At 47.8% G+C, this 72,089-nt stretch overlaps 1 protein-coding gene across 2 annotated transcripts; it reads right to left on the reverse strand.

Annotated features, from left to right (window-relative positions):
• Nucleotides 1–516: 516 nt before the first annotated feature.
• ccdc174 (coiled-coil domain containing 174) lies at nt 517–39,317 on the reverse strand. Of its 2 annotated transcripts, XM_072472111.1 has the most exons (12): nt 39,154–39,317; nt 30,454–30,558; nt 29,242–29,342; nt 27,375–27,433; nt 24,861–25,038; nt 23,755–23,850; nt 22,212–22,259; nt 16,162–16,298; nt 14,973–15,067; nt 2,093–2,243; nt 1,677–1,832; nt 517–1,195 (listed from the first exon to the last, which is right to left on the reverse strand). In XM_072472111.1, the coding sequence occupies exons 1-12, from the start codon at nt 39,190–39,192 to the stop codon at nt 936–938; spliced, it is 1,425 nt and encodes a 474-aa protein (XP_072328212.1). In that variant the 5' UTR covers nt 39,193–39,317; the 3' UTR covers nt 517–935. The 2 variants fall into 2 exon arrangements, with proteins under 2 accessions (XP_072328212.1, XP_072328213.1); XM_072472112.1 differs by lacking the exon at nt 22,212–22,259.
• Between the last annotated feature and the right edge of the window lie 32,772 nt (nt 39,318–72,089).

Consider the following 72,089-nt stretch of genomic DNA (forward strand, 5'->3'; position numbering starts at 1 on the left):
GCAATGTCTATCTTGCTTACTCATTCAGCCAGCAGTGTGGACTGGGATGCAGCTGCTGTCACGTGTGACAATGCCGAATTTCATCTGGTCCTGGTTCACTTGTCCTTGAGATGGGAGTACACTGACATCTGAGGAAGAGGGAAGTGTCCAAATACTGGCATGCAGTGCACCTGGTGCCTATGCTGGGCCCTAACCTTGTTAACAGAGCACAACTACAGTGGATATTTTTTAATAAGGTACCTAATTTCCTTGACCTTGGTACATGTGACAATAAAAATCCAAATGCAAATCATGTTGCTACCTTTCAAGCAAATGATGGCATTCCACAGTTCAATTGCAGGACAAAAGGTGACATCTTTACTAAAATATCCTGCAAACAAGAGGTGTAACTGCTGTTATGGTATGTAATAAAACCCCTGGATTACCACTATGCCATCTTCCCCAAGCTACCCATTGCATAGGGAGAAACCAATGCTTCAAATTAATTTTTACACCACACAGCAACACAAGGACAAATGACCATACTCTTGTTTTTATTGAAAGGGGATAAAAAGAAATCCAACATTTTCTGTGAAAGAAATTTCATCCACCTTGCGTGACCCATCAAGGAAATGGTTAATTCAATTTCTTCCAACACCCTCTCCATGGGGCCAGAGCCACCTTTTTCCTTAAATCCCACATCTTCGTCCAAACCTTTGGTCATCCCAACTATTTCGACTGATGAGCCTTATTAAGGTGACAATGATACTGATATTATGAACAGATGATTAAATGTGGTCCAATGGATTGGACCCATAACTGTAAGTACGAGAGTGTCAACAAAAGCAGCAAGAATGTAGCACGTAAAAGATTTTAACCTGATCTGCAACTTGTGGCTGGCCAGGATAAGGTTAGAACAGTCTTTGATATGGCCCTACCCTGCAGATCATCACTGCTCAGGTTGAATGTTTGTAGTAAGACAGCATATCATCCAGGGAGTTTATTCTTCCAGATGGATCCTGTTCCACATTTGTGTTCTGCTGTCGCCCATTTTGCTCAGTCTGCTGGTAGGAATATCTGGAATGGCCCTTCTTCCAGCCTCCATGGTTATTTGACCCCTTCAGATCACTATAATACTCCGATGGGGGGGCAAACTCTGATGGCCTCTCATCCCTAGGATCTGGGTGATTCATAGACCAATGCCCAAAAAGTAGCTCTGAAATTATTAAAAATAAAACATGATGAGTTAAAAGTTATGTATCACTGTCTTCCTCAAAGTAAGTAGAAACAATGCACTTTTACTCATGCAATGAATGGAGGGGGTAAAAAATGCCAGACCTCCATGTTTGTCATGGTCCATCACATTCGGGGCTGGTTTAGCACACTGGGCTAAATCACTGGCTTTTAAAGCAGGCCAGCAGCACGGTTCAATTCCCGTACCAGCCTCCCCGAACAGGCGCTGGAATGTGGCGACTACGGGCTTTTCACAGTAACTTCATTGAAGCCTACTTGTGACAAGTGATTTTCATTCAATTTCATAGAATGCAAAGCTAGGAAATCAATGCATAATAATGCCCCACCACCCTCATGTTGATCCCCACTTTAAAGAACACCAGTTCAACCTACATTTTTTGAAAAAGAAACAATATCAATCTTCCCAAACTTAATCCTTTCATCTTCAATACCAATCTGGTTACCTTTTCCTCTGTCCCATTCCCGGATATGAGGTACACCAGGCTTTGTGTCCTTCCGCTCCTGTATTACGACCTCCACCTTATTCCTCAGGCAGGTAGCTTCCTTGTGTGTTACATCTGGTTCTGCTGCCGTGAATGTCAATTCCTCAGTCTCTTCATCTGCACATAAAAAAAGATTACATGAATGACACGCTAAGTTGTAAATTGATCAAGTTTTTTTATTGTAAAGGAATTGTAAGGGCAGAACCTTGCCCAGGCATGTGGCGAATATTCTATCATGCTACTGACATTGTAGGGATACATTGTTTTGTATAAATGGAGTGACAATGATGGAAAAGTAGAAATCTGTTCTTTTAATTGAGTGCTCTTCCATATGTCCCATTTTCTGGGCTCTACCCAGCACAATGATTTGCTCGCACCTTCCTTCTGCTCTGGCAGCTCTTCAGTGTCTTCAATTCCATCGCCTTTCAGTTTCTTCATCTTCCTCTGACGAACCTTTGCCAATCTAGCACTTAATATGGCTTTTCGTTTCTTCTTCAGTTTCTCTCGTTTGGTTCTTTGATCCATTGTCTGCAAGAGAAAGTAAAGCTCAGACACCACAACACTCACTGGAATTTAGGAAAGGCAACCTAAAGAGCCAAATCATAACTCCTGTGCACCTGGGTCACACTGACATCGCCCGGCTCAGGAGCCTGCTCCCTCCGCACTGCTGTCCAGGCTGCTTCCAAACACCAGAACAAGGATTCTCTAGAGCAGCTACTGTCAATGCTCATTGCTGACCTTGAGTGACACAATTCAATTCTTCATAGGGATGGAAAAGGTCAAAGCAAGATTACGCCCATCAGCTTTATTTAAGTAATAGCAGTGACTGCCTGTGCTATACTCACAATTGAGAATATGTACACCAACTGCAGCATACACCCTTCAGCTGCTGTGCTGGTCAATTCCTTTGTATGACCAGAATCCATATTAATCACTCAATTGCTTGGTCTACTTTTGGTTTTCCATAAATTCATGGTTGAGTTCCAACTGTAGCAAAGAAAAACACTACTGGTACGACACCAAAACGTGTCCAGTAGAGGCAGTCTGAAGTTAGCATTTGGAGGATTGGATCAGAACCCCTCACCCTAAATGTATTTCCCCAAAATCCTATCAAGACAGCAATTCAGCGTTTTAAAAATTATTTTCATTGTGGCGTCGCTGGTATTTATTTCCTGTAGGTGAACATAAGGCTTCAAGAAACTTCTTTCCAGTTTCTAGGATGTTTTACTTGATAATTAATTTTTTTAATGGAGTTAAATGCAATTATATTTCCCTATCGCCTAAGCGCCCGAGTGGCTTGCCAGGCCACTTAAAATCAACCATGTTGGTGTGGGACTGGATTCACTTATAAGCCAGAGCAGTTATGGATGTCTTGTTTTCCTGATCAAGAGATATCAGTAAAACTCTTTTTTGTAAATATTTTTATTTAACATTTTAAAGGTTATATACAAAAACAAGAACACCCCCCCCCCCCCAAAAGCTGACAGTGACCAGCTCTTTAAAATACATATCAAACAGTTGCCATCTTATATATAACCTCCCAATCAATCCCCTCAGCCTATATTTAAATTTCTCCAAATACAAAATTTCCAGGAGGCCCCCCAGCCACAGCAAGGCACTGGATACACAAACTGACCTCCACCTCCAGCAGAACCCGCCTGCGAGTAATCAGCGAGGCGAAGGCTAAAATATCTGGCCCCCACCTCCCGCCTGAAACTCTGGCAGTTCTGACACCCCGAATATGGCTTGTAGCAGACCTGGCTCCGCTTCCCTGCCCAAGATCTCCGACATGATGCTGAAGAAAGAGCCCCAAAAGGTTCACTAACTTAGGACGTGCCCAGAACACATCTACGTGATTCGCTGGGTCCCTCCCACACCGCTAGCACTTATATTCTACCCTCTCAAACATCCGACTCATCCTTACCCTCATTGTTGCCTGATGCACCACCTTCCCCTTCAGTTGTATCTACCTGAACCTCATACACAACAAGGTGTTCACCCTCCGTGAAGCCCCACACCACACACCCTCCTCCACTTCACCCCCTAGCACCCCTCCCATTTCACCTTAAAACCATCCCCTAGCGAAGCCCTGTCCTCGGCAGCAGCCTCCCATAGATACCTGAAGTTTTACTCTCCTCCACCTAGGCCAGCGTCAGTACCCTCTCCACCAACGCCATGGGTGGCACAAACAGAAAACTTTAACAAACCTTTCTCGCAGAATTTTGGACTTTCAAGTACCCGAAAGCCTCCGATTGCGCGAGCCCGTACTTCTCCACCCTGATTTGTTATGTTGTAGATGTAACATGAGCGGCTTCCTTGTGGTGCACTTGACAAAGGAAGGTTCAGACGTGGAGATAACTTCAACACGTTTATTAAATTATTTACACTTCTATTATTCTGGTTCGACACTAGTGCTAATCCTACTATAGCTACCCAGACTGACTAACCAGTTGCTGCAATCCACGTGGTGGGTGTAATATTGAATCAACCCTGTGTCTGTACTCACTGACTGTCTCCACTGGAAAGAGGCAGATCATGTGTGTGGTGTCCCTTATATATGGGTTGGTGTAATGCCCCCCTGTGGTCGTGTTACCTCCTTGTGTATCGTGAATGTCTATTGGTCGTGTTCTATCTACTTGATCTATTGGTCGAGTGTGTGTGTGTGATGTTTCTGGTGCTCCATCTAGTGTCTTGCTAGCCTACATGCATTTACATTGATGCACATCACCACACACCCAACTCTCAAAATCGCAAACCGCCCCTCCAGGAATAAAGGCCCCAATGACTGCCAACCCCCCTATCCTCCCATCACCCAAACCTGGTGTCCACTCTAGCGGGCTCAAACATATGGTTGTCGCTGATCGATATCACCCTTGACCTTCTTCCCATTTTAAAGTGCTGCTTTTATTGCCTCCATATTTTTAACAAAGCCACTATCACTGGGTTCCCCAAAACCTTCCTCGGGGAGAGCGGGAGCGGGGCCATCACCAGCTCCCACAATCCTGTCCCCTCACACGACCTGGCCTCCATCTTTACCCAAACTGACTCATGATTACCCCCTCCAACCCAGCACCTTCTCTGCCCAATAGTAGTAAATCAGGATCCACAGCCCCAATCCCCCTGACTGCTGGCCCCTCTGTAGGACCACTCTTCGGATCCTCGCTACTTTCCCTGCCCAAATAAACAAGGAAATCATGATTTCCACCACTACAAAGAATGCCTTTGGTAGAAACACCGGCAGACATTGAAACAGGAACAAGAATCGTGGCAAGGTATTCATCTTTTTTTTTTTCACCCAATTCATTTCTTCTAATTAAGGGGCAATTTAGCATGGCCAATCCACCTATCTGCACATCTTTGGGTTGTGGGGGCAAAACTCACGCAAACACGGGGAGAATGTGCAAACTCCACACGGACGGTGACCCAGGGCCGGGATCGAACCTCTGACCTCGCCGCCGAGAGGCAGCAGTGCTAACAACTGTGCCACCGTGTTGCCCCAAGGTATTCATCCTCACCAATTGCACACGCCCAGCTAACGACATGGGAGACTATCCCATCTCTGTAGGTTCGCCCTCACCTTGCTCACCAAGCTTGAAAAGCTTAGGTTGCGAAGCTGCACCCAATCCCTTGCCACCTGTAACCCTAAGTACCAGAAATGTGGACTTCCGGTGATGACAACGTGCTGAGCAGTCGCACGTTGGGTTGCTCTTCTCCCGTGGACCTGAAAATAGCCACTACCACACTCAGACGAGGTGGCAGAGCACAAAGTTTCCCAAAACAAAAAGAGCAAGACAGACAGGAACAAATTCATCCTGCATCACGGGGGAAACTGGAAGGCATCCTTCACCGAGGCGCCGAATGAGCACCAGCAGGAGATAAAGGCGTAGGTAAAAGCAGACATTGAGGCCACGGTGAAGGCTGCAGTGGCCGAGAACCTGGCTCAAATACAGCTCGCCCAGAGCAGAGAAGAAACTAGAAGCCCAAGAGGCGACCATCAAAGAGTTGGAAAAGGCCGCAAACGACCAGAGCGATCAGATCGTGACCCTGGAGAATGAGGTAGTGAGGTTGGTCACGAAGCAGGGCAGTCTGAAGGGCAAAGTGGAAGATCAAGAGAACTACTTGAGAAGGCAAAACTTGCGGATTATGGGCCTACCAGAGGGGATCAAAGGCAAGGACGCCACGGTATACGTGGCCGAGATGCTGGGCAACTTAGTGGTGAGGGAGACTTTCCCCAACCCACCAGAAATGGATAGGGCACACCAGTCGCTGCGCTCAAAACCCAAAGCAGGAGAGCAACCGAGGGCAGTAATAGCCAAACTGCACCGGTACCAGGACCGAGAAAGAAACCTGCGCTGGGCCAGGCAGGCCAAGAACGAACGCTGGGAAGGACACAATATTAGGATAAACCAGTTCATTGGGGTAGACCTGGCCAGGAAACGGGCGGAGTTCAATAGGGCAAACAGCCCTACAGAAGAACGGCGTACGTTTTGGTATGCTGTACCCAGCGAAGCTCTGGGTCACACACACCCCAAGGCAAAGAACATTTCTTCACAGCCCCCACCGAGGCAAACAGGTTTGTCGAGGAATGCGGGCTGGAACAGCGACAGCAGGAGAAGCAATAAGGGGCCCCTGGCAAGGAGCAACAGCATGCCGACGAGCCGATGAGGGAGAGTGGTGAAGAAGTAAGGAAGCCCCCCCTCCCCCACAAAACACACCCTGAACAACAAAAGACAAACCGCTACCCGAGGGACCGCTTCACGTGGGAAATTGTGACCTTGTACAAAAGAACAAACACAGCGGCGAAGTGGCAAGCGAGAGGAGTGCAGGGCAAGACGGGGAAAGAACGGGCAGTAACAACAGAGAGTGGGCGAGGGAGAAGCAGGACAGTAACTCCCGGGAGGGGGATCACCAAAAGTGGAGGGTGGCGCCAGGCTGGGGGCGGGGGGGGGGGGAAACACACAAGGACGGGGGAGCAAACGGGAGGGGGGAGATAAGGAGGGGGGCGGGGGGAGCAATAGGACTAGAACGAGAGCAGCAGTAAGGCTACAAAGGGCCACAACCAGTGGCCCGGAGCAAAAAAGCACTGCAAGCAACCACCCAGTACGGTCTCTGGGCGAAGGGAGACCCTGGAGTGCAGGAGCCTACCCACATGCCGGATGCACAGTGGGCGGCCATGTTGGATGGCCCTTGGACAAAGGGAGACCCTGGAGTGCAGGGACCCGGCCGCATGGGGAGAGCAGTGACAGCGGCCATCTTGGATGGCTCCCTAACAAAGGGAAACCCTGAAGTGCGGGGGCGTCCACCAGGTAAGCATGTTTAATAAGAACATAAGAACTAGGAGCAGGAGTAGGCCATCTGGCCCCTCAAGCCTTCTCCGCCATTCAATGAGATCATGGCTGATCTTTTGTGGACTCAGCTCCACTTTCCAGCCCGAACACCATAACCCTTAATCCCTTTCTTCTTCAAAAAACTATCTATCTTTATCTTAAAAACATTTAATGAAGGAGCCTCTACTGCTTCACTGGGCAAGGAATTCCATAGATTCACAACCCTTTGGGTGAAGAAGTTCCTCCTAAACTCAGTCCTAAATCTACTTCCCCTTATTTTGAGGCTATGCCCCCTAGTTCTGCTTTCACCCGCCAGTGGAAACAACCTGCCCGCATCTATCCTATCTATTCCCTTCATAATTTTATATGTTTCTATAAGATCCCCCCCGCATCCTTCTAAATTCCAACGAGTACAGTCCCAGTCTACTCAACCTCTCCTCGTAATCCAACCCCTTCAGCTCTGGGATTAACCTAGTGAATCTCCTCTGCACATCCTCCAGTGCCAGTACGTCCTTTCTCAAGTAAGGAGACCAAAACTGAACACAATACTCCAGGTGTGGCCTCACTAACACCGTATACAATTGCAGCATAACCTCCCTAGTCGTAAATTCCATCCCTCTAGCAATGAAGAACAAAATTCCATTTGCCTTCTTAATCACCTGTAAACCAACTTTTTGCGACGCATGCACTAGCACACCCAGGTCTCTCTGCACAGCAGCATGTTTTAATATTTTAGCATTTAAATAATGATCCCGTTCGTTGTTATTCCTACCAAAATGGATAACCTCACATTTGTCAACATTGTATTCCATCTGCCAGACCCTAGCCCATCCACTTAGCCTATCCAAATCCCTCTGCAGACTTCCAGTATCCTCTGCACTTTTTGCTTTACCACTCATCTTAGTGTCGTCTGCAAACTTGGACACATTGCCCTTGGTCCCCCAACTCCAAATCATCTATGTAAATTGTGAACAATTGTGGGCCCAACACTGATCCCTGCGGGACACCATTAGTTACTGATTGCCAACCAGAGAAACACCCATTAATCCCCACTCTTTGCTTTCTAATAATTAACCAATCATCTATCCATGCTACTACTTTCCCCTTAATGCCACGCATCTTTATCTTATGCAGCAACCTTTTGTGTGTCATCTTGTCAAAGGCTTTCTGGAAACCCAGATATACCACATCCATTGGCACCCTGTTATCTACCCACTGGTAATGTCCTCAAAAAATTCCACTAAATTAGTTAGGCACGACCTGCCCTTTATGAACCCATGCTGCGTCTGCCTAATGGGACAATTTCCATCCAGATGCCTCGCTATTTCTTCCTTGATGATAGATTCCAGCATCTTCCCTACTACCGATGTTAAGCTCATTGGCCTATAATTACCCGCTTTCTGCCGACCTCCTTTTTTTAAACTGTGGTGTCACGTTTGCTAATTTCCAATCCGCCGGGACCACCCCAGAGTCTAGTGCATTTTGGTAAATTATCACTAGTGCATTTGCAATTTCCCTAGCCATCTCTTTTAGCACTCTGGGATGCATTACATCAGGACCATGAGACTTGTCTACCTTTAGCCCCATTAGCTTGCCCATCACTACCGCCTTAGTGATAACAATCCTCTCAAGGTCCTCACCTGTCATAGCCTCATTTCTATCAGTCACTGGCATGTTATTTGTGTCTTCCACTGTGAAGACCGACCCAAAAAACCTGTTCAGTTCCTCAGCCATTTCCTCATCCCCCATTATTAAATCTCCCTTCTCACCCTCTAAAGGACCAATATTTACCTTAGCCACTCTTTTTTGTTTTATATATTTGTAGAAACTTTTACTATCTTTTTATATTCTGAGCAAGTTTACTCTCATAATCTATCTTACTCTTTATAGCTTTTTTAGTAGCTTTCTGTTGCCCCCTAAAGATTTCCCAGTCCTCTAGTCTCCCACTAATCTTTGCCACTTTGTATGCTTTTTCCTTCAATTTGATACTCCCCCTTATTTCCTTAGATATCCATGGTCGATTTTCTCTCTTTCTACCGTCCTTCCTTTTTGTTGGTATAAACCTTTGCTGAGCACAGTGAAAAATCGCTTGGAAGGTTCTCCACTGTTCCTCAACTGTTTCACCATAAAGTCTTTGCTCCCAGTCTACCTTAGCTAGTTCTTCTCTCATCACATTGTAATCTCCTTTGTTTAAGCACAAAACACTAGTGTTTGATTTTACCTTCTCACCCTCCATCTGTATTTTAAATTCCACCATATTGTGATCGCTCCTTCCGAGAGGATCGCTAACTATGAGATCCTGAATCAATCCTGTCTCATTACACAGGACCACATCTAGGACCGCTTGTTCCCTCGTAGGTTCCATTACATACTGTTCTAGTAAACTATCGCGGATACATTCTATAAACTCCTCCTCAAGGCTGCCTTGACCGACATGGTTAAACCAATCGACATGTAGATTAAAATCCCCCATGATAACTGCTGTACCATTTCTACATGCGTCCGTTATTTCTTTGTTTATTGCCTGCCCCACCATAATGTTACTATTTGGTGGGTGGCCTATAGACTACTCCGATCAGTGACTTTTTCGCCTTACTATTCCTGATTTCCACCCAAATGGATTCAACCTTATCCTCCATAGCATGGATGTCATCCCTTACTATTGCCCGGATGTCATCCTTAAATAACAGAGCTACACCACCTCCCTTACCATCCACTCTGTCCTTCCGAATAGTTTGATACCCACGGATATTTAACTCCTAGTCATGACCATCCTTTAACCATGTTTCAGTAATGGCCACTAAATAATAGTCATTCACGATGTTTTGCACCATCAACTCATTTACCTTATTCCTAATACTACGAGCATTCAGGTAAAGTACACTTATGTTGGCTTTTTTACCTCTGTTTTCAATCTTAACACCTCGATCAGTAACCTCTCCTAAGTTATATTTCCTCTTAACTTTTCTCCTAATTTTCCTTGCCGTTGAACGCATATCTTCATGTAACAACCTGCCGCGTTACTTACCATTAATGTTTTTACTCCCCGTTTTATTCCTTTCAGTATTACTGGACCTAGTCACTGAGCTCCCCTCAGTCACTGTACCTTGTACTGTCGCCCTTTTTGATTTTTGACTATGGCTTCTCTGCCTTACACTTTCCCCCTTACTGTCTTTTGTTTCTGTCCTTGTTTTACTACCTTCCAACTTCCTGCATCGGTTCCCAACCCCCTGCCACATTACTTTAAACCCACAGGAATGAAGGGACAGAAGCCCCCCACCAGGATAGTCACCTGGAATGTAAGGGGACTCAATGTCCCAGTGAAAAGATCCAGAGTCTTCGCCCATCTAAGAAACATAAAAGCCGACAGAGTCTTCCTCCAAGATAAACACCGAGAGAGCATGACCGCCTGCGGGTAAGAAAGGGCTGGGTGGGCAGACCTACCATTCCTGCTGCGGATGAGGGCCAGGGGGGCGGCAATACCGATCAACAAGAGGACGATGTTTAAGGCGACGAAGACGGTTACGGACCCAGGGGGACTGTACGTCATGGTCAGCGGGGCACTGGTAGTACTCGTTAACGTGTACGCGCCCAACACGAAAATCATTAAAAAGACCATGGCGGAAATCCCCGACATGGCGACGCACCGACTAATCATGGGTTTTGGGGGGGGGGGGGGGGGGGGGGAAGTTCTTTAACTGTGTACAGGTCAAGGACAGACAGGTCAAACCCCAAAACAGGGAAGACCTCAAACATGGCGAAGGAACTCGGTCATTTTATGGAGCAGATGGGGGCGGTGGACCCTTGGAGGTTCACCCACCCAAGGGAGAAGGAGTTCCAGTACACAACGTATATACCAGGATGGTTAGGCAGCAGCTGGTCGACTCCACACCGGAGGTAGACCATAAATACTCAGAGGCCCCTCCTGGCGGAGAGGAAAAAGCTACAAATGGACTTTGACATGCTCTCCACAAGGAAGGCAGTGCACCAACTCCGTCAGGCACGGGGGACCCTATACGAACACTGAGACAAAGCTAGACGCCTGAGAAAGCAGGCAGCCACTAGAGAGATTGCACAAATCAGGAAGGACAGAGGCACACTAGAAATGGACCCAGACAAGGTTAACAAGACCGTCGAGGACTTTTACCGGGGACTGTACACCTCAGAGCCCTCAGCAGGGGAATCGGGGATGATACTCGACATGATCTCTCCCAGTTCTAGTGGTGCTTCCAGGCCCCGTTTTCTGTCCTCCCTCACAACTGGCATATCCAGTGCATCGAGGAACCGTTTCATCCCCAGGTGGGCAACCTGGGCTAGGATGCCCCATCCTTCACCTATGGTCATAAAAGCTTGCAGCAGCAAACAAAATACTGCATCAGTGTCAGTTGGCTCAGTGCAGACTGGCAATTGAACTCGGGACCAATCCTGGTACAATCATAGAATCCCTACAGTGCAGAAGGGGGCCATTCGGCCCATTGAGTCTGCACTGACCCTCTGAAAGAGCACCATACCTAGACACACTCCCCCGTCCCATCCCCGTATCCCCACCTAACCTACATGTCTTTGGACACGAAGGGGCATTTTTTTTGAATATACAAAAGAGTGGCCAATCGACTTAACCTGCACCTTTGGACTATGGGAGGAAACCGAAGCACTGGAGGAAACTCATGCAAACACGGGAAGAACGTGCAAAGTCCACACAGTCACCCAAGGCCGGAATTGAACCAGGGTTCCTTTCTTAAAAAATGTTTTTAATAAAGTTTTTGATTTATCAAATATTACAACAACAAAAAATTTTTTTTACAAATCCACCGATATAACACACAAGAACAAAATACTAGAAAGAGCACAAACCCGCACAACAGAATCTCCCCCTTTCCTCCCCACACCCCTCCCCCTAGCAACTGACCATAATCAGTTCCTTAAAATATTCAATGAAAGGCCACCCCATGCCAAGGCACTGGGTGGGGTTGGGGAGCTCCACTCCAGAACCCGCCTCCGCGTGATCAACGCGGTGAAGGCATGAACATCCACCTCCGCCCCAGTCTGCAGCCCTGACGAGTCCGAAACCCTAAATATGGAAGCCAGAGGGCACGGCCCCAATTCGACATTTAGAATCACTGACATGGTGCTAAAGAAAGAGGCCCAAAAGCTCACAAGTTTGGGACAGGACCAGAACATGTGCGTGGGATTGGCCAGGCCCCCGGAACACCGCTCACACCCATCATCCACCTCTGGGAGAAAAAAAACACTCATCTTCACCCAAGTCAGGTATGCCCTAAACACAACTTTTGAGCTGGATAAAGCCCATCCTTGCACACAAGAACATGGTGTTCACTCGGCAAAGGGCCTCTCTCCACACCTCGTCATTTACTAAGGGTCCCTACTATGAGTGAATTCCTCCAAGTTGGCAAATCTGGCATTTGGGATGGCAGTGTCATGGTGGTATTATCACTGGACTAGTAAACCAGAGACCCAGGGTAATGCTCTGGAAACCTGGGTTCAAATCCCTCCAGTGCAGTTAGTGGAATTTGAATCCAATACAAATCTGGAATAAAAATCTAATGATGACCATAACCAATTGTCGATTGTCGTAAAAACCCATCTGTTACACTGAAATTTGCCATCCTTACCTGGTCTGGCCTAAATGTGACTCCAGATCCACAACAATGTGATTGGCTCTTAAATGCCTCAGGGATGGGCAATATATACTGGCCCAGCCAGCAACGCTCACATCCCATGAACGAATATTAAAAAAAATTTTTTTTAAAAAAAAATAAAATCACCCTTCCCAGAACAAGTCTCCTGATCTCTCCAGCCCGTTCCTTCCCCATTCCCCAAACAAGACATCTTGCTTCGCCGGTTCAAACAGGCGGTTCGTACAAGTAGGGGCCAACTTTGACAGAGACCCGATCTTAAAATGTTGCCTGAACTGTCTCCATAGCCTCAATGTGGGTACAACCAGCAGTTTGGTTGAATAATTTGTCGGCGGAAACGTGAGCAAAGCCGTCACCAGTGCGTCCAACCCAAACCCTTACATGACCCCACCTCTACCTGCACCCAAGCGGCCCCTGGATCACTACACCAACTCAGCACCTTTTTCAAATTAGGCAACACAAAAAAAAATGTAATTCTACACTTTCCATTCTTTCTATAATAGTGCTCCAAATTTAGCTCCGCTAATGCTCTGTATAAATTTATCACCTCTTTGAAATTATATAAAAATGCTAAAAAGCAGGTATCAATTTGCTTTACTTGGCCATTTCATGGCTATTTCTACCTGTACTTCTACTGTATAAGATTAAGGTATCTGCACACCTAGATCTCTCTCTTCTTCCATTCATTTAGGATAGGCTTCCTTTCAGTATTCCTTTTCCCCTAGTGCACAGAATTTGTCACTTATCTAATCAGTCTATGCCTTTCCTCAATAATCCTCAGTGTGCTGTCTGCCCAAATTGGTATCACCCCAAATTTCAATATCTCGTGTCAATGTGCAGATCATTTACCGAAAGGGAAAACAAGGCAGTGTAGCATGAATCCATGGAGCATTCCACTGTCCACATCCTGTTTTCTTCCTTAAGACCATAAGACCATAAGACATAGGAGTGGAAGTAAGGCCATTCGGCCCATCGAGTCCACTCCACCATTCAATCATGGCTGATTTCAACTCCATTTACCCGCTCTCTCTCCATAGCCCTTAATTCCTTGAGAAATCAAGGATTTATCAACTTCTGTCTTAAAGACACTCAACGGCCCGGCCTCCACCGCCCTCAGTGGCAATGAATTCCACAGACCCACCACTCTCTGGCTGAAGAAATTTCTCCTCATCTCTGTTCTAAAGTGACTCCCTTTTATTCTAAGGCTGTGCCCCCGGGTCCTAGTCTACCCTGCTAATGGAAACAACTTCCCTACATCCACCCTATCTAAACCATTCATTATCTTGTAAGTTTCTATTAGATCTCCCCTCAACCTCCTAAACTCCAATGAATATAATCCCAGGATCCTCAGACGTTCATCGTATGTTAGGCCTACCATTCCTGGGATCATCCGTGTGAATCTCCGCTAGACCCACTCCAGTATGTCCTTCCTGAGGTGTGGGGCCCAAACTTGCTCACAGTATTCTAAATGGGGCCTAACTAATGCTTTATAAAGCTTCAGAAGTACATCCCTGCTTTTATATTCCAAGCCTCGTGAGATGAATGACAACATTGCATTTGCTTTCTTAATTACGGACTCAACCTGCAAGTTTACCTTTAGAGAATCCTGGACTAGGACTCCCAAGTCCCTTTGCACTTCAGCATTATGAATTTTGTCACCGTTTAGAAAATAGTCCATGCCTCTATTCTTTTTTCCAAAGTGCAAGACCTCGCACTTGCCCACGTTGAATTTCATCAGCCATTTCTTGGACCACTCTCCTAAACTGTCTAAATCTTTCTGCAGCCTCCCCACCTCCTCCATACTACCTGCCCCTCCACCTATCTTTGTATCATCGGCAAACTTAGCCAGAATGCCCCCAGTCCCGTCATCTAGATCGTTAATATATAAAGAGAACAGCTGTGGCCCCAACACTGAACCCTGCGGGACACCACTCGTCACTGGTTGCCATTCCGAAAAAGAACCTTTTATCCCAACTCTCTGCCTTCTGCCTGACAGCCAATCGTCAATCCATGTTTCTCCCCACCCCTACCCAAAACCATTCCTCTATCCATGTGGTGACGAGCTCATTCATATTATAGGCCTTATTTTTTGCAACGAGTCTCTTATTACACAACCTGTCACTTTATAGATTCACGTGGACTGTCCCTGACAAGTCCAGTGCTCCTGGTCCATTTGGCTCAGCAACATAACCGTGGGCAATTGGGAGTGCTTAGTGACTGCTGTAACCATTTAATTCAAATGGATGCAGTACATTCGCACATTAGAAACGTACCTGGTCTCTCAGCATGTCGAGGGTCTCGATCTGCTTCTTCCTGGCACTTTCATCACGAGCAAAGGCAAAATAACCTACACCCAGTTCTCGAGCCTCTGTAATACAGAAAGGTCAATCAAGCAGCTATTTGTTTTCAAGATTATTTTCCCCATATACTTTAGGCCTGGACACCTCGCTTTTGAATTGACAGATTGGGCCAGCAACCCCCCACCAAGTTTCTGAAGGTGCTGTTTTGTTAGCCAGAAGTCAAGATGGTGGAAAGTACAGCCAAGGCGATATGAACTCTAGCTGCGAACAGTACACTACACAATTTTACACAGTGTCTGTTTTAACCAAGAGAAGTTTCCAAAATCACATTTACATTGGAGACTCCTCCTGCGGATCAAATGAAGGAGCCACTATCTGCTATTATACCCCAACTATCTTCAGAGTGGGTTAGAGCCCTCCGCTTCCCCTCCCTCCCACACATTCTGCTGCTGGATGTGGTGCAGCTCCCAGCTTGCTGAATGTAGAGGGCAGGGCTTGACAGCTTACTTTGGCCAGAGAAGCAAAACCGTTGAGCAAGCTTGGAATTTAGACTCCGGGTCAATGGCGATAAATTGTAGATGTTTGGGGAAGGTAAAGTTTATCTGCAATTCCAGGAACCAGGATATCTCGCAAACCAAAGAGCTCCTTTTACTCCAGCACACCCACCATTAACACAGGCATGAACTTTGGAACAAGCTAAAATAGGAGGGATCTAACTCTGCAACTGTTGCTGTTAGATTTTGACTAAACACCAAGTGGGACTGAAGACTAAATTGCAAATTCAGCCTCTTCATTGCTACTTCAATCAGGAGACATTGGGGGGCGATGCTGTTCCAGCCTTTAACAGTTTTCCGAGGCATGCCTGCTGGCTGAGGACAAGGTGATGCTGAACTGTGATGGTGTCCACAATCAATAGAATAGCCTGTCAATAATCATTGCGCAGATGCACACACCAAGAACGGTCATTTTGGGTAAGGAGGTAATTGGGTGCACTTGGAATCATGAACAGCAAAAACAGGAAAAAAAAGGAGAAAATAGGAGAAGAAAATTAAGAGGGATCGAGAAGAATGTCTAATAGTAGTCACCAACTTAATGTAGATAAATCACCAGAGGACACTTAAAAAATCTTCATAAAGTGTGTAGAATACACTAAAACTGATACCATTTTGCCGGATATCTTCATAGTGCATTGGTCCTATTGGTCTGCTCATGGCCTCCTCTTCCTCTTTTTCCCACTGCTGCCGCTGAAGCTCCCGCCTCATGTCTTCGGAAAGCAAAGTTTTTTCTCCCACGTCTTGCCTGCGAACAGTTCAAGGCAGAAAAATATCAGAGACCCATGTCAACACCTATAGTCACAGCATGACAGTTCAGTACGGTCTACCACTCACTTCCCAACAAGCTTCATTTTTGTTCCACAATTACCAAGTTAGAAATGATGGTGAGGCAAATGCAGATATGGTGACAAGATGATTCCAGACTTGGGTTTGAAGATTGGCCTCTTTCTGCATTGTAAATGTTATGATGATTCTATGATTACCACTCAAGATGGAGAGAGCTAAGGAGTATGATGGAATACGATGTTTGGTTTCAAGTTCTAAGATTTACTTTACCCTGCATTTTTACACAAAAATGAGGAACTAAAATGTTAGCCACGAGGCTACATTTTGCGATTTACTTTGCCTTGCTGACTGAATGTATTCATTATTTGGTAACTTCACAACCGAAAGTGACATCTGTGTACAATGAGCATCAGTATGATAAACTTTGGAACAAGCTAAAATAGCTAATGAGGCTAGGTCTGAAGAAGAACAGGTAGCCAAAGAACCATTACAGCTCTCCTATTCCCCAATTAAAATGTGTGCAAAAGATGATGGCATAGTGGTAATATTGCCCGACTAGTAATCCAGTAACCCAGCTAATCATCTGGGGACTTGGGCGCAAATCCCACCATGGCAGCTGGTGGAACTTAAATTCAATTTATAAATCCGAAATAAATCTAAGTAATAGTGATCATCAAGTTATCATTGATTGTTGTAAAAACCCATCTTATTCACGAATGGTCTTTAAGGAAGAAAATCTGCTGTCCTTACCCAGTCCAGCCTACATGTGACTCCAGACCCACAGCAATGTAGTTGACTCTCAACAGCCCTCTAAAATGGCTGAGCAGAGCACTCAGTCCATGAAAAAGAGTATAAAGAAACAAAGAAAGTGCAAAACAGCTTACAAAGGAGCCAGTTTCCTGGGAAAGCCAGAAATAATCTTTCATAGCCAAAAGTTTGCACAAGACCTTAAAGTGACTCTGTGCAGCAGGAAGGATCATATCGACAGCAGAGTGAACTTCTGCAAGATAGTTTTTTTCTGTTGGTTGATTAAGCAGAAATAGTGTGAAATAAAAGTTTACTTTCAGGCGACAATTCATTTCGGATACTGAAGAATTCATAGTTTAAATATTCAAATGAAGCAAGTCTAAACAGAAATGCACGAGAAGGTCGAGTTCTGATGGGTTGTAAACTTAAGAGATGAAAGGGCAGTGCCATAATCCAACCTCAGAAACTACATCCAAAGGGCTGCATGGTGGCTCAGTGGTTAGCACTACTGTTTCACGGCGCCAAGGACCCGGGTTCAATCCCAGTCCCAGGTCACTGTCTGTGTGGAGTTTACACTCTCCCAGTGTCTGCGTGGGTCTCACCCCCACAACCCAAAGATGTGCAGGCTAGGTGGATTGGCCATGCTAAATTGCCCCTTAATTGGAAAAGAAAACTGCATCCAAGTTCCAGTCCAGACCAATTAATTAACAATCTCCCATTTTTATCAGTTGAAGGGTCCCAGTGAAACGATTCTGCAACTGTTTCAACTCAGTAGATTAGGAGCACAAATCCACAAACAAAACTGTCCAGACGTTAGCAGTAAATTGACAATCTTATTCAAAGAGGCCACTGGATGGCTGAAATTTATATATTTATTTTTAAAAATTTGTTTGAACATCTAATTATTTTTTTTCCAATTAAGGGGCAATTTAGCATGACCAATCCACCTAGCTTGCACATCTTTGGGTTGTGGAGGCGAGACCCACGCAAACACGGGGAGAATGTGCAAACTCCACATAGAGCACAGAACATAGAACATTACAGCGCAGTACAGGCCCTTCGGCCCTCGATGTTGCGCCGACCTGTGAAAACATTCTAAAGCCCATCTACCATTCCCTTATCGTCCATATGTCTATCCAATGACCATTTGAATGCCCTTAGTGTTGGCGAGTCCACGACTGTTGCAGGCAGGGCATTCCACGCTCTTACTACTCTCCGAGTAAAGAACCTACCTCTGACATCTGTCCTATATCTATCTCCCCTCAATTTAAAGCTATGTCCCCTCGTGCTAGACATCACCATCCCAGGAAAAAGGTTCTCACTGTCCACCCTATCTAATCCTCTGATCATGTTGTATGCCTCAATTAAGTCACCTCTTAACCTTCTTCTCTCTAACGAAAACAGCCTCAAGTCCCTCAGCCTTCCTTCACAAGACCTTCCCTCCATACCAGGCAACATTCTGCTAAATCTCCTCTGCACCCTTTCCAATGCTTCCACACCCTTCCTATAATGCGGCGACCAGAATTGCACGCAATACTCCAAATGCGGCCGCACCAGAGTTTTGTACAGCTGCAACATGACCTCATGGCTCCGAAACTCAATCCCTCTACCAATAAAAGCTAACACACCGTACGCCTTCTTAACAACCCTCTCAACCTGGGTGGCAACTTTCAGGGATCTATGTACATGGACACCAATATCTCTCTGCTCATCCACACTACCAAGAATCTTACCATTAGCCCAGTACTCTGTCTTCCTGATATTCCTTCCAAAATGAATCACCTCACACTTTTCTGCATTAAACTCCATTTGCCACCTCTCAGCCCAGCAGCTTATCTATGTACCTCTGTAACTTGTAACATCCTTCCGCACTGTCCACAACTCCACCGACTTTAGTGTCATCTTCAAATTTACTCACCCATCCTTCTACGCCCTCCTCCAGGTCATTTATAAAAATGACAGACAGCAGTGGCCCCAAAACAGATCCTTGTGGTACACCACTAGTAACTGGACTCCAGTCTGAACATTTCCCATCAACCACCACCCTTTGTCTTCTTCCAGCTAGCCAATGTCTGATCCAAACTGCTAAATCACCCTGAATCCCATGCCTCCGTATTTTCTGCAGTAGCCTACCGTGGGGAGCCTTATCAAACGCTTTACTGTAATCCATATACACCACATCAACTGCTTTACCCTCATCCACTTGTTTGGTCACCTTCTCAAAGAACTCAATAAGGGTTTTGAGGCACGACCTACCCTTCACAAAACCGTGTTGACTATCTCAATCAAATTATTCCTTTCCAGCTGATTATACATCCCATCGCTTATAAAACTTTCCAAGACTTTGCCCACAACAGAAGTAAGGCTCACTGGTCTACAGTTACTGGGGTTGTCTCTACTCCCCTTCTTGAACAAGGGGACAACATTTGCTATCCTCCAGTCTTCTGGCACTATTCCTGTAGACAAAGATGACTTAAAGATCAAAGCCAAAGGCTCAGCAATCTCCTCCCGAGCTTCCCAGAGAATCCTAGGATAAATCCCATCCGGCCCAGGGGACTTATCGATTTTCACACTTTCCAGAATTGCTAACACCTCCTCCTAATGAATCTCAAGCCCTTCTAGTCTAGTCGCCTGAATCTCAGTATTCTCAACAACATTGTCTTTTTCCTGTGTGAATACTGACGCAAAATATTCATTTCGCACGTCTCCTATCTCCTCGGGCGCCATGCACAACTTCCCACTACTGTCCTGGACTGGCCCTACTCTTACCCTAAGTCATTCTTTTATTCCTGACATATCTATAGAAAGCTTTAGGGTTATCCTTGATCCTACCTGCCAAAGACTTCTCATGTCCCCTCCTGGCTCTTCTTAGCTCTCTCTTTAGGTCCTTCCTAGCTAACTTGTAACTCTTGAGCTCCCTAACTGAACCTTCATGTCTCATCTTTACATAAGCCTCCTTCTTCCTCTTGACAAGTGTTTTGACTGCTTTAGTAGACCACGGTTCCCTTGCTTGACCACTTCCTCCCTGCCTGACAGGTACATACTTATCAAGGACACGCAGTAGCTGTTCCTGGAACAAGCTCCACATTTCCATTGTGCCCATCCCCTGCAGTTTTCCTCTCCATCCGATGCCTCCTAAGTCTTGCCTCATCACATCATAATTGCCTTTCCCCCAGATATAACTCTTGCCCTGCGGTATATACCTATCCCTTTCCATCACTAAAGTAAACGTAATCGAATTGTGGTCACTATCACCAAAGTGCTCACCTACCTCCAAATCTAACACCTGTCCTGGTTCATTACCCAGTACCAAATCCAATATGGCCTCGCCTCTCGTTGGCCTATCTATATAATGTGTCAGGAAACCCTCCTGCACACATTGGACAAAAACGGACCCATCTAAAGTACTTGAACTATAGCGTTTCCAGTCAATATTTGGAAAGTTAAAGTCCCCCATAACAACTACCCTGTTGCTTTCGCTCCTATCCAGAATCATCTTTGCAATCCTTTCCTCTTCATCTCTGGAACTTTTCGGAGGCCTATAGAAAACCCCTAACAGGGTGACCTCTCCTTTCATGTTTCTAACCTCAGCCCATACTACCTCAGTAGACGAGTCCTCATCAAACGTCCTTTCTGCCACCGTAACACTGTCCTTGACTAACAATGCCACCCCTCCCCCTCTTTTAACACCTTCCCTGAGCTTACTGAAATATCTAAACCCCGGCACCTGCAACAACCATTCCTGTCCCTGCTCTATCCATGTCTCCGAAATGGCCACAACATCAAAGTCCCAGGTACCAACCCATGCCGCAAGTTCACCCACCTTATTCCGGATGCTCCTGGCATTGAAGACACACTTTCAACCACCTTCCTGCCTGCCGGTACACTCCTGCAACTTTGAAACCTTACTCATGACCTCACTACGCTCAACCTCCTGTATACTGGAGCTACAATTCAGGTTCCCAAGCCCCTGAACTAGTTTAAACCCTCCCGAAGAGCTTGAGTAAATTTCTCCCCCAGGATATTGGTACTCCTCTGGTCCAGGTGTAGACCACCCCGTTTGTAGAGGTCCCACCGACCCCAGAATGAGCCCCAATTATCCAGAAATCTGAAACCCTCCCTCCTGCACCATCCCTGTAGCCACGTGTTCAACTCCTCTCTCTCCCTATTCCTCGTCTCGCTAGCACGTGACACGGGTAACAACCTAGAGATAATAACTCTGTTTGTCCTAGATCCCTGAATTCCTGCCTTCCATCCCTATCCCTTTTCCTACCTATGTCGTTGGTACCTATGTGGACCACGACTTGGCGCTGCACCACCCTCCCCCTTAAGGATCCCAAAAACATGATCCGAGACATCACGGACCCTGGCACCTGGGAGGCAACACACCAACCGCGAGTCTCTCTCGTTCCCACAGAATCTCCTATCTATCCCCCTAACTATGGAGTCTCCAATAACTAATGCTCAACTCCTCTCCCCCCTTCCCTTCTGAGCAATATGGACAAACTCTGTGCCCGAGACCTGTACCCCATGGCTCACCCCTGGTAAGTCCCCCCGTCCCCCCCCAAACAGTATCCAAAGCGGTATACTTGTTACTAAGGGGAACGACCACAGGGGATCCCTGTACTGACTGCTTCCTCCCAGCCCCTCTCACCGTCACCCATCTATCTTTATTCTTCGGAGTAACTACATCCCTGAAGCTTCTATCTATGACCACCTCTGCCTCCCGAATGATCCGAAGTTCATCCAGCTCCAGTTACCGAATGCGGTTTCTGAGGAGCTGGAGATGGGTGCACTTCACACAGATGAAATCAACAGCGACACTGATGGCGTCCCTCACCCCAAACATTCTGCAGGAGGAACATTGCACTACCTTCCCTGCCATCCCCTCTAGATAATAAAAGAAAAAGAAAGGAAGAGCTTACCTGTTATTCACTCTATCCCTTAGGTTAAAGGAGGTGGAAGGGTGGGGGAACACTACAAGTGTAGTGTCTAGGGTTTAGAAACTGCCCAACTTAAATACAGGTAAAAATGAAACATTTAACCAGCAACCACTGCGCTCCACACAAAAACAGCAATCAGCTGTTATTGGCCTGCGCAAACAATTTAAATCTTTACTACTTACCCAGCAGGCACTCTGTCCTCACTCCGACCGGATTCAGCTGGAAACTCCCTACAGTAAGTTTAAAAAAAAATTTACTCCCCTTCTCAGCAAGCACTCACTCAGCAACCTCTGCGCCCCGCAAGATAACACCCAAGGGAAAATAAAAGAAAAACCACTTACCAGTCACCAGCCAATCCCTTATCTGCAGGCTGTGATGTCACGGTTCAACTTCTTTCTAGTTCTACCTGCCCTCGAGCCTTCCTCTTGATCTTTATAGCGGTTGTTTTTTTTGTTTGGTTAGAGGAGGGGGTAGGGAGGGAAACACTGAAGAAGTGTTTCGGGTTTAAGTGACACTTGACAGCAGCTCCTCCACAAACTACCTTCAAATTAGGGTGACCACAACGCATGTATGCAAATTTCCCCCGCAACAGCCAATCAGCAGCTCTGCTCTACTGCCCTCTGCTGGATGCTTGTCTTCACTTGAACAACTAGGGTCTCTTGCACAGGTACACCTTCAAGTTAGGGTGACCACAACGCACGTATGCAAATTTCCCCCGCAACAGCCAATCAACAGCTCCACTCTACTGCCCTCTGCTCAGTGGACAGTGACCCAGGACCAGGATCGAACCTGGGACCTCGGTGCCATAGGGCAGCAGTGCTAACCACTGCACCACCGTGCCACCCTGATGACTGAAATTTAAACGTCACCCTGGGTACAAATAAACAGTACACTTCAGGCTGAGGTTAACAAAAAAAACTCCACAAATCCATTATGCACCCTATCTGAGATGCAGTCTCACCAAAGCCATCAATTGTGCTTACACAATGGGTAATTTCTGAAGAGCAAGGACCATTACACAGGCAAACTTTTCAGCAATCCTGCATCCTACAAACAGTCGAGATCCAAATGATGAGTTAATCTGCTTTTGGTGATGTGATTCAGGGAGGAATTTTAGACCAGGATACTAGGAGAATCCCCTGCTCCTGTCATAACAAGGTGGAACTTTTAGCACCCACTGGAGGGAGCAGACAGCATTCCTGGTTTCACATTTCATTCAAAGGACCGAGCTTTTAACAGTGCATCTCTCGATTAACACTGCTACAAATGGGACATTGAAGTATTGTAGAGAAAGCTTTGTTGTCCAACTAGGAGCACTCAATACAGACAATAACAAGTGCGAAAAGAGAAATGTTTGAATTTCCGATACCAATACTGATCATTCAGGCATAAACATTTTTCATAGAAAATTAAATTATAAATACATACGTAGGTTCTGGACAATCAAGCTAAATGCCTGGATTTTCCTATGTGGTACAGAACCCTTTTTCTATTCTCAAGGGCAATTAGGGATGGGTAACAAATGCTGGCCTAGCTGGCAATGCCCGCATCCCTCGAAAGGATTGAAAAAAATCTCATGAAGTACCTACCAATGCCTTCATTCCTACAGCTTATTCCTCTGAAAGGCACATTACTCATAGCCACAAAAGCAAAATACCGTGGATGCTGGAACTCTGAAATAAAAACAGGAATAAAAGGACATTTTTGGATTTGGAGTATAGGTACCTTGACCCTTTTAGATCTTTATCCAAAGCAAGTAGTCCTGATAAATCTTTCTTCATGCATCTTCTGGAGCGGCCTAATGAATCCACATAGTCCACCCTCAGGGGAGGAAAAACAGAAAAGCTCAGCATCTAGTTCAAACTGCTATTTAATCATCCCCGACTCAAGATAACTGGCACAAGGGCAAGTCATTATGTGTACACTTTTCAGCTAAATACTAAATTGGAAAATAATCCAAATAATAATCATTTTTTTCTTTTAAAAAAAATTTAGAGTACCCAATTATTTTTTTCTCCAATTAAGGGGCAATTTAGCGTGGCCAATCCACCTAACTTGCACATCTTTGGGCTGTGGGCGTGAAACCCACGCAGACACAGGGAGAATGTGCAAACTCCACACGGACAGAAACCCAGGGCCGGGTTTCAAACCCGAGTCCTCAGCGCCGTAGGCTGTGCCACGTGCCGTCCTCAAATAATAATCATAACAGAACTCCTGGATGACTGGCAGGGAAAGTCAAGGACATAATAACAAAGCGCAAAAGCAATGTTTTAAATGGGTAAATTCTGAACCCCAGGGCAGCACGTTGGCGCAGTGGTTAGCGCTGCTGCCTACAGCGCTGAGGACCTGGGTTCGATTTTGGCCCTGGGTCACTGTCTGTGTGGAGTTTGCACATTCACCCAGTGACTGCATGGGTTTCACCCCCACAGCCCAATGATATGGTTAGGTGGATTGGCCACGCTAAATTGCCCCTTAATTGGAAAAACAAAATTGAATACTCTTAAATTTCTTCTTTTTTTTTTAAAAATCAAAACCCCAATACTTAGAGAATCTTTTAGCCATCTCCTGAAGGTGGCTACACATACCAGTCTTACCGTGTCCCTATGACCTCTTTGCACATACCCACTTAAGAATATCACTTGCTCAAGTATCATAAACCCAAACAAATGAGAACAATTCAAATGGCTGTGAAACGTAGCTGAATGAAGACTATTAATGCATTCCTACAAAATTAAGTGTCAGTGAGACAAAACATTTCTTGCAATTTCAAAGGTAAACAGTTGCAAATTGAAATTCTAGGATACTATGGCCCCTATATTCTAGATTCTCACCATTCCTCATCAGGGTTCTGTGGTGGTGGAATTTCAGACTCAGGCACTGCATTCTCATCTTTCTCACTCTCTGCTGCCTTCTTTGCTGTCTCGCTCTCACGTAGAGCCTGCAACTGTTTCTGTTTGTCAAAAATCTTCTGTGTGAAATCTACCAAATACATGCTTTCTGTTTCTTCATCTGACACAGGATCGTGGAGTGTCCATTTTGCATTGAGATGAGCAGAAATAAATAAAACAAAACAATTATTGTAATTTTGAGATTTTAAAATATTCATACTTTACTGTATATTAGGAGCAATCAGCTCTGGTCAAAATAAAGCCAGCTCTGTATGGTGTTACGCTTCCTTTTTGAATGGCAGTTTCTTCAAAAGAAATTCCAATTCAGACTGGGTTCCATCTTTCTTTAAATTCTGTCCAGAACAGCGGCCCCAGATACAGAATGCATAGGTCATTTAAATCCCTTGAGCTTGTTCGGTCAGTCAGATTATCGCTGATTTGGATCCATTTACCAACCTTTGTTTCCTAACCCTCAATGCCCTTGCCAAATAAAAACCTATCAAAAGCAAAACATCATCGTTGTTGAAACCCGAAATAAAAACAGAAAATGCCAGAAATACTCAGCAGGTCAGGCAAAATCTGTGGAGAGAAAACTAAATTAACATTTTAAGTGGATGACCGATTGTCTAAAATCAATTTCAATTTGGAAATGTTTCATTAAACTAGCCTCAACAGCTTTTTGGTGAGAGTGTTAATTTTATATTAATTATATGCAGGTGGTGAGCATTAACTAGGGATTCACTTGTTCCCCTATGAATAGAAACAGACTGAAACTGTGATTACAAAAACAGAAAATGCTGGACAATCTCAGCAGGTCTGACAGCATCTGTGGAGAGAGAAGGAAGCGAACGTTTTGAGTCTGGATGACTGTTTTGTCAAAACTGAAACTATGATTGTTGGATTAGAAGATACATCCTTGTAAGTGTAATTCTGTAAATAAAAATTAAAAAGTGTGCAATTAATCTTTCACCAACTGCTGTCTGGGGTCTTAAAAAGAGAGTTTCAGATTTCCATTATCCTTTGTGAGGATTATATCCTGCCTTCGTTCCTAAATGGCCGAGCCCTCATTTTAAGATCATGTTCAATTGTTCTGGCCTTCCTTCCCCATTAGAGGAATTGGTTTCTCGCTATTTAACCCATCAATTCCTTTAAGAGCACATTAAGTATACTACTGACCTCTGCGCCACACAAATTCTGGCCCCTTATACATCTCAGATTTTCACTGCTCCACCATTTACATTTAGGCCTCAAGACCTGAATTCCCCTGCCTAAACCTCTCCAGCTTCCCTATGGGGCTTGGTGTCAAACATTGCTGGTTAACTCTCCTGGCTGGTGCTTTGGAATGGATGACTTCGTTATGCTAAATGCAAATTGTTGTAAATCATAGTCGCATGATTTATGCTTCAAGGGAACAAGGTTCTTCTCCTAAGGGAGACATGATGAGGAAGTTTTGTTCACTTCTGCTAGTACTGTCTGGAATACCACTCTGAGACGGCAGGAACAAGTCAACCAACGGAAGCTCATGGAGTTGGCAGAGGAAGAACTGCATAACATATAAACAAGGGAAATGGGAGAGGAAAAAAAAAAAGCACATGCCCATCCCAGCAGAGATCCACACCATAGGTATGTACTGCTGCAAACGGCTCCACCTGATGAGAAGAACAAAGAACAGTACAGCACAGGAACAGGCCCTTTGGCCCTCCAAGTCTACGCAGATCATGATGCCTGTCTAAACTAAAAACTTCGGCACTTTCGAGGTCCGTATCCCTCGACTCCCATCCTATTCATTGTCAATATGCCACTTAAAAGCCGTTATCATACCTTTTCCACCACCTTCCCTGGCAGTGAGTTCCAGGCACTCACCACGTCTGTGTAAAAAAAAATGTGCCTTGCACATCTCCTCTAAACTTTGCCCCTCGCACCTTAAACCAATGTCCCCTAGCAATTGACTTTTCCACTCTGGGATAAAGCTTCTGACTAGCTATTCTGTCCATGCCATTCATAATTTTGTAAACTTTTATCAGGTCGCCCCTCGACCTCTTCATTTCAGTGAAAACAATCTGAGTTTACCAACCTCTCCTCGTAGCTAATACCCTCCAGACCAGGCCATAAAGACCAGTGAGTACTCAATCAGTAGAAGTAGACAACCAGAACTATTAATAGTCTAACTGACATTAAAGACCTTTCTGCTACATATTATAAGAGATCAAGCAATGAAGGGTCTTTGTTTCACAGTGTTTTATGTGACTTAGCACTCATTAAGAGAGAGGGCACTGAGGAAAGGAACACTTTCAATTTCAGACTCCTACTATCAGACAGTCCCAGATCGAATTCAAACCCAGAACTGAAACCTCCCAAAATCATAAACCCCACATCTAAAGCGACGTCTGTTTTTTTGTTAATCCAGAATTAAATGGAAATATTTGAACAAAACTTAGAAACCACAATTCAAATTACCTGGCAAGCCCCCTTTCGTCATTTGTTCATAAAGTTTTGCTTTTTCTTCCAGTCTCTGCCTAAAGGAAGCACAGATTAATTTAGTCTACAGTAATTAACTAAAGACATGAGCGTGGCATTTTATAAAACAGCACAAACATTATCACAGGGAGTTCTTATGAAAGGGAATCCGTTATTTGAAAGAGCCTCAGTTCAGAGACATGACTATGTCACTACAGTACTGAGGGAGTGGTTATTTTGGATGAGACCTTAACCCAAGATTCCATCAGCCTTCCCTGGTGTATAATTTTTTAAAAGTAAATTTAGAGTACCTAATTAATTTTTTCCAATTAAGGGGCAATTTAGCATGGCCAATTCACCTACCCTGCACATCTTTTGGGTTGTGGGAGTGAGACTCACGCAAACACGGGGAGAACGTGCAAACTCCACACGGACAGTGACCCAGAGCCGGGATCGAACCTGGGACCTCGGTGCCGTGAGGCAGCAGCACTAACCGCTGCACCACCGTGCAGGGTAGTGGTGTACAATTAAGGTCTCATGGCAAAGAAAAGAAGGGGCATTCCCTCTGGAATCGCAGCTAATATTTATCCCACAACCAACACTATTAAAAATATAGACTGTTTGGTCAACATCACATTGCAGCTTGTGAGATCCGGCTGTGCACAAATTGGCTATTGCACTCCCTACATTATAGCTGTGGCCACACTAAGAAAAGTGTGTTTGATAGCCTATGAAGTATTTTGCGACATCTCAAGTCATGAAAAGTGCCGAGTAAATGCAAGTCTTTCTTTCAATTGATTGAGGAGCCAAGGTGGAGAACCACAGCCTAGAATACACCATCAACAAAGAGGAGCGTTACCCACTTACATTTAAACGCATTCCTCACAAGCAGATGGCATTTTAGAATGTTTATAATACAGAGGAAAAGAAAATTGTGCCAAAGAGATAGAGGCTGGAAGCTAAAGATAGGAGAGGGATTGGCTATCAGGCAATAATGCGAGAAGCAACCCCTAGGTAAGGGAGTACCATTCAAGAGCTAGAGAGTGGCACAGCCCAGTGTCAATGAAGAAACAGATTGATTTAGATCCCACTTTAAGTTACTGATATGATCCATGCTGCTACGGGATGCAATGACTAGTAGCCATGTTTGAATATATTTGTCCATTCCTTAGCTAAATGTTGAAATTTCCCATGACAAGCATGTGACAATATTCCTCATCTATTCAAACGTCAGATCCTTTGCCTGCTCACATTGTGAGAGGATCTTCTATTGATTGAAGGGGCCGCACGTTGGCGCAGTGGTTAACACTGCTGCCTCACAGCGCCGAGGACCTGGATTCAATCTTGGCCCTGGGTCACTGTCCGTGTGGAGTTTGCACATTCTCCTCGTGTCTGCATGGGTTTCACCCCCACAATCCTAAGGTGTGCAGGGTGGGTGAATTGGCCACCCTAAATTGCCCCTTAATTGGAAAAAAAAGATTGGGTAATCTAATTTAAAAAACAAACCATATTGATTGATAATTTTGCACCTTTACCAGTTTCAGTCATAACATTTTCTCATAACTACTTTGGCTGCTTGATCCACCCTCCTAGTTCTCTTACTTCCACACACTTCCCCCAAAAAGGAGAAAAATCGCAAAGATGAACACATGCCTGCCCATGTTTTTGTGACCTGCGGTGACTAAACGTGTGTCCCCTTTAATCAGAAACGGTTAACAACCCGCCCCTTTCAATACCCGTGTATTTTAGTAGATGACTTGGATGGGATACAACATTCAATTGCTGGAGTATCTCTGAACAGCTACTGACAATAAGCCGTCCGGGACTTTGACTCACAATAAAGATCAATTCCAGTTCAAACTCTTACTTTGATTTCTCGAGCGTCTTCTGTTCCTCAATACTTTCTTCTACATCCTTCCCAGCCCGATCTAAAACACCTGCATTTTGCTTGATCCAGATATTCGGCTTCTGTTAAATTTACAGATCAGCAGTTTATCATTTCTCTGCATCTCAAAAGGTATAGAACATGTTGCAAGGTAATGACTGTTAAATGGTTCATAATAAGGCAATTTTAGTGTCAGAGAAAGTAGAGTGTGCTGCTTGTTTATTTTTGCTAATCAAGGTGAGAGATGAGAGTGCAGGAGACTAGAACACTTTCCATTGTACTCAGTTTCCATTCCCTTTTTAAAATAAATTTAGAGTACCCAATTTTTTTTTTCCAATTAAGGGGCAATTTAACGTGGCCAATTAACCTACCCTGCACATCTTTGGGTTGTGGGGGTGAAACCCACGCAAACACGGGGAGAACGTGCAAACTCCACACGCACTGACACTGAGCCGGGATCGAACCTGGGACCTCGGCACCGTGAAGCAGCAATGCTAACCACTGCGTCACCAAGCTGCCCAGTTTGCCATTCCTGGGTCAGGTACAGAACGGGTTAGATTTAAAATAAAGATTTTCAGGTCTCCACCAACAATGTGCCTCAGCCTTAGGTATTGGACAATGGTCATCCAGGAATGACTTTTAAGCAGAAATTAAAGGATAAAATCTCCCATACTACAGCTAGAGTGAGATGGACACAAACCTGGGAGCAAGTCCTTTTTCGTCCACTTGGTGAGAGGGAAGGTACTGGTTATACCGTGAGAGAAAAACTAAACAAAACCTAGCTGGCCAAGAGAGCCCAAGTGCACCAGTGTGCCTTTTTTCCCAGAAGAACTCAAGGTCACCATGAAGCACATCAATCAAGAATTATATTTTGCACTGTGATCACAGGCTTCTTTCAAACACTGGCACAAATACACCAAAATGAAAATCATACTGAAGTCAATGCATCTCAATATGCCAACCTGTATCTTGTGTGATACTCTCAATTCAGCTACTGTGCCCCATCCAAATAGAACTGAAAGGAGAAAATGATTGTTCTGTTGGGTGCATTCCCTAGTTTATCGGAATATAAGCATGCTCACAGCCATCATTCATAACATTGCTGTCATTTGTTAGCAAAGTCAGGTTATTTACTGTTGATAACAAGGCCTCAATGAGACTGATGAGAAATAGCAGTAGTGACAGCTCTCATACCTTGTTGACTGGCTTGGCTTTAAATGGAGCCCCTGCTTCTTTCAGTAGTTTATCCTGCTTGAACTCCTCCTGTTTCCGATAAAGTTCTGCCTTCAGATCCACCAACTACAACACAGAAATGTGGTTTTTTTAAATCACAAGATGGGATTGTTGAAACAATTCAGAAATTAGAAAGCTGACAGTACAGAAGGATTTTGTACTGCCCTCGAAGTCAGCAGATCTAATGTTTTGATGCCATATGACGTGGAGCTGTTATTATAAATTACAGATACTGCTTTAGAGAGACTGAAGCTTTGGCTTATTACCCAACAATCTATGAAGTGCGCTTTTACGAGAAAACAATTTGCTTCCTTCCCAGAACTCTCTATAATAGTAATAAATACACTCTAACTTTATCCAGTGTTAGATGAGTTGCAAAGCATTATTAGGTTAAAATGCAAAACAGAACAAGTGTTTAAGGAGGCACAATGAATATTTGGTGAGTGCCACCTGGTGGTGCTCGGAATGATACCTCAAGCTGACATATGGAGCGGCCATGTTCATACGGAATAAACAGGCTGCACGGACTGAATAGCTACTCCTGCTCGTATGGCTAAGTGAAAGCACTCCTGCGTCAGAATTTTCAAAAGCTGTGAATTTATACCCCATACCAGGAGTATAGTACATAATCCAGCCTAGCATTTCAGCGTAATACTCAGGGACATCTGCACTGTCGGGGGTACCATGTTTTGGATGACAGGTTAAATAGAGGCTATCGCCTCAGTCTCCGTGCTCATTTCTATGGGAAGGAGTCCTCCCCAGCATTCAACAGATCATTTCACCTGCCTCCAGTATTCTTTCTCTCCCTGCCCCCAGTCTCTGGCTTCCTACTTGCTTTTGATCTTTTCATTGAGAACTGTCGGCGCGATATTTGCCACATCAATTTCTCTTCCCCCTCACCTCTCTAACCTGGCTCCCTATGAACCTTCTGCACTCTGTTCTCTTAGGTCCAACCCTGATCTTGTGATCAAATCTGACCATTGGGGGGTGCCGTTGTTGTCTGATGTACTGACCTCTAGCCTCACCGAGGCAGAGTGCCAACTCACAGACACATCCTCCCATCTTCCCCTGGACCATGACCCCACCACCGAACATCAAGCCATTGTTTCCAGGGCTGTCACTGGCCTCATTGCCTCTGGAGATCTTTCCTCCACAGCTTCTAAATTCATAGTCCCCCAATCCTACACAGCCCACTTCTATCTCTTTCCCAAAATTCACAAACAGGGCTGTCCTGGCAGCCCCATCGTTTCAGCCTGTTCCTGTCCCATGGAACTAATTTCTTCCCATTTTGACCCGATCCTCTCTCCCCCTTGTCCAGTCTCTTCCCAGCTACATTCATGATACATCTGATGCCCTACATCATATCAACTAGTTCAAATTCCCTGGCCCTAACCACCTCCTCTTCATTATGGATGTCCAGTCCCACTGCAGCTCCATCCCCATCCACCAGGAGGGCCTGAGGACTCTCCATTTCTTCCTTGAGCAGACGTCTGAACAATCCCTTTCCACCATCACTCTCCTCCGCCTGGCTGAACTTGTTCTCTAACTCAACAATTTCTCCTTTGACTTGTCTCAAATAAAAGGTGTGGCTAGGTGGAGGATATTGGAAGCAAATTCGATATATTTATCCAGGTCCAGACGAGAGCATGAAGCGGTCGTCATCAGTGTAATGTGAAAAAAGAGTTGCAGGAGTGGGCCGGAGTCGGATTAGAACTAGGTATGTTCCATTTAACCCACAAAAAGACAGGTATAACTTGGGCCCATGTGGGTAGCCATTCTCTCATCTTCACATGATCCACTTCCAATATTTTTCTTCCTTGACTTCTATCTCCATTTCCAGTGATAAACTGACCACTAATATTCTTGCAAGCCCACCGACTCCCACAGCTATTTCAATTACAGCTCCTCACACCCTGCTCCCTGTAAGGACTCCATCCCATTCACCCAGTTTCTCCACCTCCGCCACAACTGTTCCAAAGATATCACCTTCAAAAATGGCACTTCTGACATGTCTGCCTTTTTCCTTAACCGAGGTCCACCACCCCAGCTAAGGTTGACTGGGCACACACCCGGGTTCGACCCAACTCCCACACTGCTGCCCTCACCCCTTTCTCTCCCTCCCAGAATCATGACGGAGTTCCCCCTTGTCCTCAATTTCCACCACATCAACCGCCACATTCAAAGGATCATCCTCCGCCTCTTCCCCTCACCACCTTGTTAGCATTTCACAAAGACCGCTCCCTCTGTGACACCCTGCTCCACTCTTCCATCTCTCTCGTTCCCCCCCCCCCCCCCCCAACTCTCCATCCCCTTCCCACAGCACCTTACCAGGCAACTGTTGAAGGTGCAACATCTGCCCCTTTACTTCTTCCCTCCTCACAACTCAAGGCCCCAAATACTCCTTTCAGGTTAAGTAGTGTTTCATGATTTCATTATTTTAAATGCCTCTATCAGGTGTCCTCTAAAACTTTCCTTCTTCCAAAGAAACTTTTCTTGATAGCTGTACCCTCTCAGCTCTGGTACCATCATTGTCAATCCATTTTTGCACACTCGCCAGTGCTTTTGTGTCCTTTTTATAGCATGGAGACCAGATTTGTGCACAGTAGTCCAAGTGCAGCCTGACCAGAGACCTATAGACATTCTTTTTAAATTTAGGGTATCCAATTTTTTTCTCCAAATTAAGGGCCAATTTAGCATGGCCAATTCACCTGCTCTGCACATCTTTGTGTTGTGGGGGTGAGACCCACACAGACACGTGGAGAATGTGCAAACTCCACATGGACAGTGACCCGGGGTCGGGATCGACCCTGGGACCTCAATGTCGTGAGGCAGCAGTGCTGACCACTGCGCCACCGTGCTGCCCAATCCAATACACGTTTAACGGAACTCCACAAATTAGAAATCGCATCTATACGCTTACAAATAAATTCCAGCACCTTTTATGATTTTTAAAATAATTTTGCTGACCTGCAAAGCGGCTTTTAATTGTTTATTTACTAGCATCCCTAAATTCCTTTGCTCTTCTACTTTATACAAGTTATTTAAGGTGCAGGCGATGATTTGACTTTTCCTACCAGCACACATCACCTCACATTTACCTATGTTAATATTCATTTACCAATTAGCTGCTCAATCTCAAAGTTTTCTTATCAGTAATTGGATTGCATTGTTCCTCAGTGTGAGCTATATCCCCTGTTCAGTATCATCTGCAAATTTTAACATTGTGTGCCTCTTACTCCCAAGTCCAAAGCATTAATGTAAATTATGAATAAAAGGCTTCCAGCGCTGATCTTTGTTGAACACTACTTCTTAATTTCATCCAATTGAAGTAGCTTTTGCCCATATTGGTTTGTATTTATTAGCCAATTTGCTGTCTACTCAGCTATTTGCTTCCTAACTTCACACGCCCTAGTCTTTGCCACGTGTCTATCATTTGGTAACTTGAAAATGTTATCAGATTAGTTAATGACTTAGCCTTTCCAGAATCCATACTATTTTTGTATATGTTCCGTCTCTAGATGTTCTATCAATTCTTTAGTATAGATTCCAGTATTTTTCCTATCAGTGACAGTAAGCTGATAAATTTAAGTTCCCAGGTTTGTTCTATCTCCCTGTTGATCTCCGATTATCTTTGCTGATTCGTTGTTGTTTGCTGGCAACCATGTGGCCTGTGCACTGAAACTTAAACCAATCAGTTGTTGGTCAGTTAACAATCAGGGTTTATTTATTTCAATCACAATATTACTAACAAGTGTGACTCTCGAGGCGTGGCAGACACTTTCCAAATGTGACAATTCCGAGTATGATGGGAGCGTGTGATGCAATTGAATGTGACAGTTGCCCACTAGTGGAAGACATTTCATTACCTAGTTATTTATAGATCATGGAAGTGACTTAATTTTTCATCTCAGACAACTGTCAGTCGGTGACAGGATTGAAATGTCTCCGGCCTACTGAGCCCATCAGCAGGCAAATGCCAGCTGCTATTAAGGTGACAGCCTTGCTGAGAGAAACTGCAAGGTTGGCTGATGTGGGAAAGGCAAATGTAAAGTTATTCTGTCTAGTTAACAAAACAAAATCCACATTTCCCCACTTCCAACCCCTATTCAATTTTGCCTTCAATGAGCATTGATTGATATTGAGTAATGCCACTCTATTTAATTAGTTGTAGCAGCTGTTCTTGGTATGCAAGTTGAAACAATCACCAACTGTAACCTACTCAATCAACAAGCGCCACAGCTAAGCCTAAACTTGTAGTCACGCACATGCAGTATTCACTGGATAGTGTTCACTGGTCAACAATCAGAAACACTTTACACAGACTTTGTGACATCCCCGGCTCAATCTTAGTGCCCTTTCCTAGGAGTGTGAGTTCAAGCCCTACTTCAGGTCAAGGTTCCTCTGCAACTTGCCCGATTTAGAACAGAGCAGACAAATGTTGTACTTCATATTGAGCAGTATCCCACGTTGACAGTGGAGCCTTGGGTATGTTTTATGCTGATATCATGCAATTCTATAGTATGATTTTTTTTTTCATCCCTTATCATTTATAATAAACCCCAAGTAACATTTTCTGCAGGAAGTTCTGATACATACCCACCAGATTCTCAACAAATTCTAAACAATTAACGTAGACAACCAAAAGTTTGGTTAAAGAAGTAGGCTTTAAGGACTGTCTTAAAGTAGAGAGTTGCAAGGGGGAAATTCCAGAGCTTGGAGCCGAGACAACCCAAGGCAAAGCCATCAATGCTGGAGCAATTAAAATTGAGGATCCACAAAAGCCCAGAATGAGAAGAGCACAGATATCCAACGGTTCCAGGCTGGGGAAATTACAGAGATAGCGAATGAGTGAGGCCATTGAGGGATCTGGGGGTCAATGTAGTTCAGTGTCCTTTGATAAAGAACAGAACATACTGTGAATAACGGCACAGGCAAGAGGGTTTTTGGATGGTTTCAAGTTAGCAGAGGGCAGAGACTTGAAGTTGGTGCGTTGGAATAGTCAAGTCTAGAAAGTTTGGCGAAAGCTTCAGCAGCAGCTTGAGGGGGTCGGCAGGTTGGGGAAGGGGGGTCGGCAGGTTGGGGAAGGGGGGGTCGGCAGGTTGGGGAAGGGGGGGTCGGCAGGTTGGGGAAGGGGGGCCGGCAGGTTGGGGAAGGGGGGCCGGCAGGTTGGGGAAGGGGGGCCGGCAGGTTGGGGAAGGGGGGCCGGCAGGTTGGGGAAGGGGGGCCGGCAGGTTGGGGAAGGGGGGCCGGCAGGTTGGGGAAGGGGGGCCGGCAGGTTGGGGAAGGGGGGCCGGCAGGTTGGGGAAGGGGGGCCGGCAGGTTGGGGAAGGGGGGCCGGCAGGTTGGGGAAGGGGGGCCGGCAGGTTGGGGAAGGGGGGCCGGCAGGTTGGGGAAGGGGGGCCGGCAGGTTGGGGAAGGGGGGCCGGCAGGTTGGGGAAGGGGGGCCGGCAGGTTGGGGAAGGGGGGCCGGCAGGTTGGGGAAGGGGGGCCGGCAGGTTGGGGAAGGGGGGCCGGCAGGTTGGGGAAGGGGGGCCGGCAGGTTGGGGAAGGGGGGCCGGCAGGTTGGGGAAGGGGGGCCGGCAGGTTGGGGAAGGGGGGCCGGCAGGTTGGGGAAGGGGGGCCGGCAGGTTGGGGAAGGGGGGCCGGCAGGTTGGGGAAGGGGGGCCGGCAGGTTGGGGAAGGGGGGCCGGCAGGTTGGGGAAGGGGGGCCGGCAGGTTGGGGAAGGGGGGCCGGCAGGTTGGGGAAGGGGGGCCGGCAGGTTGGGGAAGGGGGGCCGGCAGGTTGGGGAAGGGGGGTCGGCAGGTTGGGGAAGGGGGGTCGGCAGGTTGGGGAAGGGGGGTCGGCAGGTTGGGGAAGGGGGGTCGGCAGGTTGGGGAAGGGGGGTCGGCAGGTTGGGGAAGGGGGGTCGGCAGGTTGGGGAAGGGGGGTCGGCAGGTTGGGGAAGGGGGGTCGGCAGGTTGGGGAAGGGGGGTCGGCAGGTTGGGGAAGGGGGGTCGGCAGGTTGGGGAAGGGGGGTCGGCAGGTTGGGGAAGGGGGGAATAGAGGCAGGTTGGGGGGGGAATAGAGGCAGGTTGGGGGGGGAATAGAGGCAGGTTGGGGGGGGAATAGAGGCAGGTTGGGGGGGGAATAGAGGCAGGTTGGGGGGGGGGGGGAAGAGGCAGGTTGGGGGGGGGGGGAAGAGGCAGGTTGGGGGGGGGGGGAAGAGGCAGGTTGGGGGGGGGGGGAAGAGGCAGGTTGGGGGGGGGGGGGGAAGAGGCAGGTTGGGGGGGGGGAAGAGGCAGGTTGGGGGGGGGGGAAGAGGCAGGTTGGGGGGGGGGAAGAGGCAGGTTGGGGGGGGGGGAAGAGGCAGGTTGGGGGGGGGGGGGGAAGAGGCAGGTTGGGGGGGGGAAGAGGCAGGTTGGGGGGGGGGGAAGAGGCAGGTTGGGGGGGGGGGAAGAGGCAGGTTGGGGGGGGGGGAAGAGGCAGGTTGGGGGGGGGAAGAGGCAGGTTGGGGGGGGGAAGAGGCAGGTTGGGGGGGGGAAGAGGCAGGTTGGGGGGGGGGGGAAGAGGCAGGTTGGGGGGGGGGGAAGAGGCAGGTTGGGGGGGGGGGAAGAGGCAGGTTGGGGGGGGGGAAGAGGCAGGTTGGGGGGGGGGGAAGAGGCAGGTTAGGGGGGGGGGGGAAGAGGCAGGTTGGGGGGGGGGGGAAGAGGCAGGTTGGGGGGGGGGGGAAGAGGCAGGTTGGGGGGGGGGAAGAGGCAGGTTGGGGGGGGGAAGAGGCAGGTTGGGGGGGGGAAGAGGCAGGTTGGGGGGGGGAAGAGGCAGGTTGGGGGGGGGGAAGAGGCAGGTTGGGGGGGGGGGGGGAAGAGGCAGGTTGGGGGGGGGGGGGAAGAGGCAGGTTGGGGGGGGGGGGAAGAGGCAGGTTGGGGGGGGGGGGAAGAGGCAGGTGGGGGGGGGGGGGGAAGAGGCAGGTTGGGGGGGGGGGAAGAGGCAGGTTGGGGGGGGGGGAAGAGGCAGGTTGGGGGGGGGGAAGAGGCAGGTTGGGGGGGGGGGAAGAGGCAGGTTGGGGGGGGGGGAAGAGGCAGGTTGGGGGGGGGGGAAGAGGCAGGTTGGGGGGGGGGAAGAGGCAGGTTGGGGGGGGGGGAAGAGGCAGGTTGGGGGGGGGGGAAGAGGCAGGTTGGGGGGGGGGGAAGAGGCAGGTTGGGGGGGGGGGAAGAGGCAGGTTGGGGGGGGGGGGAAGAGGCAGGTTGGGGGGGGGAAGAGGCAGGTTGGGGGGGGGGGGAAAGAGGCAGGTTGGGGGGGGGGGGAAAGAGGCAGGTTGGGGGGGGGGGAAGAGGCAGGTTGGGGGGGGGGGAAGAGGCAGGTTGGGGGGGGGGGGAAGAGGCAGGTTGGTGGGGGGAAGAGGCAGGTTGGGGGGGGGGGAAGAGGCAGGTTGGGGGGGGGGGAAGAGGCAGGTTGGGGGGGGGGAAGAGGCAGGTTGGGGGGGGGGAAGAGGCAGGTTGGGGGGGGGAAGAGGCAGGTTGGGGGGGGGAAGAGGCAGGTTGGGGGGGGGAAGAGGCAGGTTGGGGGGGGGAAGAGGCAGGTTGGGGGGGGGAAGAGGCAGGTTGGGGGGGGGAAGAGGCAGGTTGGGGGGGGGAAGAGGCAGGTTGGGGGGGGTAGAGGCAGGTTGGGGGGGGGTAGAGGCAGGTTGGGGGGGGTAGAGGCAGGTTGGGGGGGTAGAGGCAGGTTGGGGGGGGTAGAGGCAGGTTGGGGGGGGGGTAGAGGCAGGTTGGGGGGGGGGTAGAGGCAGGTTGGGGGGGGGGTAGAGGCAGGTTGGGGGGGGGTGTAGAGGCAGGTTGGGGGGGGGGGTAGAGGCAGGTTGGGGGGGGGGTGTAGAGGCAGGTTGGGGGGGGGTGTAGAGGCAGGTTGGGGGGGGTAGAGGCAGGTTGGGGGGGGGTAGAGGCAGGTTGGGGGGGGTAGAGGCAGGTTGGGGGGGGTAGAGGCAGGTTGGGGGGGGGGTAGAGGCAGGTTGGGGGGGGGTAGAGGCAGGTTGGGGGGGGGGTAGAGGCAGGTTGGGGGGGGGGTAGAGGCAGGTTGGGGGGGGGGGGGTAGAGGCAGGTTGGGGGGGGGGGTAGAGGCAGGTTGGGGGGGGGGGGGTAGAGGCAGGTTGGGGGGGGGGGTAGAGGCAGGTTGGGGGGGGGGGTAGAGGCAGGTTGGGGGGGGGGGTAGAGGCAGGTTGGGAGGGGGTAGAGGCAGGTTGGGGGGGGGGGGTGTTTCACAATAACAATGATGTGGAGATGCGGGCGTTGGGCTGGGGTGAGCACAGTAAGATATCTTACAACACCAGGTTGTAAGGATGAAAATGTCAGACAGCGCGGTCTGTGGGTCAGTGAGTCCTGGGCGGGCAGGGAAACAGGATATGGTGTGGATTAAGGTACAAACAGCAGTGTTTTGGACGGACTCAAACTTATGTAGTATTTCTCATAATACCGGGAATAAAAGACTAGTTTTCAGTATGAGCCACAGAAAGCTGCTCAACGCACCAGACGTACTACAACTGTCACCGATCCCTCTGCTGCCAGTGTCCAGGGATGGACGTGGATATGAGGCAGAGTAGCCAGGAAAACCCGGGGATTGACATCGGGCCTACTCTCTTATTTATACAACCCAGGAGCAACACTTCACACAAATTCTGAAAGTCTCACCGATGCTGCCGTCACGTCGAACTTTTTCTTTTTGTCCATAACGATCAGGCTTAATTTAATTCCGGCAAATCTACAAGGATACTCAGCTGAGGAGCATGGCGACCATCTTAGTGAGGTTAAAATAACGTTGACAGGCACGTCCACCGGCCATGTTTATAAGGTCTATTGAGGGCCTGGGTTAAACCAGCTAACGTATATGTCAATCCGCCATCTTACTGAGGTCAAAGATTGCTCCCACAGGGAAGGCAATGTGTAACCTACCACCTTGTAACTGGTGTTTATAACTCAATTAAAATTCTATTTTATTACCATGGGATTACTGAATTTTATATTATTGTTTTAGGATAATATGTCATGATTTGCTTGCTTTGTAAATAGTGGCCACAATCCACCAGGATTGGCAGTTCAATCTCCAGGGTCCTGGAGAAAAATCATTGGGACAAGAAAACATTACTTTTTAAATGTTATTTTCTTTGAACATTTCTCCTTATCACAGATTTTTTAAATGTTGAAAATGGGGGAAAGGCTGTTTTTTCACAGTAATTTTATTGCAGTGTTAATATAAGCCTACTTGTGACAATAAAGATTATTATTATTAGCTGACAGTCAAACATCCTCCAATTGGGTAATGAGTACTTTTGCTCTCCAAACTAGTGCATTCTGGATGTATTGGCCAGCGAATGGCTTGAATGTAGAGGTAAGTCATGTGAGGAAACCTCCAGGAATACATTTAATCACACTTTTTTGTAATATATATCAAAGATTGCATAATTCTTAAGTACATTGGGACACCCTCTTGCTTACACAGACTGTCAGTCTAAAAAGATTGATAACTCGTGAATGACTCCTCGGTGATGTGATATAAAGAAATGCATTCCCCTGTTGCCTTGTGTCAGCATAACTATTGCTATGCAAGGGGGCAAAGCATCTGTTGGTAGATTCGCCTGAGGTAGTGATTTTGGTGGTTGGTCTGAGACCTTTTGAGAAGGGGACAGCTCCATGTTTTGTGCAGGACTCAGAGAATGCCTCAAGGTGACAGGTACTCAAGTATTTCCACTCCCCTGCTCTTTGCTCATAGCCTTACTATTTTTTCCATAGCCATTTCTTTTGAATTTACCATTAAATCTGTTTTCACACCCTTTCAGGTAGTGCATTCCAAATCACCGCTTAGATTAAATTCTTCTCATCTCTCTCATTCAGATCCCATTTGGAATATTGTAAGCAGTTTTGGGCCCCGTACCTGAGAAAGGATGTGCTGGTCTTGGAGAGGGTCCAAAGAAGGTTCACGCCAATGATCCCTGGAATGAAGGACTTATATCATATGAGGAGTGGTTAAGGACTTATATTATATGAGGAGTGGTTAAGGACTCTGGGTCTGGAGTTTAGAAGGATGAGAGGGGATCTCAATGAAATTTACAGAATACTGAGAGGCCTAGAGAGAGTGAACATGGAGAGGATATTTCCATTAGTGGGAGAAACTAGAACCTGAGGGTGCAGCTTCAGACTGAGGGACGATCCTTTAAAACAGGTGAGGAGGAATTTCTTCAGCCAGAGGATGGTGAATCTGTGGAACTCTTTGCCGCAGAAGGCTGTGGAGGCCAAATCACTGAATGTCTTTAAGACAGAGATAGATAGGTTCTTGATTTTTAAGGGCATCAGGGTTTATGGGGAGAAGGCAGGAGAATGGGGATGAGAAACGTATCAGCCATGTTTGAATAGCAGAGCAGACCCGATAGGCCAGATGGCCTAATTCTGCTCCTATGGCCTTATGGTCCTTTTTTTAAAAACTAATTGCAATTAAGGGGCAATTTTGTGTGGCTAGTCCACCTACCCTGCACATCTTTGGGTTGTGGGGGTGAGATCTGATTTGTTATGTTGTAGGTGTAACATAAGCGGCTTCCTTGTGGTGCACTTGACAAATGTTCAGACGTGGAGCTAACTTCAACACGTTTATTAAACTATTTACACTTCTATTACTCGGGTTCGACACTACTGCTAATCCTACTATAGCTACCCAGACTGACTAACCAGCTGCTGCAATGCACGTGGTGGGTGTAATATTGAATCAACCGTGTGTCTGTACTCACTGACTGTCTCCACTGGAAAGAGGCAGATCATTTGTGTGGTGTCCTTTATATGTGGTGTCCTTTATATATGGGTTGGTGTAATGGCCCCCTGTGGTCGTGTCACCTCCTTGTGTACCGTGAATGTCTATTGGTCGTGTCCTATCTACTTGATCTATTGGTTGAGTGTGTGTGTGTGATGTTTCTAATGCTCCCTCTAGTGTCTAGCTAGCGTACATGTATTTACATTGATGCACATCACCACAAGATCCACGCAGATACGGGAAGAATGCGCAAACTTCACACGGACAGCGACCCGGGATCGAACCCGGGTCCTTGGCATCATGAGGCAGCAGTGCTCACCACTGTGTCGTCCTTTGGTCTTTATGGTCCTGGCCATCACTTATTTCTCAGTCAACATCACCAAAACAGATGAACTGGTCATTAATCCCTATTGCTGTTTGTGGGATCTTGATGTGGGCAAATTAGTTGCTTTATTTCCCTATTATACAACAATGAACACATTGCAAAAGTACATTTGTTGTGATGCTCTTTGTCACATGCTGAGGTTGAGAAAACTGTATAAATGCAGTATATAGTTTATAATTCTTCTTAATGAAACACAATAAACTGTTTTTCCAACAACACCTAAAACCACATTATTTGGTTATTAACTCAAAGGTACTAGCCAACTAAATTTGATCTGATCACATTGATTAAACATTTGCAATAAGAGACACCCTCACCTTGAAAGTAAATCTCCAAGCTCTGCCATAAAAGCAAAATACTGCAGAGGCTGGAAATCTGAATAAAAATAGAAAATGCTGGGAGAACTCTGCAGATCTGGCAGCGTCTGTGGAGAAAGAAACGAACAGAAACTCTGGTCCTCTCAGCAAACAGTGTGTATTTTGCTGCGCCCCAAGGCACCTTGACAAAACCCCCTAAAAAATAGCTGAGGTTGATTTTAAATGTGCAAAACTAGGATCTATTTATGGTTAGAAAGTGGAAAAGCCCCAAGTCCATAGCAATGAGATATAACCTTCAGAAAACTGACTGTTACAACTGATCTGTCTTCTCTATTTTCTGCACTAAGAAATCAATCCTAAAAATGCATTCAGACACAAAGTAACAAAAGTATTATTTTAGAAACTAGCACAGAAAGCATGGGATGATCTTGTTAGAGCCTTTAGCGTCTCATGTTCAATATCAATCTATGTTACTGCAGACCAGCTGTATCTATTTAATGAAAAATTCAGTTTCATTAAAGACATAAAACAGCCAACAACTAATCCCAAATTTGGCTGCACACCTACTAAAACCTCAAGGGAAACGAATCCTGGCATTTTGAATGTTGAGCTCATTTGTATCTCAGCTTGTGATAGCGCAAATTTAGTGAGATAATCACCATGATACCTTACTCAAAGGAAGTTGTGTAGCAGATAAAGGCTAGGCGAAATGTAAAATCAGGCAATGACTGTCATGATATTCAAGCATACATCGTAACACATACATAATGATAGACAGACCAACGGACCAATTAGCACACATAACACGACAGCCAATCACAGACAAGAGCAGACACAGTATAAAACAAGAAACACCACTTCCTAGGCAGTCCATCTGGAGACGGCACAGGGCCAGGACCAGGACCTCATAGCAAGACACTCACACAGTCACAACGTGCTGAGTACCAAGTCTGATGTATAAATAGTTTAATGGAATAAAACTGCATTGTACCAATCACAACCTTGTTGGTTCGTCTGTACCTCAGAGCACCCAACACTTCAATGACTATCTCCAGCAATGAGAATCGAACCATCTTCCATTGACATTCAATGACATGACCCTGTAGCCACTTAATATGGCCAACTCCCGATTCAAAATGGCGAACAGCAAAGGCTGATGGGATAATCAGCCAACAAGACAAAAACGAGCAGCTGCAGGTTGGCTGTGTATTTACCTCGGGAAAGGCCAGACACTATCGATACCAGCAACCATCAGCATAACAAAACAACAGCCATCTGCATACTAATGAGCAATCCCCAGGAACAATAAGCAACATTTAGACACACAATGCAAAACCAGACTCTTCAGCGCCAGCAGAAGCCTACACAAAAGGAGGTGAACGACCACCTCAAGACCGCCCATCGATCAGGGAACCCCTCCAGCATTGGAGAAAATCGAACCAAGCGATTGGGACAAAGTCCAATCACTTGGGACCAGGTACAGGGTCCGCCCCGAAAGGCGGGAAGCCCCTGGGAACTATAAGAATTGAGCCCCAAGTTCAAATCGCTCTCTTCTCCACCGCTTCTCCAGCTCTTCACTCTTCAGCAGCTGATCGAACCTGTAAGTCTTATTTCAACGCTCGCTACGAGATAGGCGCTCCTAGCTATCAATCTGTACCAACTTCGAATCCCGCAGGCTCAGAACGCGAACAAAAGGCCATTTGTTTCCCTGACCTGGTGGGCCAGTTCCAAGTTAAGTATAGGCCTATTAGTTGTAGAAGTAGCTTAGACGTAGAATTTATACATGAGTAGTGATTACTGTGTATAATAAATGTGCTCTGATTTAAATCTTACTAATCGGTGTATTGGATTATTGATCATTACTCTGACTTGAACCACGTGGCGGTATCATAAAGATACCTGGCGACTCAAGAGCAAAGGTGATAAAACAGAGCAATTAAACGAAGGCAAAGTTAGCAACATTATTTGGCGACATCCTGACGGGACCCGATCTAGAAATGGAAAACCACTCCGGGAGAACCCAGAATTTGAATTAGAGATCCAATTGGAAACAGAAAACCACAAGTGTTTAAGCAGTTCTGATCAATACTCATAATTCGGAAGTGTGTATGCATGCGTAACTAACAGGGCGATAAGGTAAAACTGATAGATTTTTTGTTGCGACAAAACTGTCGGAAGTTTGTATATCGGAAAGTAGCGAAAGCCGTACCCGTATTTACAGCACTGCCTTAATACCCCTGTCCCAAATTTGAAGAGCAGCATTCGGATTAATACCCCTGTCCCAAATTTGAAGAGCAGCATTCAGATAGGAACGATGGCAATGCAGCGCCTGATGAACCCAGAGGAATTTCCGGTCGCAGCGACCAGCAGCAGTAGAGTGGGACAATCTCCCATTTGGGAGGAAGAGATCAGGAAATATCTCAAAGGGAAAGGATGGCCCCTTTGGAATGAATTCTGTGACAATGAGGAATCAGGTCCCGGGAGTATAGGACATACTTGGTGGGAAAACCTGAGCGAGATCCACAAAAAGAGATTAGGGAAAGCTCGCAAGCCGATGGCAATCGTGTCCTGCTTGGCACAATTGCAAGGCACAGAGGAGGTCGTTAGGACGCTCCGGAAAGAAGTTGAGGGCATACATCGAATGAGTAAGGTCGATGTAAGCGAGGTAGAAAAGGAGAATTTGGAATTGAGAAGGAAGTTGGCAGCAAAAGATGTAGAGGTGGAAGATGCCAAAAGGGCACACCAGTCTTGTCTGGCGCACTTAAGCAGCTTCCAATCTCAATACGAAAAGGCCTATCAGGACACGCAACGTGCAGTCCTGGTACGTGAAGAAACAGAAAAGCAGGTAGAAGCATTACAGAGACAGTGTAGTGACCTCAAGGCAGCATTAAGAGCACTCCATGCTGCCACCTCAGAACAAAGACAAAGCACGCTAGATCACGCAAAGTGCCGGAAGCAGATTGCAGAGCTGCAATCGCTGCTGTCAGTTCAGAAAGGTTTCCAGGAAACTTTTGGAGAAAAATTAGATCAGGAAGACGGCCCTGATTGGGAAGAATTGAACGAAACAGCGCAGAGATATATTCAGGGAACATGTGCGCAGGGAAAGCCACAAAAAAGGAAAGCGCCCCAACCCCCCACAGAGCAGATAGTTCACGCTCCAATTAACCCAGTAATGACCCACCGCACAGCCACATCGGACGATGCGGAATTTCTATACTCCACCCCCTTAACAGTGACCCAATTACGGGACATGTGCGATAAGATCACACCGTTCCTCCCCACCTCAGACCCCCTCCATTTCTTTGCCACAGTTAAGCATCAGGCGACCATGTACGGCCTGGATGAGCGAGAGCATGTAAAGCTCACAGTTTTAAGGTTAGGCCCTTCAGTAGCAGCAGCCCTTCCCGACCCACAGAATGTAGGAGGAGGCACCCTTGCAGAAATGCATACCGCGATCCTGGATGCGATCGGGTATAACCGAGGTGACCCCGTAGATGGCCTCAACAAATGTAGGCAAAAGAAAGCCGAGCACCCCACAGCGTTTGCTGGACGTCTGTGGATCCACTTTGCAGCAGTCTTTGGGGACTTAGACCACGCCCATTTGTCCCCAGACAACATGGCCAAATGGACCCGCACCCTTATCTCCCATGCCACAGAAACAGGACAGAAAGCCTGCACAAGTTATGATCCCTCAGAGGAGGCCCATAACGAGAAGTGGGTAGTGAAAAGATTGTCCCGCACTTGGGAGCAATCGATACAAAGTAAACCCGCTGTTAAGAATACCGAGGAAAAGCAGGCCGGCGCAGATATACAGGCAGTAAAGACAACACACCAGAACCCTGCATGGGTGAATGATGGCAAGAACAGCCCCCCACCCAAATCACAGGAGTGTTACACCTGTGGACAGTTGGGACACTTCACAAGAGAGTGCAATGCCCCTAAAAAGCCACAGAGAGCCCAACAGACGGGCACTCTGAGTAAGAAAAAGACAGAGCCCATTCATAGCATTAGCGCCCGTCCAGATTAGATGGACTTGACCGTAACGGACTGACGGTGTACGGGCTCCCCCAGTTGGGTCTGCAACACCCTTTGGGATAGGTCCGGACGACCGGTAGTTGCAGCGAAAATTCGGGGACAGCCCATCGAATTTCTCTGGGACACAGGAGGGTCCCGCACCACAATAAATTCCTCCACCATGTTCCAAAAGGACACGTGGCCCACTACAGCCACTATCGCCCTCAGCGGCTTTACAGGCCACTCACAGCAGGGACACATCACAGCCCCTGTACCCATTCAAATCGGTACCATCACCACCAAACACCCCGTAGTTTTAGTTGACCTGCCCCACACAGCAGAACACATTCTGGGAATCGATTTCATGAATTCCCATAATCTTTCATTCGATCCAGTCAACCAGTGTGTCTGGAAGATGGCAAAAGCCGCAAGAGCCCCCGCAACGCTCAACATAGGAGAGTACGCGAACAAAATTAGCGCAGTAGGCGAATTTTGGTTCAACCCGACCACGCTTAGTACGGACAAGCAGGTTAGGGCAGTTCTGCAAAAGAACAGGGCAGCATTCGCGACCCACAAGCACGAATGTGGACGGATGACTGCCTCCGTACAAATAACAGGACCTGACCCTAGACCCCCAAAAAAGTATGGATTTTCCCAAGAGGCAGAGGGAGAAATCTCAAAGGTAATAGAAAGCTTATTAGAGCAGGGCGTACTTAGTTCAGTAGCCTCCACTAATAATGCCCCGATTTGGCCTGTGAGAAAGCCCGATGGATCATGGTGACTGACCATCGATTACCGGGAACTCAACAAAATCACCCCCGCAGCAGCCCCCACAGTAGCAACAAGTCCCGAGACCATGCTCAAGCAGGGACTCAATTCCCGATTCTTTACGGTTTTGGATGTCAGTAATGGATTCTGGTCCATTCCATTGGCAAAGGCGTGCCAGTACAAATTTGCCTTCACCTTTAAAGCACAGCAGTACACGTGGACATGCCTGTCACAAGGCTTCCACAACTCCCCCTCCATTTTCCACCGACAGCTGGCAAAATGGTTTAGCCAAATTCTCTCGCCCCGAATGTCTCGTCCAGTATGTAGACGACCTACTACTGCAGAGACACCAAGGAAGAGCACATTGAGTTTCTGTCCGAACTCCTCGAACTCTTACACTCAATCGGTTGTAAAGTCAACCCCAAAAAGGCCCAGATTTTGGAAGAAAAGGTGATATATTTGGGAACAATTATCACACATGGTAAACGCGAGATTGAGCAGAAAAGGATTGACTCGATTGCTAAATTGCCCCTTCCCCAGAACGTTTCAGCCCTCCGGTCGTTTTTAGGACTGGTTGGCTACTGCCGAAACCACATTGACGGTTTTGCCAGCAAGGCAGCGCCCCTCTCAGACCTCCTAAAGAAAGGAGCCCCCTGGGAATGGCTTCTGCAGCATACGGATGCTGTGGACTCTTTAAAACAGGCACTCATAGCAGCCCCCGCACTACAAGTTCCAGACCCGCTTTCCCCTTACGCTATAGAGATAGCAACCACAGACCGCACCCTTTCAGCCGTGCTCCTCCAGGAACGGCACGACCAGTTAAGGCCCGTAGCTTACGTCTCCTGAATTCTAGATGCTGTGGAGCAGGGATTTTCAGCCTGTGAGAGGCACCTGCTCGCAGTATTTTGGGCAGTGCAGTATTTTTCATTTATTACCGGACTGAACCCCATGACAATTCTCACCGAACACACCCCCACCCAACTTTTACTGGACGGACGACTCAAGGATGGTACAGTCTGCCAGATTAGAGCAGCGAGATGGACCCTTCTCTTGCAGGGAGGGGACATCACTGTTAAACGGACAAAAACGCACACCTTTTTAGCCGACAACTTACAGTACCCCGGTACCCCACATGAATGTGAAATTATCTCTCCACACCACAGCACAGGCCCCTTTATCGCTAAAGCACCCCCAGAAAGGTAGGTAGTTCAACCCAGAGCCCCCAGCACACGGACACGTGTGAGCCCATAAAGGTCTATGTGGATGGATCTTCCACAGTCTTGGATGGGAAGCGCATAACAGGTTGCGGTAATATGTCGAGGACGTGCAGGGACGCACCCTTGAGGAAATATCGTTAAAACTTCCAGGCCACTTCGGTGCGCAGGCAGCAGAGCTCGCGGCCATCGCATATATAGTGGAACACCCAGATTCCTTATCCAGCCCAGCAGACATATACTCGGACAGCCTCTATGTCTGCAACAACCTCACGGAATTTCTGCCCCTGTGGAAAACAAGAGGATTTGTTTCCGCAGACGGAAAACCCCTCCCCTCAGCCCCATTGCTCCGTCACATTTTAGAGAGAGCCCAGAACAGGACTTTTGGAATAATCAAAGTTCGCAGTCACCATCGTTCCTCCCCCCCTGGAAATGTGAAAGCCGACGCACTGGCTAAGGCAGGTTCCAGGCATGGATATTTTTGGACACCCCCCGAAAGCGCACCAGTGAGTGCAGTTCAGGTCTCACAGACAAAGATCGAGGATCTAGTAGAGGCCCAGAAGCAGGACAGCAATCTCAAGGAGATTGTAAAAGGAAAATATCCAGCTCCCTATGAGAGATTTAAAAATGCCCTGACCACACATGACGGTGTGGTGTTAAAAGACACCCTTTATGTGGTTCCTGAACAGGACAGGAATCAACTGATTTGTTTCTTCCATGTTGGTCATGGACATCAGGGAATCGATCCCACTACAGTCCATCTCAAACAGCTTTGTTGGTGGCCGAATTTAAAGGAAGATGTAAACCATTACATCGAGAATTGTCTTATCTGTGCCCAGAATAATCCGGACAGATATGCCAAAAAGGCTCGACTCAGCCACACCCGACCCGTTAATGGCCCCTGGACTAACCTCCAGATCGATTTTATAGGACCATTGCCCCCTTGCAGGAATGGCTATAAATATGTACTCGTGGTAATTGACACATTTACGAAATGGGTGGAAGCATTCCCAGCCCGCACAAACACTGCAAAAACCACAGCGAAGATTTTGACCCACCACATCTTTACAAGATGGGGACTCCCCCGCAGCATTGAATCTGACCAAGGCTCCCATTTTACGGGACGTGTCATGCAGAACGTCCTCAAGATATTTGGCATCACCCAAAAATTCCACATAGCATACCACCCACAGTCGAGTGGTATCGTGGAGCGCATGAATCGGACCCTAAAATCCACCCTCAGAAAAATGGTCCAGCAGAACAACACCACTTGAGACTCAGTCCTCCCTTTTGCATTGATGTTTTTGCATAACACAATTTCTACTTCCACAGGTTACACCCCACACACCCTCATGACCGGACGCCCCATGAAAGGCACAGAATATTTATTAGGTTTAGACTTGACCAGCCCCGAGGTGATGGTCCTCACACACGAGAAAGCAGTGGAGCAATTAGTTCAAAATGTTAAAACGGCTCAGCTAGCAGCCGCAGTAAAATTGGGCACCAGAAAGAAACAGAGCAAGGCTTGTTTCGATAAGACAGTGCATGCGACTGAGTACAGTATAGGACAGCAAGTTATGCTCTCTGTATATAACCCCAGCACATTCCTGTCCCCAAAATACTCAGGTCCGTACTCCATTGCGGACAAAGTAAGCCCTTCCGTATATAAAATAAAGTACCCCAACGGTAAAACTGCGTGGTTCCATATAAACCATCTGAAGGCATATGGAACACAGTCAAACCACGCACACCACGTCATGCTCGACGCAGCACACCACGCCCCGCCCACAGCCAACGTTACCCTACCATCCCCCAACACGTCCAGCCCAGCCATGGACTCGACCTCGACTCCACCCCCGAAATATACACTCCGCCCCGGAACGCCCACAGACTGCAGCAGCAGAGATAGCGACTGTGACTCGGACGATAGCCACAGCACACCTCCCTACTATCCCCATGCAACAGGACCCACACCCAGCGATTCCGACTGCGATCCAAGTGGTCCCTTCATGATCACTTTCCTAAACAAACCCCACCACCGACCACCGAACTACACTGACGACCCCGATTCTGTCCCCACACAACTAGACACCAACTATTGGCACCGAGATAACTCGTTCCGACTCGTCCGCAACGACGAGAGCGACCCCACCTCACACCATGCAGCCCTTTCAGCCCTGATACACTCAAGAGTTTGGCACCCGGGAGAAGATGACGACCTTGGGTCTGACCCCCAAACCGAGAACCCCTTTGCGACCCTGTTCGCAACCGAGGTGTCCAGATGATGTTTTAAAAGGAACCACTTGGGAGAAGTGATATCCTTTCTGATGGAACCTGCAGCATGTTTTATGTTGTTTGTAAGTTTGTTAAATGTTGTTTGTCAGAAAGGAAAATAAATTTTCACAGCCCCACGCCTTTTCAGCAGAAACCTCTGAGGACTTGTCTGCAGAGACTGGTTCAGGTACCAGACCCCCATTCGTAACTGCCCTTCTGGTTCGAAGGTAGAACCACTACGGCAGCCCCACCACGATGACTACATTTCTTGCCCGTTCTTGTCGGGTGCTCAGGCAGTGGAGAAGCGGCTTGGGACCCGCCCTGCCTGGGAACCCCCCCTCTGGTCAACTATCCTCGGGTAGGGGAGACACGGCATTGGTAGCCGTCCTACCCGGGGATCCCATCCAACTCTTACCCGTCGCGGCCCATACGCACCTCATTTTGGCACTTTCAGTTCAAAAAGTTGTGTTTTGTTTCAGGTAACCCTTAGGTTGCCAACCACATGCTATTTACATCCTGAGACATTTGGATGGTAAATCGCGCAGTCTGCGAGACGGCTCGCACTGGTTCCTTACTGGGAAGTGTGTCTTGTCCTAAAATTCGATTTTTGGGGGGAAAAATGAGGGAGTCACACATAGTGACCAATTATAAAGGGAGTAATTGGCAGTAAAGGACAGACAGACTATCGTATGAGATATTAAACAAAGATAGTTACAGACACTATGCTTGTTTCCACAGAACTCCAGAAGCTCCAGGACCGGAGAAGAAAAGAAAGGAAAAGGAAAGAGAAGAGCCATGAGGACTTCCTCCACATGGATCAGCATCATACTAATGGACATTTGGTTGCGAGTGAACGCGAACCCCATGACCTCAAGCCCCCAGCCGTTAATGTTTCACTTCCCCACAGTACCCAGAGCCCAGTCACCACATCATCTTGGTGTGCCAGGTTTATAACCTGGTATTCCCTGTCCTATGTAATAGAATCCTTACTGGTATTGGCGATACTCTGCTGCATCATGCAGACTATGCATCTAAAAAAATGGAGAAGGAGAGCCTACCGCGCTCGAACCCCGGTATATAGGATCAGATCCCCTATTTTCGGATAGGACCAGACCCCCGACCCCCACGATCTATAATAAAGAGCATTCATTTGCGGTTTTATTGTAAATAAAGAAATGTAAAGAACTGTTCATGAGCAAATTGTACGATCCTGAGCTTGACTGCCAAGCCAGGAAGACTGTGTTCAAACTGCTATGATTTTGTTGTATGGTTGAGGAAGTTAGAATAATTAAATGTTTAAGTGAGTGGAGTGTATTAAGAAGGTAGCCATGATGTGGAGATGCCGGCGTTGGACTGGGGTGAGCACAGTACAAAGTCTTACAACACCAGGTTAAAGTCCAACAGGTTTGTTTCGATGTCACTACCTTTCGGAGCGCTGCTCCTTCCTCACCTGAGGAAGGAGCAGCGCTCCGAAAGCTAGTGACATCGAAACAAACCTGTTGGACTTTAACCTGGTGTTGTAAGACTTCGTACTGTATTAAGAAGAGTTAGAGGTTCCCAGTTTATTGTTTTGTAATGCATGTCCCTATTTGATATAGCGCCCTTAGAATTGTCAGTTAAAAATTTTTGCATAGTTATGGTCAGCATAGAGGCCATGAAGGAAGTGCTCCCCCCCCCCCCCCCAGGTCAGGGAATGGAAAGCAACATAGTTATGCGATCCTTCATGCTTCGCGTTAGGATCACAAGGAGGTAATGTAGCCACTTAAAATAGCCAACCCCCGATTCAAAATGGCGAACGGCAAAGGCTGATGGGAAAATCAGCCAACAAGACAAAAATGAGCAGCTGCAGGTTGGCTGTGTATTTACCTCTGGAAAGGCCAGACACTATCGATACCAGCAACCATCAGCATAACAAAACAACAGCCATCTGCATACTAATGAGCAATCCCCGCGAACAATAAGCAACATTTAGACACACAAAGCAAAACCAGACTCTTTGGCGCCAGCAGAAGCCTACACAAAAGGAGGTGAACGAGCACGTCAAGACCACCCATCGATCAGGGAACCGCTCCAGCATTGGAGAAAATCGAACCAAGCGATTGGGACAAAGTCCAATCACTTGGGACCAGGTACAGGGTCCGCCCCGAAAAATGGGAAGCCCCTGGGAACTATAAGAATTGAGCCCCAAGTTCAAATGGCTCTCTTCTCCACCGCTTCTCCAGCTCTTCACTCTTCAGCAGCTGATCGAAACTGTAAGTCTTACTTCAACGCTCGCTACAAGATAGGCGCTCCTAGCTATCAATCTGTACCAACTTCGAATCCCGCAGGCTCAGAACCCGAACGAAAGGCCATTTGTTCCCCTGACCTGGTGGGCCAGTTCCAAGTTAAGTATAGGCCTGTTAGTTGTAGAAGTAGCTTAAACGTAGAATTTGTGCATGAGTAGTGATTACTGTGTATAATAAATGTGCTTTGATTTAAATCTTACTAATCGGTGTATTGGATTATTGATCATTACTCGGACTTGAACCACGTGGCGGTATCATAAAGATACCTGGCGACTCAAGAGCAAAGGTAATAAAACAGAGCAATTAAACTAAGGCAAAGTTCGCAACAACCCTCGCTACATTCACCTCACTGTCAACATCCTGGGGTTACCTTTGACCAGAAACTGAAGTGGATCAGCCATATAAATAATGTGCCTACAAGAACAGGTCAGAGACTGGGAATTCTGAGGCAAATAACTCAATCCCAACTCCCCGAAGCCTGTCCACCATCTACAAGGCATAAATGTATAAAATTATAAGGGGCATAGATAGGGTGGATCGGAAGGAACTTTTCCCCTTTGCGGAGGGGTCAATCCCCAGGGGCATAGATTTGTGGTAAGGGATAGGCGGATTAGAGGGCATGTGAGGAAAAACCTTTTTACTCAGAGTGTAGTAGGAATCTGGAACTTATTCCTGAAAGGGTAGTAATGGCGGGAACCCTCGCCACATTTAAGAACTATTTAGATGATCACTTGAAATGCCATAGCATACAAGGCTACAGGCCAAGTGCTGGAAAATTGGATGAGAGTAGATAGGTGCTTGATGGCTGGAGCGGACACGATGGGCCAAAGAGACTCATTCCATGCTGTAAAAGCTCTTTGACTCTTGAATCAGGAGTGTGATGGAATACTCTCCACTTGCCTGGATGAGTGCGCTCCAACACTCGAGAAGCTTGATGCCATCCAGAATAAAGCAATCCACTTGATCGGCACCTCATTCACCAACTTAAATATTTACTCCCTCCATCACCAATGCACAATGACAGTAGTGTGTACTATATACAAATTGCATTGCAGCTACTCACCAATTCTCCTTCAATGGCACCTCTCAAACCCACAACCTTCTACCAACTAGAAGTACAAGGGCAGCAGATGAATGGGAACTCCACCACGTGCGTGTTCCCCTCCAAGCTACACACATCATCCTGACTTGGAACTAAAGCATTGTTCCTTTATTGTCAATGGGCCAAAATCTTGGAACTCCCTTCCGTACAACACATGGACTGCAGCAATTCAAGGAGGTGGCTCACCACCACCTTTTCAAGGACAATTAGGGTCAGTCAGGAAATGTTGACTTTGCCAGCAATGCCCCCATCCCATGAAAGAGCATGGGCAGGATTCTCCATTGGCTGGGCAGAAATCGGGAAACACGATTGGATGGAGAATAGGTTCCGACGCCAAAATCGTGGCGGGCGCCAATTTGACGGCAAATCGCAATTCTCATCACCTCGACAGCGGCGTCAATGCGGTCTTGTACAGTAAACTTTGTTTGCAAACATTAACAGGTCTGACCCAGTATTCTCTGGGCCTCTGCGATTCTCCGCCTCCGATGGACCGAGTTCCTGACGGTGCGGTTCACCTGTGCTTTTAAAAACCATGAAACCGGCATTGTGACTGCTGAAGGAGAGAGAGGGGGTATGGAAAGAGTCCAACATCACCATAGTTTGCTGACATTTGTGCTGCTGGCTGGGGGGCTTCTGCCAGGGCTGGGAGGATAGCGGGGGATGGCCAGGTAGTGGGCTGTGGGGTCGGGGTGGATGGGCACGGAGCACCATTGCCGCAGCCGACAAAGGTAACCATGCAGCTGTGCACTCCGCTGACAACCCACTGTGAACTTAGGGCCATGGGTCATATAGGTGCCAGAGGCTACCTCGCATAGGTGCCTTCTGGCTCCAGCTCACTCCAACACAACCAGTGCCATCTTGTTGGCTGGGATGAGTGTGCATGAATCACGGACCCGGCGAATCCCGCACTGCTTTTCATTGGAATCAGTTGTGTTCCATGTGACCCCGGTGCTAGCCCCTCCATAGTCTCTGAATTGGTCCAGATTCAGCGCCAGTTTTGCTGTCGTGAAAGTCCACGAATCCTGCCCCGTCGTCAACACTTAGTCTCAGGAAAGGAGAATCCAGCCCTATTTATTTAAAAAATCAAAATACTGGATGGGATTGCAACATAGGACATTGCTGTGCAGGTTTTAGATTCTCTTCTAACATTTCCCCACAGAAAGGACTCCTGACCTTGTTGCCCTGTCACGTTATGTATCGAGTAAACCCATTGTGATTTTTCACAGAGGGAACAAAATCAGGAGAGTTCCCATGCTTTTCATGTGCATTTTCCATTAGCTATCCATCAGGGGTACCGTGGTGTGCAATCTTTTCAGACTACACCTGAAAGGCACTTTGTCCGTTCAAGTCAGAATTACTCCATTGGCATTGGTGAAGCCCTACTCTTGGGTGCTCAGTTGTATAAGATCAATGGCAGCAGAGGACTGCAAGGGCAGTCATTATAAGTACTCTGTTGCAACCATTTATTCCATTTTGTTTCTTGTTTAGATGCAAATCAAAAAGCCATCCATATGGGGACATCTTACATTTGATGGTATTGATATCAGCTGATTAAGGTGAAAAGACTTACATTTATGGAGCAACTTTCACGACTGCTGGAGTTTACAAGCACTGAAGTATTTTTGAACTGTAGCCATTGTAGGAAACCCAGCATCTAATTTACTTGCAGCAAACTCCCACAAACAGCAAGTGATAATGACCAGATTTTTTGATAATGAAATGCTGATTGAGGGACAAGTATTAACCAGGACACCTGCTTTTCTTCAAAATTGTGCCATGGGATTTTTTATATCTATTTGAGAGGGCCGACAGGTTCTTGGTAAAGTATCACCGAAAAGATGAGTACAAAGAATAGATAAAATATTGACAATTAAACAAGCAAATGGTGAAGTTTAAACAGATTGTGCCGTCTACCTTGGGGAACTTACATTAGTCTGCATAGCACTGCTAGAAAGTGCTACGCCAACAAATCTCTCCCCCGGTGAATGGTTATGATCTGAAGTGCACTCTCTAAGAGGGTGATGTAAGTGTGTACAATAGTAAGTTTCAAAAGAGTTGGATAAATACTTGAGAGAAAAACATTACAGGGCTATGGGGAAAGGGAACTAACTGAATAGTTCTTTCAAAAACTGACACTGACCCAAAAGGTTTAATAGCTGGGTCGCATGATCCTAATAGAATTATGAGAAAACTGGTTATTTGTCAAGATTGTGATTATTCAGTCCCTTAAGACTATTGGCACAACCCACAATAACTCTTGGAAGCTACGTCTGTAACACTTGTGGCAGAACCTGCCTTTCAAGGATTGGCTTCTTCAGTCATCAGTGAAGGTGCGTCACATGAATACAGCCCACCTGAATTGAATGGTTTGCTGCATGTCCAATATAATTCGTAGATAAAAGATGTCAATAATAAAGACTATTGCTTCAGAACTCACCCAGCCTTTCCATTTTTGTTGTTACGTTTAGGTTCAATGTGTATAGCACTTTAAAAAAATTCTTCTATGGGATGTAGGCATCATTGGCTCGGTCAACCCTAATTGCCCACTCCAAATTGCACTTGAAAAGGTGGATAGTTCTAAGTCAGCATGATAAATGACTTGCAGGGGAGCTTGCAGATTGCGGTGTCCCCATGCATCTGCTGCTCTTTTCCTTCCAGGCGATGGAGGTTGCAGGTTTGGAAGGTGCTGTTGAAGGTATGACTCCAATCTGTGGAGAGTTTCCCCCCGATTCCCATTGACTCCGTTTAACTAGGGCTCCTTGTTGCCGCAGTCAATCAAATGCTGTCTTAATATCAAGGGCAGACATTCTCAGCTCACTTCTGGAGTTCAGCACTTTTGTCCATATTTGGACTCAGGCTGTAGTGAGGTCAGGAGTGGAGTGGCCCTGATGGAATCCAAATTGAGCGTTGGTGACCAGGTGGTTGATGAGTAAGTGCTGCTTGATAGCACCGTCGATGACTCCTTCCATCACTTTTCCGATAGTAGTTGGTTGAGGTGGTAATTGGCCGGGTTGCATTGTCCTTTTTGTGGGCCACCTCGTCGGGTAGATGCCAGTGTTGTAGCTGTACTGGAACAGCTTGGCTAAGGGCACAGCTAGTTCTGGAGCACAAGTCTTCAGTACTATTGCTTGAAATATGAAGTGGCTCTCTTCCTTCTTTTATATTTTCCCTGCCTTTGCCAAGGGGTAATCAGGCAATTTGTATTCGCAATTGCAATTAATGCTATTCCACCTGCCAAGAGATACAGGGGAGATCTATCCACCAAAGCTGACAAGCTCACTTATCGTCTTCTCCTTTCCTGCAAGTAATAAAGTGCCTCTATTCAATACCTACACCAGCTCAATTATGTAGGAAGAGTAAATAACTGCACTCTACAGTTGGACTTTTAGTACACTAACATATTGCTCACCCATCCATTATTGTTTTTCTTCTGTATCTGTCCACCCCAGCAGCAAATAGACAGTGATGCATCTAAACAGAATAGCTATCAACTTTTAGGTTTAAAAACGCACCCAAGGGAAAGGTTCACTGTTCTTGGCCCACTACAGAACATTGAGGTGGAAATTGCAGCATGACACAGGTGCACAGGGGCCATTTCCAACTGCGCAGGAAACATTTTTTTCTTTAATTGAACAGCATGCAACAGTTCAAGATGTCATGCAAGGCAGATGCAAATGTAACCCCCAAAAATCAAACTCATCGCCTAACAATTGAAATTTCATGATACCCAGCACATAATGTGAATTTAGGAATGTTACATAGAATCATAGAACGGTTATAATAGCACATAATGTTATGAGCATAAACCAGCTGCAATAAAAATTGAGGTGAAAATACTACATAAATGGAAAAATAGACTTCCGGGTGCGGCGATGACCAGCTGAGTCGCACGTTTCGGCAGCTCCCGGTGAAACGGACTTTTGGGCTCTTGATAGGAGCCCCAACGGCAATTTTGACGGCGAAAAACACTGTGTGGTAAACCAGAAGGGAATCCCCCCTGGATACGGATGGAAAAAGGAGGAGAAAGTGGCCGGATTGCAGTGGATCCTTTAGAACAGCAGCAAGGAAGGCAAGCAAAAACCAAGATGGCGTCGGAAGGTGGCAGTTTAACATGGGGCCCTGAACAACAAGAGTTCTTGAAATGCTGTGTGGAAGAGATCAAAAAGGAAATGAAGAAAGAGCTGTTGGCCCCGATACTACAGGCGATCGAAGGGCTAAAGGAGGAACAAAAGACCCAGGAACGGGAGCTTCGGGTCGTGAAGGCAAAGGCAGCCGAGAATGAGGACGACATACAGGGCCTGGTGGTGAAGACGGAGACGCAGGAGGCACATCAGAAACGATGTGTGGAAAGGTTGAAGGCACTGGAAAACAACGCAAGGAGGAACAACCTGAGGATTCTTGGTCTTCCTGAAGGTGTGGAGGGAGCGGACGTCGGGGCATATGTGAGCACGATGCTGCACTCGTTAATGGGAGCGGAGGCCCCGGCGGGTCCGTTGGAGGTGGAGGGAGCATACCGAGTGATGGCGCGAGGACCGAGAGCAGGAGAAATTCCCAGAGCCATAGTGGTGAGATTCCTCCGTTTTAAGGATAGAGAAATGGTCCTTAGATGGGCGAAGAAAACTCGGAGCAGTAAATGGGAGAACGCGGTGATCCGCGTTTATCAAGACTGGAGTGCGGAGGTGGCGAGAAGGAGGGCGAGCTTTAATCGGGCCAAGGCGGTGCTTCATAAAAAGAAGATAACATTTGGAATGCTGCAACCGGCAAGACTGTGGGTCACATATCGAGGGAGGCACCACTACTTTGAGACGGCGGATGAAGCGTGGACTTTTATTTTGGAAGAAAAACTGGAATGAGTGGGTTATTAAAAAGAACGTTTGAACAAAGTGGTGGGGCGAATGTGGGGGGCAAAGAGGGGGGTTAAAAAGGGGGGAAAGAGGAGTTTTATGTACTAATCCTGCGATGTGGTAACTTTTCTCTCTCCCACAGGTGGTGATGGGGGGAGGAGGGGAGGTGGAGGAGATGGGGCGTTGGCCATTGGGGGCGGGGCCAAGGGAGAAGCGCGGGCTTGGTTCCCGCGCTATGATAATCATGGCGGGAATAGAGAAGCAGGAAGGAGGGGGCGTCACGCGGTGCGAGCCGAGGTCACGGGGGGAAGCCGAGGTCGGCCAGAGTTTGCTGACTTCTGGGAGCAACATGGGGGGAGTAATTACGCTAGCGGGGGATCTAGCGGGGGGGTGGGAGGGGGGAATTACTGGGTTGCTGCTGCTGGGGGGAGCTGGTATGGGGGAGGATGGGCGGGGGGGCACCGCCTGGGGGAGATACAGCTGCGTGGGAACCGGGTGAGGAGCTGGAAAAAGGTGATGGCTAATCGACAAGGGGGGGGGGTAGGAAGCCCCCCAACTCGGCTGATCACGTGGAACGTGAGAAGGCTGAACGGGCCGATAAAGAGGGCACGGGTACTCGCACACCTTAAGAAACTTAAGGCAGATGTGGTTATGTTACAGGAAACGCCCCTGAAACTGATAGACCAGGTTAGGCTACGCAAAGGATGGGTGGGGCAGGTGTTCCATTCGGGACTAGATGCGAAAAACAGGGGGGTGGCTATATTAGTGGGGAAGCGGGTAATGTTCGAGGCAAAGACTATAGTGGCGGATAACGGGGGCAGATATGTGATGGTGAGTGGCAAACTACAGGGGGAGACGGTGGTTTTGGTAAACGTATATGCCCCGAACTGGGATGATGCCAATTTTATGAGGCGGATGCTAGGACGCATTGCGGACCTAGAGATGGGAAAGCTGATAATGGGGGGAGATTTTAATACGGTGTTGGAACCAGGGCTGGATAGGTCGAAGTCCAGGACTGGAAGGAGGCCGGCAGCAGCCAAGGTACTTAAAGATTTTATGGAGCAGATGGGAGGTGTAGACCCGTGGAGATTTAGCAGACCTAGGAGTAAGGAGTTCTCGTTTTTCTCCTATGTCCATAAAGTCTACTCGCGAATAGACTTTTTTGTGCTGGGTAGGGCATTGATCCCGAAGGTGAGGGGAACGGAGTATACGGCTATAGCCATTTCGGATCACGCTCCACACTGGGTGGACTTGGAGATAGGGGAGGAAACAGGAGGGCGCCCACCCTGGAGAATGGACATGGGACTAATGGCAGATGAGGGTGTGTGTCTAAGGGTGAGGGGGTGCATTGAAAAGTACTTGGAACTCAATGATAATGGGGAGGTCCAGGTGGGAGTGGTCTGGGAGGCGTTGAAGGCGGTGGTTAGAGGGGAGCTGATATCAATAAGGGCACATAAAGGGAAGCAGGAGAGTAAGGAACGGGAGCGGTTGCTGCAAGAACTTTTGAGGGTGGACAGACAATATGCGGAAGCACCGGAGGAGGGACTGTACAGGGAAAGGCAAAGGCTACATGTAGAATTTGACTTGCTGACTACAGGCACTGCAGAGGCACAATGGAGGAAGGCACAGGGTGTACAGTACGAATATGGGGAGAAGGCGAGCAGGTTGCTGGCACACCAATTGAGGAAAAGGGGAGCAGCGAGGGAAATAGGGGGAGTGAGGGATGAGGAAGGAGAGATGGAGCGGGGAGCGGAGAGAGTGAATGGAGTGTTCAAGACATTTTATAAAAAATTATATGAAGCTCAACCCCCGGATGGGAGGGAGAGAATGATGGGCTTCTTGGATCGGCTGGAATTCCCCAAGGTGGAAGAGCAGGAAAGGGTGGGACTGGGAGCACAGATCGAGGTAGAAGAAGTGGTGAAAGGAATTAGGAGCATGCAGGCGGGAAAGGCCCCGGGACCGGATGGATTCCCAGTCGAATTCTATAGAAAATATGTGGACTTGCTCGCCCCGGTACTGACGAGGACCTTTAATGAGGCAAAGGAAAGGGGACAGCTGCCCCCGACTATGTCTGAAGCAACGATATCGCTTCTCTTAAAGAAGGAAAAGGACCCGCTACAATGCGGGTCCTATAGACCTATTTCCCTCCTAAATGTAGATGCCAAGATCCTGGCCAAGGTAATGGCAATGAGAATAGAGGAATGTGTCCCGGGGGTGGTCCACGAGGACCAAACTGGGTTTGTGAAGGGGAGACAGCTGAACACGAATATACGGAGGTTGTTAGGGGTAATGATGATGGCCCCACCAGAGGGAGAAACGGAGATAGTAGTGGCGATGGATGCCGAGAAAGCATTTGATAGAGTGGAGTGGGATTATTTGTGGGAGGTGTTGAGGAGATTTGGTTTTGGAGAGGGGTATGTTAGATGGGTGCAGCTGTTGTATAGGGCCCCACTGGCGAGCGTGGTCACGAATGGACGGGGATCTGCATATTTTCGGCTCCATAGAGGGACAAGGCAGGGATGCCCTCTGTCCCCATTATTGTTTGCACTGGCGATTGAGCCCCTGGCGATAGCGTTGAGGGGTTCCAAGAAGTGGAGGGGAGTACTTAGGGGAGGAGAAGAACACCGGGTATCTTTGTATGCGGACGATTTGCTACTATACGTGGCAGACCCGGCGGAGGTGATGCCAGAAATAATGCGGATACTTGGGGAGTTTGGGGATTTTTCAGGGTATAAATTGAACATGGGGAAAAGTGAGTTGTTTGTGGTGCATCCAGGGGAGCAGAGTAGAGAAATAGAGGACCTACCGTTGAGGAAGGTAACAAGGGACTTTCGTTACCTGGGGATCCAGATAGCTAAGAATTGGGGCACATTGCATAGGTTAAATTTAACGCGGTTGGTGGAACAGATGGAGGAGGATTTCAAGAGATGGGATATGGTATCCCTGTCACTGGCAGGAAGGGTGCAGGCGGTTAAGATGGTGGTCCTCCCGAGATTCCTCTTTGTGTTTCAGTGCCTCCCGGTGGTGATCACGAAGGCTTTTTTAAAAAGGATTGAAAAGAGCATCATGGGTTTTGTGTGGGCCGGGAAGACCCCGAGAGTGAGGAAGGGATTCTTACAGTGTAGCAGGGATAGGGGGGGGCTGGCACTACCGAGCCTAAGTGAGTATTATTAGGCCGCTAATATTTCAATGGTGAGTAAGTGGATGGGAGAGGAGGAGGGAGCGGCGTGGAAGAGATTAGAGAGGACGTCCTGTAGGGGGACTAGCCTACAGGCTATGGTGACAGCCCCATTGCCGTTCTCACCGAGGAACTACACCACAAGCCCGGTGGTGGTGGCTACACTGAAGATTTGGGGACAGTGGAGACGGCATAGGGGAAAGACTGGAGCCTTGGGGGGGTCTCCGATAAGAAACAATCATAGGTTTGCCCCGGGGGGAATGGATGGGGGATATGGAATGTGGCAAAGAGCAGGAATAACGCAACTGAAAGATCTGTTTGTGGATGGGAAGTTCGCGAGTCTGGGAGCGCTGACCGAGAAATATGGGTTGCCCCAAGGGAATGCATTCAGGTATATGCAACTGAGGGCTTTTGCGAGGCAACAGGTGAGGGAATTCCCGCAGCTCCCGACACAAGAGGTGCAGGACAGAGTGATCTCAAAGACATGGGTGGGGGATGGTAAGGTGTCAGATATATATCGGGAAATGAGGGACGAAGGGGAGACTATGGTAGATGAACTAACTAAAAGGGAAATGGGAAGAAGAGCTGGGGGAGGAGATCGAGGAGGGGCTGTGGGCAGATGCCCTAAGCAGGGTAAACTCGTCGTCCTCGTGTGCCAGGCTAAGCCCGATTCAGTTTAAGGTATTACACAGGGCGCATATGACTGGAGCACGGCTCAGTAAATTTTTTGGGGTGGAGGATAGGTGTGTGAGGTGCTCGAGAAGCCCAGCGAATCATACCCATATGTTTTGGTCATGCCCGGCACTACAGGGGTTTTGGATGGGGGTGACAAAGGTGCTTTCAAAAGTAGTAGGAGTCCGGGTCGAACCAAGCTGGGGGTTGGCTATATTTGGGGTTGCACAAGAGCCGAGAGTGCAGGAGGCGAGAGAGGCCGATGTTTTGGCCTTTGCGTCCCTAGTAGCCCGGCGCAGGATATTGCTAATGTGGAAAGAAGCCAAGCCCCCGGGGGTGGAGACCTGGATAAATGACATGGCGGGGTTTATAAAGCTAGAGCGGATTAAGTTCGTCCTAAGGGGGTCGGATCAAGGTTTCACCAGGCGGTGGCAACCGTTCGTCGAATACCTCGCAGAAAGATAGACGGAATGGAAAAAAGAAGGCAGCAGCAGCCCAGGATCGGGGGGGGGGGGGGGGGGGGGAGGGGGGGGAGGAGGAACCAGAAGGACTCTCAGGGTTGTTAATATATACTGTATAATATGTATAGGTCGTTGCGAAAGATAATTATATATTGGACTGTTAAATTATATTTTTGGAGAGTGTTACTTGTGATAAGGCAGTTGCCAATTAGGGCTAGTTTTCATTTTTGTTATTTATTATTTATTCATTTTTTGTTTATAAAATAGGTCATTGTTATTTGTGTTGTTATAATATTGTGTAAAGGATGCACAATGTACTGTGTTGGTTGACCAAAAATTTTCAATAAAATATTTAATTAAAAAAATAATGGAAAAATAATTTTGTGTGGGAGGAAACTGTTATTGTTATATTACTTGTAAGGAGTTAGGAATTAGTTGTCATGTGAATGTACATCCATTGTGCCACATTTACTGCTGTATTACAATCAGGTGCTGGGCAACAAAATATCAACAAACCTCCAGCCACATGGACAACAGGAATAAATACATTAGCTAAGCTCCTTGAGTCTAAAAGTGTCATTATTTTGAACTTCTGGGAACCAGAGGACACAACATAGTGGCAGCAGATGCCTGTGAGGAAGACCAAAACATTTTAAATGGATTTAATTTTGAATTAGTACCAGGAAAAATCAATCTGAATTAGTACCAGAGAGAGAGAAACTGAGTGAAACATCCAAAAATGAAATTACCACTGGAACAATGAACACAGAACTTTAGACTGTAACGAACTGGGAAGTCGATAATGTCGTAGGGTCGTTTGAGTAACTTAAACAAAAGTGCACACTGACAATTGTTAGATTTCTAAAAGGCACGAGTGAAGAGGAGAGAGTCAGTTAAATCCTTTTGTGGGCAGAAAAGAAAGGGTTAATTTGTTTCATGGAAAATGTGTGAGGATGACAGTAAAAATCCAGCAAACATGTTCAGCCAAAGTCAAATCAACAGATCTACTGATATGATTTTCAAACCCTGTGGTAGGAACCAGGTGAGCCTGTGGACAATTTTTAACAAGATTGAAAAGCAAATGCAGCCAGAAATTGAAAATTCAAGGAAAGAGATGAAAGGCTGATAGGTCAGCTCATCTGGGGCTCTTCATACCCTGAAGTACAAAAACAATTAATTGGAAGGAATAAGCTCACAATATTGCAGGCTGTAGACACTGGCAGTGGACATGAAATCACAAGTAGATAGATGAAAATGCTGTTTAACCAAAAAAACTAGCTTTCAGTGAAGTCACTGCAATGAATCAGTAACAAAATAATGCACACCAGACAGAGAGAAAGATATGCAAAATCTGTGTATGACTACAGATTCACAAGACAGAAGGAAGTGTCCCGCAAACTGCAGAGCTTGCAAAAAGCCCGATCACTGTGAAAAAAGTGCAGAAGAAAGAAAGAAGATGGTACGGGGGTTATCAGAGTCAGAGCAGCAGGGCAAATGAGAAGGAAAATAAACCAATACACCCATAACCTGGAAGATGATGAGTTTGAAACACAACACACAGAGGAACCACACAACTGCAAGAAATGGCTGGATGTGACAGTTCCCAGAGAAAATAAATTTACACAACCATTCAGAACAGGAAGAGGGTGAGAAATAAATCCGCAGCCATAAATCTGAAGCTGAAGATTGATACTGGAGCACAGCGTAACGTCCTTCCCACTCAGACTTTACCAGAAGATCTTTCCTGAAAATAGGAAAGAAAATGGTGACCGAAGGAAAGGTGCTTTGAAATTGAGCAATGTCATGCTAACGGCTACAGAGAAATTAAGGTATAACAGCTAGGAACAACCCAAATCAGAGGGACACACAAAGAAAAAGATGTTAACTGTGTATTCTATGTCACTGAAACAGATGGTCCTGCTATCCTTGCCTTGAGCAGTTGCGGAGAGCTGCAGCTTATCTCAACAAAACATGACGTGAAGCAAGTGGAACGGATTGTTGAAGCTAGTACATTTATTGAAAAGCATCCTCCAGTCAGATGCAAGGAAGATCTAGTAGCAATGTATCCAAAATATATTTTTTAAATAAATATTTTTCTGCAAGGTTTTGATATTTAACATTTTACACACACAACATAACAAAGAAAAAACAACACAAACACCCAACCCGCACCCCCCCCCCCCCATCAGTAACCTCAACCAAACACCCCAGTTCCCCCCCCCCCCCTCCCCCGCTCCGCCTTAACAGCTGACAGTAACCAGCTCCTCGAAATGTTGTACAAACAAGCCCCATCTCTCGTGGAACCCCTCACTCACCCCTCTCAAAGCAAATTTCACCTTTTCCAGATACAGAATCACCAGCCACATCGAGGCACAGGGTGGAGCAACTGACCTATGCCCTAACAGGACCCGCTGCGAGTGATCGAGGCAAAGGCTAAAACACCTGACCCCGCTCCCGTCTGCAACTCCAGCAAGTCCAACATCCCAAATATGGCCCCCAGGGGACTGAAAACCTTCCCCCCGACAGGATCCCAAACTTCTCCCACAACTCTTCTAAACTTGCAAACCGCCCTTCTAGAAATAGGTCCTTCATTTCCATCACCCCTCGCTCTGCCGATCCCCGAAGCCTAGTATCCACCCTCGCTGGCTCAAACCCATGGTTCCTTGGATCGGTATCAACTTTGACCCCGCCTCTAACCTAAAGTGCTGCCAAAATTAGCTCCATATTTTCAACATGGCCACCACTGACAGCTGACTTCCGGTGGCGTTCGTGAGTGGAGCGGTCGCAGCAAAAAGGCTCCCGCAGGTCCACGAAGTCTGGGCTTGTTCAGGAGGTCTCCGGGTAAAAAAAAAATTTAAGTCCATGAAATCGGGAGATGGGGAACTGGGCCCTCGGGAGCGGAGCGACATGCCGGCACCCCCCCCCCCCCCCCCCCAGCCCCCGCCCCCCTCCCCCCCTCCCCACGCATGGCAGCAGAGGAGGACAAGCGGTGGCCTGGAACGAATCGGCGGCCCAGACCGAAGTGGGGGCCGAACCTGCAGGGAGGAAGGAACGGAGGAGTGACCGACGACCCTCCCCCCCCCCCCCCCCCCCGCAGCAGGAGAGCGCAGGGTGCGACGACCAGCGGCCCAGACTAAGCAGCGGGGACCGAAGCGGGGACCGACCGACACCCCCCCCCACCGGCGGAGACTACCACGAGGCAGGAACAAAGAGGGACTCCCAACCAGAAGCCTCTCTCCCTCTCTCTCGACCTGGGTGAGTGAGGGAAACGGAAGGAAAAAAGAACTTTCGCAAAACTTTTGCAAGAACAAAACTCTGAAAAGAAAACTTTTAAACTTTTAAAAATTCCTTTTGCACTTTTTTTTTCTGAGCCAAAACAAGTTCACCTGAGAAGAATTTCATAAAAGAGGAAAAATAAAGTGGTAAAGGAGAGAAGGGAGGGGAGAAGAAAAAGGGAAGAAACAAAAAAAAAGGGGGGGGGAAGGGAAAAAATGCCAGAAGGGAGCCAAAGCAGAGGGAGAAGGGGCACCAAAGGCAGATGGGGCAATGGGCGAGCCAGTTCAGACGAGCTAATCAGCGCACGAAGCGGCAAAATGGAAGTATCGCCACATCAAAAAGAGCTGAGCAGACAGGTGCATTCTCCCCCGGGGGCAGGGGGGAGCTGGAACTGGAAGGCAGCTTTTGCCGATGCGCTGAAGGAACATCAGCAGGTAAACAAGGCAGAGGCTAGGGCAGACATAGTGGCCGCAGTGCAGGCAGCAATGGCCAAGGCCCTGACGGAGATGCAGCACGCCCTGGGCAGAGCAGAGGAGAAATTGGACGCCCAAGGGGAGAAACAGGAAGCCCAAGAGGCGACCATTAAGGAGCTGGAGAAAGCAGCGACTGACATGAGCGATCGAATCACGGCCTTGGAGAGGGAGATGGCGAGACTGGGCTCAACACAGGGGAGCCTGAAGGGTAGAGTGTACGACCAGGAAAACCACTCGAGGAGGCAAAATGTCAGGATAGTGGGCAAACCAGAGGGGATCAAGGGTAGAAACCCCACGACATACGTGGCCGAGATGCTGGGCAACTTAGTGGGGAGGAAAACCTTTCCCAGCCCACCAGAAATGGACAGAGTGCACCGGTCCCTGCGCCCGAAGCCTAAGGCAGGGGACCACCCGAGAGCAGTTATAGCTAAACTGCACCGGTACCTAGACAGGGAAACAATGCTGCAAATGGGAAGGACATGCCATTAGAATTTACGAGGACATTGGGGCAGACCTAGTCAGGAGACGGGCCGAGTTTAATAGAGCAAAAGCAGCTCTTCACAAGAGCAACATGAGTTTTGGTATGCTGTACCCAGCGAAAGTCTGGGTCACATACCAAGAAAGAGAATACTTCTTTACAGCCCCTGCCGAAGCAAACAAGTTTGTCGAGGAACACGGTCTGGAAAACCACCAGTGAGGTTAGAAATGAGGGGCCCCTGGCAGGGGGCAATAACACGCCGACGGGGGCGGGAGGGGAGTGTCGTGTTGGGTGCTCTGCTACATAGACGAACCAACACGGTTGCGGATGGTGCAACTCATTTTTATTACTAACAATAACAACATCTGTAAACTGGTTACTGTGGTTTGTTCATTACCCTCTAACCTGTGGACCTAGCCCTAACACTATCTTGGAGAAGCACTCAGCACATGGTGAATGTCTGAGTGGCTTGCTGTGAGCTGTCTCCTGCTGGAATGAGCGGGAAGTGTCGTGTTCCCAGTTTTATAGTGTGTATGCTCTTGCCAGTGATTGGCTGTGATGTTGTGTGTGTATTGATTGGTCTGTTGATCTGTCCATCAGTGTGTATGTATGTTTGCACCATGATGTTTATCTGAATATCATGACATCCCCCCTTTTTTTACAAGAATATGTGCCTATGTGGTAATAAATATAGATGTGTACTGAGTGCAGCTGAATGTGTGTGTGCAATATCTACAACATGTACATGAGGCTAAACTATATACATAGGAAGGTGTCAGGTGCAACATAGCAACGAGGTTGTACCACGAACGTGTAAACATTAAGCATCAAAACGAACTCCTGTAACGACAAAAAGAGAAACATATTAACATTGTGGCATAATACGTCAGTGAGTTCAATGTTCAAACAGGCTCATAAGTCCAGCCTAGTAGGTGAGCGACGAATTCGGGTTGACCGCCTCAAGGGTGGGTCAGGATCCACCGGCTGAGGAATGGGCCTGCCCACAGGCGACAGAGGAATGGGCATGGTGGCAGGAAGCTCCACAAAGTCGACATCAGGAACAACAGGAGGGCGTGGCACCGGTGTATGATCACGGAGCGAGCGCGGAAGCAGGCGAAGAGCCCGGTGATTGCGCCTGCGAATGGAGCCATCAGGCATGCGAACCAGGAACGAGCGGGGAGCCATGCGTCGGAGAACTTCGGCAGTTGCCGACCAGCCACCCTCTGGTAGGTGGATGCGGACGTTGTCTCCAGGCGCCAGGGCGGGACGATCAGTTGCCCGAGTGTCATGTGCCACCTTCTGCTGAGCACGCTGCTGTTGCATCCTTTGCAGTACTGGAGCATAGTTGGGTGTAGGGACCAGAATGGATGGCACAGTGGTCCTGAGGGCGCTACCCATCAACAGCTGGGCTGGTGAGAGGCCTGTGGCCAGTGGGGCCGAGCGATAGGCCAGCAGGGCTAAACAGAAATCCGATCCGGCAGCAGCAGCCTTGCAGAGGAGCCGTTTGACAATGTGAATGCCCTTCTCCGCCTTTCCATTGGACTGGGGATGCAGAGGGCTGGACGTCACGTGTGTGAAGCCATACGAAGCAGCAAAAGAAGACCATTCTTGGCTTGCAAAAGAGGGCCCATTGTCCGACATGACAGTAAGCGGAATGCCATGGCGAGCGAAGGTGTCTTTGCATGTCCTGATGACAGCGGACGATGTCAAATCGTGCAGGCGTATGACCTCTGGATAATTCGAAAAGTAATCTATGATGATGACGTAGTCCCTGCCAAGCGCATGAAAAAGGTCCACACCCACCTTCGCCCAGGGGGACGTCACCACATCATGGGGCTGCAACGTCTCAGGGGGCTGCGCCGGCTGAAACCTTTGGCAGGTGGGGCAGTTGAGCACCATGTTGGCAATGTCATCGCTGATGCCCGGCCAGTATACAGCTTCTCGGGCCCTCTGTCTGCACTTCTCAACCCCCAGATGGCCTTCGTGTAGTTGGTCGAGGACCAGCTTGTGCATGCTGTGTGGAATCACAATCCGGTCCAGCTTTAGGAGGACACTGTCAATGACGGCCAAGTCGTCCCGGACATTGTAGAATTGTGGCCACTGTCCTTTGAGCCACCCTCCCGTCATGTGGCGCATCAAACGTTGTAGAACGGGGTCAGCCGCAGTCTCCCGGCGAATAAGGGCCAGACTTGAATCATCAGCTGGCAGATTTGCCGATGTGAAGGCCACCTGCGCTTCGACCTGACAGACGAACCCCTCCGAGTCGGGCGGTGTGCTCACTGCTCTGGATAGGGCATCCGCAATGATGAGGTCCTTTCCCGGGGTGTAGACCAGTTGAAAGTCATACCTCCGGAGTTTGAGTAGGAAGCGCTGGAGGCGAGGGGTCATCTCACTCAGGTCCTTATGTATGATGCTGACCAGGGGGCGATGGTCGGTTTCCACGGTGAACTGGGGGAGACCATACACGTAGTCGTGGAACTTGTCTATGCCGGTTAACAAACCCTGGCACTCCTTCTCGATCTGCGCATAGCGCTGTTCTGTGGGGGTCATGGCCCGCGAGGCTTAGGCGACCGGGGCCCATGATGCAGTGTCGTCCCGTTGCAGGAGTACCGCCCCAATGCCGGACTGGCTGGCATCAGTCGAGATCTTTGTATCTCGAGCAGTGTTGAAGAACGCCAATACCGGGGCTGTGGTGAGCTTAATTTTGAGCTCCTCCCATTCTTTCTGGTGTGCGGGCAGCCACTGGAACTCCGTGGACTTCTTCACTAGGTGGCGAAGAGCCGTTGTGTGGGAGGTTGGGAATGAACTTCCCCAGGAAGTTGACCATGCCTAGAAAGCGTAGCACTGCTTTCTTGTCTGCCGGCTGCGGCATGGCTGTAATGGCGCTCACCTTGTCTGCATCCGGACGCACTCCTGACCGGGATATGTGGTCCCCCAGGAACTTCAGCTTAGTTTGGCCGAAAGAACACTTGGCTCAGTTGAGGCGCAGGCCGTGTTCCCGTTTCCGCGCAAAGACACGCTGGAGACGACTGATGTGCTCTTGTGGTGTGGTGGACCAGATGATGACGTCGTCAACATAGACGCGCACCCCTACGGTGCCCTCTATCATCTGTTCCATGATTCTGTGAAATACCTCGGATGCCGAGATGATGCCAACGGCATTCTGTTATAGCAGAACCTGCCGAAAGGAGTGTTGAAGGTGCACAGCTTCCTGCTGGACTGATCCAGTTGGATCTGCCAAAAACTCTTCGAGGCATCAAGCTTTGTGAAAATTTTAGCCCGGGCCATTTCGCTCGTGATCTCTTCCCGTTTGGGTATGGGGTAGTGTTCCCTCATGATGTTGTTGTTCAGGTCTTTCGGGTCAATGCAGATCCGGAGTTCGCCAGAGGGCTTCTTTTTTTAAAAAAAAAAAATTTTATTAAAGGTTTTCATAAAATATCAATAACAAAATGAGAAAGAAAAAAGAACCCAACAGGGTTAAGTACAAAACACAATCTAAAAAAGCAACCCCCCAAACCCCTCCCCCCCCTGTACATAAATAATAAATTAACATTAACACCCCGACTTAACACAACAGGTGTATACACCCCCTCAGACCCTCCAGTGTAAATAACATAAACAAAAATAAAGTAAACCCCCCACCCCCCCGAGCTGCTGCTGCCATTGACCAATGTCTATCGTTCTGCCGGAACGTCTAAGAACGGTTGCCACCGCCTAAAGAACCCTTGTACCGACCCTCTCAATTTAATGAACCCTGCCATATCGCTGATCCACATAGGCCCCCACGTCCGGCCCCTCCAGCCCCTCCACCTTTACCGCCAGGCCTAAGATCTCGTCCTCATTGTCAGAGATCTTTTGTCGAGCCTCTCGGATCGCCACCCCCTGGGCCGTCTGTGTCTCCAGCAGCTTATCAATAGAAGCCTTCATCGGCTCTAGCAGGTCCGTTTTAATCTCTCTGAGGCAGTGCTGGATACCCTCCTGTTGCTCCTCCGCCCACTGCCTCCACGCTGCCTGGTCTCCACCCACCGCCATTTTGTCCTTCTTCCCTCCTTTCTTCGGGTCCACCACCACCTTTTTTGTCGCCCCGCTCCTAGTTAAAGCCATATACTGACGGGGAGCTGTTATTAACTCCTTCCCACACCGGGAAATGTCGAAAAGGGGCCGTTGGGGGCCCTGAAAAGAGCCCAAAAGTCAATTTTTGCGGGAGCCGCCAAATGTGCGACTTAGCTCCGCATCGCCGCAACTGGAAGTCTCGAGAGGGAATCCTTTTGGCAGTGTTCGCTTCACCAATCTGCCCCAAAAAGTCTGTGGAAACTCCTGTGAAAAAGGTCTGAGAGTCCGTTCCAGACGGGAGCTGCCGAATGCGCGACCTACTCCTCCATGCCGCCACTGGAAGCCTCGTCCCCACTTCTTCAATGGCCTTGGTGAGATCTTTTCACAGTTGTTCCCTCTGCTGCTAGAATTCACCTTTAATAAAGGCCCTCAAGTCAGCTTGAAGCCTTTAAGCTTGCCCTTCCCCCGCCTGCATGCTGGAAGAGGCTTTTGTGTTTCCTGCAGCTCCAGCCAAATCTTTTACTGTTTCTGCCGGGTCTGGTAACCAAGAGACATACCATTCCTGGGGGACACTGTCGGGGGAATGTTGCAGTCTTCTTCCTACACCGGGAAATGTCGGAAAAATGCCGTTGGGGGCCCTGTAAAGAGCCCAAACGTCCGATCCAAGCGGGAGCTGCCGAACATGCGACTTAGCTCTGCATAGCTGCAACTGGAAGTCCATATTGCCCCATATTTGATTGACCTTCCCTTCAGCCACTCTATGGAGCTCAGTGGCACCTTTCTCGGTGCACTCCATCATCTGAGCTATCTTGATCACTTTTTCCAAAATTCTGGTGGTTTCAGCCAGGAGCTTCTTCTGGATATTGAGGTTATGGATCCCACAAACCAGCAGTCGTGCAACATGCCACTAAATGCTGTCCAAAACGTGCAATGTTCAGCAAGCTGACGAAGCCTCGCTATGAAAGATGAGATGGACTCTTCATGGTCCCTCATTGCAGAGCTTTTTAAAATAATTTTAGAGTACCCAATTCAATT

The sequence above is a fragment of the Scyliorhinus torazame genome, chromosome 13 (assembly GCF_047496885.1).
Source record: "Scyliorhinus torazame isolate Kashiwa2021f chromosome 13, sScyTor2.1, whole genome shotgun sequence".
Taxonomy (NCBI): domain Eukaryota; kingdom Metazoa; phylum Chordata; class Chondrichthyes; order Carcharhiniformes; family Scyliorhinidae; genus Scyliorhinus; species Scyliorhinus torazame.

Coding starts and splice junctions, on each gene's coding strand:
- ccdc174 (XM_072472111.1), bottom strand. CDS start 39,192: ATGGACAAAAAGAAAAAGTTCGACGTGACGGCAGCATCG. Junction 29,343..30,453: donor AAGCCAAGCCAGTCAACAAG/GTATGAGAGCTG, acceptor TAAATTTAACAG/AAGCCGAATATCTGGATCAA. Junction 23,851..24,860: donor CAGAACCCTGATGAGGAATG/GTGAGAATCTAG, acceptor TCCTCCCCTGAG/GGTGGACTATGTGGATTCAT.